Source organism: Antechinus flavipes, chromosome 2 (assembly GCF_016432865.1).
Source record: "Antechinus flavipes isolate AdamAnt ecotype Samford, QLD, Australia chromosome 2, AdamAnt_v2, whole genome shotgun sequence".
NCBI lineage: Eukaryota > Metazoa > Chordata > Mammalia > Dasyuromorphia > Dasyuridae > Antechinus > Antechinus flavipes.
In genome coordinates, this window is record NC_067399.1 from 578,391,728 (window position 1) to 578,463,026 (window position 71,299).

Below are 71,299 nucleotides of genomic sequence, written 5' to 3' on the forward strand. Positions count from 1 at the left end.
GGTGTCACATAGGTGGTCAGGAGATTTGAATTCAGGTCCTCTGACTCCAAAACATGTTTTTCCCCTACATACCATTTCAAGAGTTTATATATATGATTCAGTGCAAGTCCATGATTACCATTGACAAATAGCTTAAAGCAAACATCCTGTCAATAGTATAATAGTAAATCTATAGTGTCAATAAATAAATATTTATTAAACACTTATCGTATGCAGAACATAGTACTAGTTGCTGGTGAGAGACAGCATTTTAGATTTGGTCCCTGTTCTCATGGAGTCTATTGTCTCGTCATAGAACAAATGGAATGAGTCACAAACACAGATAAGTGATGCACATTAGTACATGGTAAACATATAATTGTTATTCAGCTATGTCCAACTTTTTATGATCCCATTTGGGCAGAGATACTGGAGTGATTTGCCATTTGCTTCTGTAGTTCATTTTATAGCTGAAGGGACTGAGGCAAACAAGGTTAAGTGATTTGTCCAGGATCACACAGCTGGTAAGTGTCAGAGGCAAGATTTGAACTCATGAAAGTGAATCTTCCTAACTCCAGTCCTGGTGTTCCATCCACTGTGCCATCTGGCTGTACTTAAAATGCATTAGGAAGTTATAAAACAAAGTGTTTCTAGCATAAAACTATCACATCATATCATCATCTATAAGAAACATTTTTTGTTTACACCATGGACAAAAAATGATGGTTTAGTTACCTTGACAACAAATAGTCTCAGGCACAGACTCCTTTTTGATCTTCCCTTAATCCTTTTCTTCCCTGCAGTATCCCTGACCCAAGATAACAATAGCCTATGTCTTTTGATTTCAAATCTAATTCCTTTCCACTACTTCTCAATAGAAGTATCAATAACAATACTAATAAAATTATCAGACTAACAAAAGTAACCTGTGAATAACTTGGACACACATATAAGGAAACACTAGGATAAATGAACTCATTTCTTTCTCATTTGTAGTTGGTATACCTTCAGTTTTGATTTTTTCCATCTTCTTTTCCCCTGTATACTTAGTATTTGGAAAGAGAAGGAAAAGCAATATGAATCAGGGAGGGTCAGCATGCAGAGGTAGAATAGACACTGGATTGGAGTCAGAAACCTTGGATTCTAAGTTTTGGTTCTCTCTTCACAAGCTATGTGACTTTAAACAAGTCACTTTCATCATTGATAAAATGATGTATTGAATTAGATAAATCTCTAAGATCTTCTAGGCTCAAAGGATGTGAAGGTATGCTTCTAGTTCTTTTCTCTCTCTCTTCACAAATGCTGACCAGAATATGTGGAAAATGCTAATTAGTTACTATGCCCCTAAGCAGAACCATGGCCTCCACACCCTCTAACTTCCTTTGGGATTGGGCCTATGACAGATCATCTTCTGACGTGCCTCTCCCAACTTCCTTTTGCCAGTGATGACTAGCTGCCCTGAAGTTCACAATCTATAAATTTCCCCAGCACCAAATTTTGAAGCATTCATTCTCTGGTAGAGTCACCAAGCACTTCCAAATGGTAAGTATCTTTGAAATTCTGTCTGTCTACTTGTTCTCCAATTATTAAATGCTCTTGGGCTTGATCTCAACCGAAACTGCCACCAATGTAAGTAGATTGATCAGGGTGATGGTGTCAACTAATAGGGGAAAACTGTATTCTGCCTTGGATATAGCAATGATTGCTGAATAGTTGCAGAAAAAATATTCATCTTCATTGTTCCTTTTAATATACCTTTGCCATTGTTCTCAGAAGGCAAAGCTCAGAGTGAGGAATCTCAGATGTCATTTAGTTCAATTCCTCTAACTTTATTATATCCCCCTTTATTATATCACCAGCCTCTGATGGAACACTTCCTCCAATAGCGATTTCAATACATCTCAAAGCAGTCAATTCCATCTCCCATATATCAAGACTAAATCAGTCTCTCTAAACCCTTCTATCTATTGATCTTATTTCTGTTCTCTGAAATCATGCAACAATAACAAAAAATCTAAACCCTCTTCCACATGGCACCTTCTTAAAATATTTAAAGATAGCTACTCTCTTCAGAAGGGCAGCTAGGTGTGTAGTGGATAGAGCACTAAGCTTAGAATCAGGATGACTAATGTTTATGAGTTCAAATCCAGCTTCAGACACTTACTAGCTACTACCCTAGGTAAGTCATTTCACTCTGTTTGCCTTAGTTTTCTCATTTGTAAAATGAGCAGGAGAAAAAAAAAGTCAAACCACTCCAGTTTCTTTGCCAAGAAAACCCCAAAATAAGGTCAGGAAGAATCAGATACAGATTGAAAAATCATTTAACAGTAATATTCCTTTCAAGAGATAGCCTTCCCTTCTTCAGAGCTAGTTCTTTTGACCTACCCTTTTATCATTCTGAAATGGATGTAGTATAACTTGCCAGTATCCTTTCTTAAATCAAGATTGGGATTCCAACTCATTTGAATATAAGCCTAAACAGTAAGGTAAAAAATGTTTAATTTGCTACGGCTTCACTAAAAACCTCAAAAACATAGATTGAAGTTTGGGGTGTTTCTACTACTGAGCTCCTTTACTAGCAAAGAGCATTGGGATTTGATTATGTTTTAAAAGTCTCCCATTTTTTTGGTTAACTGTTTGTTCTTTGTTTCAAGGAAAGGCTTCCTGGTGGGGGATAAGGAACAGAGAGAATAAATTTACAAATGACTACAATGAGAAAACAAAAGAGCAATAAAACTTCAGAAAAAGGATGACATTATTTTAAAATCATCCCAAATTGCAAATAAACTAGAGGTGTGTTGGATATGGCTAAATCCAGAATGCTTTCTTGTAAAGGTTCCAGGCACTGTGGTCAATGTATTCTTTGGCACAGTCCTTGAAAAGGAGGGGTTCAAAGTTTTGCCATGCATTTCATCAATTTTTCTCAGAAGTCAACTATCTCATGCAGAAAAAAAAAAGTCATCATCAGAATCTTCTCATTTGGAGAGACAGGTTAGTATTAAAAAAAAAAAACAGACTAGACTGGTGGTCAGAAGCTCAGAGCTTGATTCCTACATCTGCCATTAAAGAACTGACTGGGTTTTTACTTGCCTACAAGCTCTTAGTGGCTCACTAAGCACTAAAAATACTTATTCCAGTTGTGAGGCCATTTTTGAACTTGAAACTGATCACAGTGTATCTCAGAGTCATAGAGAAGGAAAAGACCCTGACTATTACCTAATCCATTTCCTCAATTTACCAATGAGGGAAAGGGATTCCTATCTATTTAATGTTTTTAGAGAAAATTCCCATAATTACCTTCTTAATCATCCACTTCTCTAATTCTTTCACTTATCCTGTGACTTCTGAGGCAAGGAGATAATGCAGTGGCCTGGAGTCAGAAGGGCCTGAGTTCAAATCCATCTTTAAACTAACTAGCTGTTTGGCTCTGGCCAACTCACTTAATCTCTGCTTCAGTTTTTTTAATTGTAAAATGAGAATAATGGCATACTATGTGCCAGTAGCATTATATAAATGCACATTCCCTTCCTTTCTCCTATTTATGTCTCTCTGTTGTTATTGTTGTAATGTCCAATTGTTCACGACCCCATTTGGAGTTTTCTTGGCAAAGATACTGGAGTGATTTGCCATTTCTTTCTCCAGCTCATTTTATAGATAAGGAAACTGAGGCAACAGGGTTGAGAGATTTACCCAGATTCACACAGCTAGTGTGTCAGAGGCCAGATTTGAACTTAGATAAGTTTTCCTGATTCCATGCCCAGCAGTCTATCCACTGTGTTATGTTTCTCTCTCTCAAATATTTTTCTTGTGGGTATTTAGTCTCAAAAAACTCATGCCATGTTTCATAGCATACAAAAAAGACAAAAAAATTTCATAAAGTTCTACACAGTATTAGTTGATTTTTATATAGCATGAGTGACATTCTCGTAATTATCTTTTGTATTAGGCAATATAAATATTACTACATTGGAATTTCTCCCCTTGTGGTCTTTTCCCAAATACTAGTAACTAGCATTTACAAAATGCTTACTTTGTAGCAGGCACTGTGCTAAGAACTTGTCACAAATGTTTCATTTGATCCTTGCAACAATTCTGAGAGATGGGTGCTGTTATTATCCCAATTTTATAGTTGAGAAACTGAGGCAAACAAAAGTTAATTAACATAGCATTGTCTGAATCTAAATATGAATTTAGTTCTTTTTGATTTTGGCCCCGATGCCCTGTTTACTAAAAACCATCAATCTACTTCTTATCATGAAAAACCATGTATGTACGTTGTTCCCATCAGCCAACTCCCTCTATTCCTTCTTTGGAGCACCCTTCATTTGTACATAATTACTTTTTCATTGAATGAGTTAAAATTACATCAACTAAAAAAAAATAGCTGTCTGATTAGTCATTTCAATGCTTTAGGCCTCAATTTTTACATATAATTGAAGGAGTAGAAGTAGAAAAACTATTTTATACTCTCTGGAGAACTATGTTCAAATTTTTCACTTAATTGTATTTTATTTTTTCTATTAGAGCTAAGTCTATCATAGTTGAGCATTGTACAATGTTGTTTTTACTGTAAACAGTATTTTGATTCTTCTCACCTCACTCAACATCAATTCATCAGTTCTATTTTTTAAAAGTTTACTGAAGTATTCTAAAATGCTAATGGGGCTTCCCTCATATCAAATCAGCAAGATTTTTCTTTGGTAGAATACAGCTGTATAACAATTAAAATGGCTAGCTGAGATACAAAGTTCTGAACATAATTTATTAGCAAAGTGTGAATTTATCAATAAATCAGATCTCAAATGGGATTACAAAGCTAAGACCCAGATGAGGAGGATGGCTCTCTTTTATAATCTTAGGGAAGACAGAAAAAAAGAACAGGAATGATTTGCCATTTTCTTCTCCAGTTCATTTTTCAAATGAGGAAACTGAGGCAAACAGTTAAGTGACCTGCGAGGTATCACACAGCTAGTAAGTGTCTAAGGCTGGATTTGAATTCAAAACTTCCTAGACACTCTATCCACTATACCATCTAGCTGCTTCTATATCACCAGTTATGATGGGTTAAAATAACTTGATATCATGAATGGCAACATCAATATGATTGGTTACAGAGCTGAGTTGTGGAGGACAATATGATTAGTTGGAAATTGGGAATGAGGGGCTAATAACTGTGATGAGAAATCTTGTGATGAGAAATGTTCATTGCTGGAGTCCACCTGCCAGGTCAGATATAATGGAGAAGATTTCTTGGGAGAACAAACCAGACATCCTTGGATGATAGTTTGGTGGTGTAAAGATACTAGACCATATTCCCTGGTGTCCATCTGCATCTCTCTAGGATAACAGATTTCCTTGAGGCAACAATAAAATAGTGATTAGTAGTAAAACTAAATTCCAAAATTTAACTCATTATAGGTCAGCTGAATTTTGAACTAAATCCTTTTTTATATATAAATGGTATTTTTTTCTTATTACATGTAAAGATAGTTTTCAACATTTTTTTTGTATTTTTTATTATAACTTTTTATTGACAGAATATATGCATGGGTAATTTTTTACAACATTATCCCTTGCACTCACTTCTGTTCTGACTTTTCCCTTCCCTTCCTCCACCTCCTCCCCTAGATGGCAGGCAGTATTATACATGGTAAATATCAACATATATTTTTTGAAAGAATTTGAGTTCTAAATTTTTCTTCCTCTTTCTCTTTCCTCCTCTCCAACACGGCAAGCAATCTGATATAGGTTTTACATGGGCAATCATGTTAAACATATTTTCACATTAGTCATGTTATAAAAGAAGAAACAGATCAAAAGGAAAAAAAAATGACAAAAAAGGGAAAGTGAAAACAGTATGCTTTGATCTTCATTCAGACTCCATCAGTTAGTTCTTTCTCTGGATGTAGATAGCACTTTCCATCATAAATTTCTTGGCATTATCTTGGATCATTGTATTGCTGAGAAGAGCTATGTCTATCATAGTTGATAATCACAGAACTGAACTAAGTTCTGAGACAAAGAACCATGATTCAGGCAGTTTCAGGATAAAATCAATTAACTATAAAGAGGATCAATTAAAAGAGGATACAGAATCAATCTTATTGTTTCAATTGCCATTCTCCAAATGACAGAAATGACAGGGGGAAGGGTCTGAGGAGGGAGCATAATTCCATGGTGAGTTGTGAATGGGTCTTGCTTGGAAAAAGAAGATCCGATTATAAAAATGGAATTGTATAACCTTTATGCTCATTGCTTATAAGGATGCTTCCTGTTTCTCACTTCCTATGCTGCCATCTCTGAAGAGGAAAAAGAGAACAGTGAAAAGAGGACAGCTGTAAAGCAAAGATTAACCTTTTATTTCTTTGTACTGGTTTTTTTCTGTTCTGTTACAAAAGAGAGCATGATAGAAATATCAGGACATTGTGGATAAAGTGTTGAATTATATGTAGACAGAAAAATGCAGGTTTAAATCCTCCTCAAATACCCCTGACAAATCTCTTAAACTCAGATCATGAAATGAGGGAAATTAAACTATAGTAGGTCTCTTAATCTTTAAATAATTGAAGGAAATGCTAAATTTCAGTAAAAGGTTAGTGAAAATAAAGATGTAATTGTTTTTCTACCCAAGTTCATAGAGCTTTTGAAATCTATGCATGGCAATTAGTGAATAGGAAGTTAAGAAACCCTAGACTGGCTTTTGACCTCTAAGCAAAAGTATGTTGGAGCCAGTTTATTGGAGAGCTGGTTGTTAAACACTAGCAAACACTACAAACCACAACTTGATTTATTGTTTTTGTTGACTATTTAGTTTTAAGAAAATGGTGGAGGAAATGTTAATGATGCAGATTAGGTTTTAAAGTGTGTTATGCTTTGCGGCACCCCTGTCTCTAAAGTATCTTCTAACTCAAACCTGTAAACCTAATGGGAGAAAAGCAGAACAAGGAAAAAATTCAGATACAAAGCAAATTCTTCCACGCTCCATTCCTCTAATTTTTTTTTATGGTTTTTAAGGTTGGGGAAATTTATCATTTGATCATTAGCTGTCTGGTGTCATTCATATTCTCTATCAGCATAATATTTGAGAACTGAAGGTCACCTCCAAACCATAAAACACATTATTAAAGGATTTTGATCTGCAACTAGATGGAAGATAAACTAGATGCTAGAAGAAATTTTGGTAATGTTAAAAAAGATGTCAATGAAAATTTCTTGTTTTTGCAAATTTAATCATATTTATTTCCCCCCAATTACACGTATAAACAATTTTTAACATTCAATAAAAATTATTTAAAAGAAAAAGGTTGTAAGCTTCTTGAAGGCAAGGGGTATGTCTTTTTCTTTTTCTTTTTCCTTTTTTTTTTTTTTTTTTACCATTTAGCATAGGATCTTGCATACATAGGCATATGATAGATGAATTCAGTTGAATAACTGCTTTGAGGTAGACAGGAGAGGAATTAATTATTATTACTATTTAATGTGGCAAGAATTTCTTCTACTTTGCAAATATAATTTGGGAGAGATATCCTTTTTGTATTTGTACTTGATATGACACTCCAACAAAAATGATCTCTTTATTTTAGTTTCTTTGTAAACAATGGATTTTTTCCCCATATTTTCACCATCCCCAAATGCCTTTTCAACAAACTTTGATGATTCTAACTGGCTTATTTTGAAGGTTTCTCCAGTCATTCTGCTCATCTTCCTCCTCACAGTTGACATGGGAGATACGAGCTGTTTTCAATTAGACTTTCCATCCAGTACTAAAGGTAAGAGCAATAAATGGATTTCTGTGACAGGGGCATAATCATGACTGGGTAGCCTTAAGTTGAATATGTACAATTCATTATCGAAACTTTCAACCAATATTCTTATTAAGAGAAGTCATTTGTCATTCAGTCATTTCAGTCATGTCTTGACTCCATTTGGGGTTTTCATGGCAAAAATATTGGAGTATTTTGCCATTTCCTTCTCCAGCTCATTTTACAGATGAGGAAACTGAGGCAAACTAATTTGCCCAGGGTTACACAATTAGCAAGGGTCTGAGGCTGGATTTGAATTTAAGTCTTCCCAATCCCAGGTCCAGTACTATGCTGATCCTACACTAATCCTAAATACAGAAGGCATCTTTAGGATTAGTGTAGGATCAGCATAAATTACAGATTTGCACTTGTGGAGGGCATTTCAACAATTGGAGTCTAGAACAAAAACACTTTTTTGCTCTATTCTTTTGAGGATCTAAACAATAAGTGAAGCAGCCATGCAGCATGGAGTCTCATAGCTCTGTATACCCTAAAGAGTTATAGAAACGTGAATTATTTTAGTAGGAATGTATGACAAGCATAGATGCATCATGACAGTATAGAATAACATATGATAAATGCGGGGGACAGGTAAATAAAATGCTATGTGTGACCTGAAGGAGGTAGGGATCGGAAAAGAATCCATGAAGGAGAAGTCATTTAAATTGTATTTTAAAAGTTAAGTAAGAACTCAAGACATGGTGATAGATAAAGGAAGGCATACCAAGGCACAGAAAAGTATGTGAAAAAAGACCTGGAGGCAAGAAAGTACAGGTCATGCGCTCCTGCTGGTGAATGGAGCAGCATGAAATATTTTTAGACAATAAGCACCAGGTTATAGAGGACCTTGAATGACAAACTAAGAAGCCCAAACCACTTAGCACGCATTAGGAAAGCACTAAAGAGATCTGGCCAGCTAGGTGGAGCCATAATCCACTGAGTGCCGACCTGGAGTCAGGAAGACTCATCATCCCGGCTTCAAATCCATTACGTAGTGGCAGGGTGACCCTGAGCAAGTCACTTCACCCTGTCTGCCTCAGTTTTCTCGTCTGTAAAATGAGCTGGAGAAGAAAATGGCAGACCATCCCAGTATCTTTGCCAAGAAAGCCTCAAATAGGGTCCAACAGACTAGGGACTCTGGGGTCTTTTACCAGGCTCCTATTTTATAGCTTCTCTGAGCTCCGGGTCATTGGTAGGGCTTGGACAACAGAACCACTGTTCTATATATTTTCTGGGCCTTCCTTGTGTTCTGCTGTCTTCAAGTGACTGAATCATAGCTCTAGACCCTCCTCCAGGGAGTCAAAGTACACCATATCTGACTGTCCAATATGTCCAATCCAGTATGAGCTTGGAAGGCTCTACCATGGGTTGGACACAAAGAAACCACATGAACACTTGAAGTGGAGATGCCTCCAGTGCATCTCACATTTCTTTTGAGCTTTTGCAATCCTGCTTTGCTCATAGAGCATCATGGTGCTTTCTTTGATGCAGGGACACCTTGCTAGGTGGTTCTTTGTCAGTGTCTGTCATGTCATACGATCAGTTCCAAAGTTCAGAGACCTTGGGAGTGTCCTTACTTCTGACCTCTATATGAATGCTTGTCTCCTGTGAGTTCTCTGTAAAGTAGTCTTTTAGGCAAGCTTCCGTTAGGCACTTGAACAATGTGCCCAGCCCTCAGAGATGCCCTCTCTGCTGTAAAGTTTGAACGCTTAGCTGTTTAGCTTGGGAAAGGATCTCAGTGTCTGGTGCCTTTTCTTGCCAGGTGATCTTCAGAATCTTCCTAAGAAGCAATTTAGTTTTCTGTCATGGTGCTGGTATACTTTCCAGGTTTCACAGGCCTACAACAATGGGATCAGTGCAATGACTTTCAATTTGATAGGCAGTCTGAAACCTCTTCCCTCCACACTTTCTTTCGGAGTCACTCAAATACTAAGGTAGCTCAGGCAATGCATGTGTCTACCTCATCATCTATGTGTACATCCCAGGGAAGTATACTGCCAAGGTAAGTGAACTTAATCACAGCATTCAATAGTTTTCCATTTGCTTTAACTGATGGGATATAATGAGATGCTGGCTAGTGAAGGACCTGGAATTATTTGGTAATAATTGTTAGGCCAAAATTAGAATAAGCATCAGAGAATCAACCCATACTTCGTTGCATCTTGTACCCAATCATCTACAAAAAAATCTTGCACTAACTCTCCCTCCACCTTCGTTGTGGCTTGTACTCTTTTCAAGTTAAGTCATTTACCATCAGTGAGAGAGCTGTCCTTGATGCTGCTTTTGTCCTTGCTGAAGGCAGTTGACAACATTGCTGAAAACATCATGCTAAAAAGCATGGGAGCAAGCCTACAGCATTGGTAATTGGGAAAGTGCAAGAGTGCCATCCATGATCCATGCCATCATGAAAATGACATACGTTACTGATGAACTTCAGGTACCCAAATTTTGCCATAATTTTCCACAAATCCTCATGATTAACAGTAACAAAAGCCTTGGTCGGATCATTGAATGTTGTGTATAGATTACAGTTCCAGGCATTTTTCTTGGAGTTGTCAAGCAGCAAATACAATGTCGACTGTTCCTCAGTTCTTTCTGAAGTCACATTGGTTCTCATGTAGATGATCATCTTCAAGGTGAAGGATTCTGTTAAGAAGGATTCTAGCAAGAATTTTGCCAACAATGACTAAGAGAGCGATATCATCCTCTCATTCCACACCCCACCACACACACACCCCAGACCGTGAATGTCACAGGAAAACCTATTTCCTTTATCTTTATAGAGATGGACAATGAATGTGATACAAAATGTTTAAAATGTGGTGGGAGTTACTGTGATGTAAAAACAAAAGGTATCAATGATTTTTAAATAACAGTTCTTTTAGCCATAAAACTACCAAAACAAAACAAATACAAGGAATGATTTCCAGAATAGTTTGAAAAGCTTTATCACTGTTAACTTGCCCAAGAGCTCCTCAGCAAGAGTGCAGATATCAGAGCATCTGAAAGAGTGAGTGTCCAAAGGACTCTAGGAACTTTAAAGGGAAAAGTGAGGGGCTGAGGACCTGAGATTCATCATTCCAGCTTCTGCCAGTTGGGCCACTAATAGTCCTGAACCTGCAGCAGCTATCCTTCTTTATTCCCTTGCCTCCCTTGCCCACAACTGATATTCAGGATCTTCTTTGGGTCCTGGTAATCCATTTAGCCATCAGTCTCTGTGTCTAATGCATGGTCTCCATATACTCCAAGATTTAAGAATCATCAGTTGAGCTACAAGAAATAGTTAAATTTCTCCAGATGAGTTACCCTTTCTATATACCTGAAAATGAGATAAAATCAGACAAGTATCCCAAAGAGATTAAAGAAAAAGAGAAAGGATTATATGTAGAAATATTTATAGAAGCTTTTTTTATGGTGACAAAGAATTAGAAATTGAAGGGAAACCCATCAGTTGGGGAATGACTGAGCAAATTGTAGTATATGACCATGAAGGAATATTATATGCTATAAGAAATGTTGTAACAATGACCTACCCTGAAAGACTTAGCTATTCTGACAATGATCTAAGAGAATTTTAAAGGATTTATAATGGAAAAATGATCTCTCCCTCCAGAGAGAGAACTGATGACCTCTTGAGTACAAGTTGAAGCATATTGTTTTTAACTTTTTTTCTTACCTTTGAGGTTTTTATTTTTCAACATAGCTAATGAAGAAATATGCATTGTATAACTTCACATATAGAATAGGGGAATTTTACATTGTTTGTCTTCTAAATGAATGGGGAAAGGGCCACAGAGAGAATAAGAATTTAAAATTAAATTTTTGAAAATTAAAAACCTAAAAATATCCCACTAAGTTAAGATCCCAAGATCTTCCAGATTTTGAGATGAACTTCTCCCCACCTCCATTAGGGCTCCCCCATAATGTCTTTCCGTGCCTGGTGTTATAGTCTTGTCCCAGTTCTGCCCCATTCCACCTGCCCTTGCCTTAGACACCAGAATTCCTAGTAATCATGACTTTGGCTAATTAAAAAGATAAGTTTGGCATATACTATATATAATAACAAACGAATGTCTATTTTCTTGCTTTAGCTTGCTACTTCTTTTTTTAAAAAATAAATTTATTTAGGTGAGGCAAATGGGGCTAAGTGACTTGACCAGAAAGTGTTAATTGTCTGAGGTCTGATTAGAAGTCAGGTCTTCCTGACTTCAGGAGTAATGTTCTATCTACTATGTCACCTAGCTGCACCTTCAGTTCATTTCTTACCATAAATGTGGCCCAAGTGCCATTTAGAGAAAGCAAAACCCATTTTGCTAAGTGATTGAATAACTGGTGTTAAAGCAATATTTCTTCATCTTTTCACTGAAAGATGTTAACATTTGTGTGTTTAGGCTGCTTCATGGATGATGATTACCATGCAAATGGGAAAAAATGGAGGACTAAAGACTGTCAAGATTGTAGGTGTTATGAGAAACACATGACTTGCTGCCTCAGGTAAATTCCAGGCCACCAGAACTACTCTGAACAGAGTGATCTCAGTTATTGATGACCATCTGCCCTCTGCTTTTATGATAAAATATTAAAAAGAAATCTTTAGTTCAATGAATCTTCTTTCAAAAACTATTTTTCTATGAGCCAATTATGACTCACATTTATATCACACTTTAACTCTGAGTGTCAGAGAGGTCAACTTGCTTGCCCAGAGTCCCATAGCTAGTTGCCTCCAAAATTCATTTTTTCAAAAAAAATTTGAATTTTAGATTTTCTCCCTTTCTCCTGCCTTCATTTCCCCACTCTATGAGACAGTCACCAATTTAATATACTACCTGATATTTTCTTAAGGAAAATGAAAGTATTTGAATATCAAGTAAAACAAAGAAGAATTAAGAAGGTACATTCTTACTAAAAGTACCATAGGATATATCTCATGATCAAATTAGAATTATTTTTGGATAATCAACTTATATACATATTCCCAGGTCACTATTCTGCAGAAGAGTAAAGAATCACAGATTATGTATTATGTAAGAATAACTAACATATATGTAGCTATTTAGCATCATATCCAGTGTCTCATTTGGCATTCACAAAAATCCCCAAGAGGTAGGAGATCCAGGAGTTGTTACCTTCATTTTACAGATGAGGAAACTGGTAAGTGAATTGTTCAAAGTCACATGGCTTGTAAGTAAAAAAGCAAGATCTTTTAACTATAAATCCAGTGCTCTTTCTATCTTTGTAATGTTTATTTGTATGCAAAAATGATGCTTCCCAAAGTGACTATCTATTTGAATCTGACAAAGGCTTTAAGGAAGAGGTAAAATTAATAGTAGGAACTGACCTGAGGAATTCAAAGGGAAGCTAGTTCTAGAAGTATGGGAAGTTAAAAAATACAGTTCCGAGACATATTTACAAATAATTCTGATTAAGAAGAAAAGAAGAAGGCATCTAGAGAGACTGATGTGGTCACACAGATTTTGTAAGGATATAATTTATAAAAGATATAATCAGGGGCGTATAACAAAGACTAAAATCCAGTATAATTTGGGGCTTGAGAAAAATGCTAATGATTGCAAAAAGGATTGTAGCCACATTCTGGGGAAGTCAAAGAGTAAAGAAGTGATAGATAGGCTTTTAAATTCTACAAGTCCAGAACTGAACTTAGCACCTTTCCTGCCCCACCAATCAAATTTGTCCCTTCTCTCAACTTCTATTCCTGGTATCACCATTCTCCTAGACAATTAGGCATTAAACTTCAGTGATCTCTTGTCTCTCCTCCATATACCATATTCAATTGATGGTCAAGTCCTATCAGTTCTTCCTTTGAAATATCTCTCACATTCCATCTATCCATCTAGACAGATCATATTGACAAAGGTTACTTAATTTTGATGAGGTCTGAGGGTACCAAAGAAGAGGTGAGGCAGGAATGAGTGAGGGTCAGCTGTCCAAGGCCCGAGTTCATGGAAGGAATTTTGCTAAATCCAAAGGCTATGGCAGAAAACCTTTATTGTTAAAGAAACACCAAGAGGTATTTTCATGGGGGCATATCATTCTCCAGAGAGAAGTGAACTGCAAAGGGTCATTTTCTGAAGACCCATTTTGTGCATGAGTCTAAGAGAAGTCCTGAGTGGATGTGAAATTTTGCCTGGAGTTGTGACTTCCTTCAAGGAAGCTTATCTTGCTCCAGAGGATGCAAGACCATTTGGGTTTGTAGATCAAAGGAAACGTTTTGTTGGTGATTTTACATAATTTTACAGGGCTGACTCAGATCAAAGTTTTACTCTCATCAATTTGAGATCTCATATTCAAATACTAATACTTTCTCTTATTACCTATGGAACTTTAAATAAATCAGTTAATCTCATTGGACTTTAGCTCCCACATCTGTAAAAGGAAAAAAGCCTCTCTAAGGGCCTTTGTTCAATTCTGTACTGATATTCCTATATTCCTATAATACTTATTTCCTGTCATTCACCTAGACTTAAAGCATTTGATAATGTCACTCATGCTTATCCTTGTGGACAAGACAGAAAAATATGGGCTAGATGATTATACTTGTAGGTGCTTTTAAAGTTGGTTGAATGACTAGACCAACCAAATGAATAGTTCAGAGTTGATTTGGTAGGATGTATCTAGTAGGATCTAACAAGGATCTGGTTTTGACACTGATATTTAGCATAAGTATCAGTGACTTTGATGAAGCAAAAATGGCATATTTATGATTTTTGAACATTATTGAGTATTTTGAAATTATTTCAAAGAAATAAGGTGTTATTCCCAGCAAGTATGAAGAACAAGGAAGAATCTTACAGTAACGTAGATAGTGTATCCTGTTTATATTTCCACTATGGCCAGGGGTTGTTATTTATGCTCAAAGTGTATCCATTCCACTCTTAGAAGAGAAGAAAAGCATTTCAAAAAGCATCTCTTTGTATTTTCATGGAGAATCAAATGTTTCTCTAAAATATTGAAAGGCTTTCAACATGAAAACAAACAAGGAAAGAAATAAGTATTTATTAAATGCCTGGTATGTATCAGGTAATATGCTAAGCATTTGGTCCTCACCACAACCTGAGATGAGTACTATTATTATCTCTGTTTTATACTTGAGGAAATTGAGGCAAGCAGAGCTGAAGTGACTTGGACAGGATTGACATAGTGTCTGAGGCAGGATTTGAATTCAGATCTTGCTGGCTCCAGGCTGGGACTCTATCCACTGTTCCATCTAGCTGCCCCAAGGAAAAAGAAATTCTGAAGAGGCAGAGATATGACGACATAGCTGAAGAGATTTGAGTGTGGAAGAATGTGGCATAAAGAAGGAAGAGAACCACTGAATATTTGGAATTAGGAAATAAATATGAAGCTCTTCCTGAAGAGAAAAAAGTTCCTTCCTAAAGGAACAGATAGAACAGATATTTTCTGATTGATCAAAGAAAGATACATAAGTTCTGTTAGGTGACAGACTACCCAGTACGAATTGAAAACAAATCAAGAAATGATAGATGGTGACTACTTCCTGAGGAGATATTAAGGAAAACAATATCTTGACCTCATAACAACCATAGAGATCTGTTCTCTTCCTGGTTAACATTTGTAATGTCTGATAGGAAATTTCCTGAAACTTCTCAAGCCAAGTAGTTACTATGAGCTTCTTTATAATGTTTACATGGGAAGTAATGAAACTTCCAATGGGGATCTAAAAGGCATTGAAAAAATTATGAAATTAAGTAATGTCAAAGAGAAAAATATTAATAATCATACTGTAATCTGCCTTTAAAGGCACAAATATGCCAGAAATGATTTTACTCAATTTACCATCAAACTAATATCCAAACCACTTCTGACTTGGAGAGAGATAGAGATGTATATAGTTTCGCCCCTGCCCTCAAACATGACTTTTTTCCCCCCAACATAATTTCAGGGCAGAATGAGGAAAAAGGAAAAGATCATAGTATATAGTATACAGTTTGGGTTAATATTCCTGAATAGTTGAGCAATAATTCCCTTCCTTTCTAGGCCATTCCCCTCATTCCTGGAGTAAACAAAAGGACTCTTTCCTGATACACACACACACACACACACACACACACACACACACACACACACACTCACTCTCTCTCTTTCTCTTTCTCTCTCTCTCTCTCTCTCTCTCTCTCTCTCTCTCTATCTATCTATCTATATTTGTATCTATTTATCCCTTTTTAATGGAAAAGGATGAATCATCAGCTCTATATAAATAAGGAGACAAGGATTTAAACAAGAGTAATTTTTTTTAAAGAAAAAAGTTGGATACTATCCACTTAATTCATTAATAAGAAAAGCTTCTTTGTCCTTGACCAAACACCCACCTTTCTCAAAGGGTTTTTCCAAGGGTTTTAGCGGGTATTTAAGAGTCAAGAAATGTTATTTCTCAATATTTCTAGAGAAACTTTAAAAAAAGGTTTTTTATATGTTTCTACAATTATAAACTGAAAAACCTTAGGGAATTAGGAAGAAATGGAAAATATATGAATACTTCCTTGGTTGAAAAAATAAGAGTGTACTTCATTTTAAATGTCTTTAGATTAGAATAGTGCTAAATCTTTAGATTATCAATATATGTGACAAGTGGTGTGGGATAGACATAATTTGATGGGCATCCCTCGGCTACAGTAATGATAGCTACTTATACCTGACTAGTTGCTCTGCTTTCACCAACAATAGAAAACCATGATGTCCCTTAATCAATCATTCAGCAACCTACTACATGCCATTGTGTTAAGCACTGAGAAGTACAAATGTGAAGGATGTCCTGTCGTAAGGCAACTCTAGCCTAAGGTCATCTACTGTTGTCTTAGTGGTTCTGTCAGAAAGGATTCAGTTCATGTTGGATGACTGTTTATAACCCTGAGCTGGCTAAGAAATACTGTAGCAAAGTAATCAAAAAGTTTTGTAGTCTTCTAGAGGAAGAAATAATTATCCTGCAATATTGCTCATTGCTCAGCAGAAGGTGCTCAGGAAACTATGTCCATCTCTAGACAATTCTCCCTCTCACTGACAAACTCACAAGGGTTAGCTCTGAATAGGTTTAGAAAGTATTATATTATATGTGTTACAATTTTACTAACTTAGGAAACTCTCCTATCTCTACTTTCAAGAACTATTCTTGATTTCTCAATCTCCCTTTCTTATTAATGACTATATATTTATTATTATGTGCAATCCATGCTATAGTCACATATTGTCTTGTATGATAAAATTAATAATTAGTGCCTAGAGCTACTCTGTGGAATGCTCAGCTGATTGTTTCTGATCAATTCACAATCATCACTTTTAGGAGGGTCGGGGAGAAGTTCCAAATTCTTCTAGCACCTAAAGGTCATGGCAGATAAAAAAGAGAGGCCATGATTCTAGGCCCTATAAGTGGGGACAAAAGTTGGAATAAAAGAAAGTGGCCCTATTGTCCATCTTATCTTCCACTGATATTTTCAAAAATTCCAATTCAGTTCAGTAATGTTCTGGTTTTGCCTCTGGTTACTGGTCAACCTTGCATCCCAAGTTCCTTGCATTCAAAATCTCTACCACTGTCATCATAGTTCTCTTCCTATGTTACTGGCCTCTCCTATTATGCACCTACCAGTCAGGAAGAAATATTAGAAAATGTTGTAAAACATATGCCCAAGCTCAAAGAATTCAGTGGAGTCACTTTTACTAGCTTATTATGGAATTGCCTGTTAATTTACAAGGTGAAAAGGAAAATTAGTCTTCCTTAGAAGGGGGTATAAGGGAAGAGAGCTTCATGGAAGAGATGACTCAAAGAAGATTCTAACCAGCTTCTTTTTTTTCTTTTTCTTTCCCAAAGCTACCTAATTCCCATTATATTCGACAGGGAAAACTGTGTAGATATTTTTGACCTAAAGACCTGTAGTGTTCACATTGTGAAGAAGGCCAATCCTGGTAAGAAGTGTGAAATTATGAGTGCTTCAGGTTAAAGTCTTCGAATTTCTCTCATGTCAATAAATTAAGAAGGAATTCACTAAGATCTGGAGAAGGAAGAACTGCACTATTGGACAGAATCACTCTCATCTTTAGCTCCAAATTCATGTTCTCATCTGGTTCTACACAATCTGTTTTCCTCAGATGCTGTGGATTATAATTTTTCATCTGCTAAATGCAGATAAATAAATAATCTTCTTCAAGTTTCATTAAATTTTGGCATATTATTACTCATGGAAAATGCCCTCTTTAATGGATTTTCTCTTTAGTATGAAAGAGAGTAGTGGTACAGCCATTTTGGAAAGCAATTTGAAGTTTGCAAACAAAATGACTAAAATGTCCAGACCCTTTGAACCAGAGACTCCATTATTGGGTTTCTATCCCAAAGAAGCCACCAATAAGAAGAAATTCCCCATATATTCCAAAATATTTATAGCAGCACTTTTGTGATAGCTAGCAATTGGAAATGAAGTAGATGGCCATTAATTGGGAGTGGCTAACCAAATTGAGATACACAAATATAATGGGATATTACTCTGCTGTTTGTTATATATATGGACAAAATGAAAAGTTCTATATGAACTGAAGCAGAATGAAGTAAGTAGAGCCAAGAAAACAGCATGCAGAATAACTACAACAATGTAAATGGAAAGTACACAAAAAATTAAAAGTGAATATAATAGAATTATAAAAATCAAGCAGAATTCAAATGAAGAGACATCAGAGGAAATACCTATCCCTTCATGGAGATGGGAGGTTCACATTTGTTATACATTACACTTTTCAGGTTCTTCCAATGTATCGATCAGTTTGGTTGCCTTTTTTTTTCCTTCTCTAAAAAAATCACTATTTATCCAAATATGGCTCTTGGGGAGGAGGAAGAAGTATAGAAGACAAGAAGGAAAAGTGATGTTTGTGATAACTGTAGTGATATGAAAAACAGAAAATACTGATTAAAAACCAAAAAGAAAAAAAATTTGTAGTGATGGCAAACTTACTACCTACAAGGCTACATACTAATCTTAGATAGCTTAAATGGGAAGCCTAGAATCACAGGATTTTTGATTGAAAGAAATCTTAGGTATCATTTAATTTAACCTGTATCTGAAAAAGAATCTCCTTTAAACTATAACTAAAGTTCCAATAATCTTGTGATGAAGAGAGTCATCTACACTCAGAGAGTTGTGGGAATGGAATGTGGACTACAACATAGCATTTTCACTCTTTCTGCTGTTGTTTGCTTGCATTTTTTCTGTTTTTTTCCCTTCTTGATCCGATTTTTTTGTGCAAGATAACTGTATAAATATGTGTATATTTATATATGAAGCTAGAGAGTCTCTTGAGCTCAGAAATTCTGAATGCTGCTATGTGCTATGTTTATCCAGTGTCCTAAGTTTGGCATTAATATAGGGAGTCCTAGGAAGTATAGCAAGTTGCTTATGGAAAGGTAAAAATTAATCCAAATTTGAAGGTCAAATGACTCAAAACTATGTATCAAGTAATCTCTTAGTAGCAGTATTAGGTCTATGAGTTACCCATGCATTTCTTGACTAGATGAGATAAAAAAGCTCCAATCTTAAAAATAAATAAAAAGAAAATATACTTAAGTGGTTATGCAGCCGTTGCTTAAAGACCTAAAAAAAGGGAGAATCTATTACTTAATTAGATCAAATTCAATTTAACACACATTTGGTAGACAGTGTGCATTATCTCCAAAGACAACACATTTCACTTTTGCATGGCTGTAACTTCTATTTTTTTGCTATTCTAAACTATATAAACAGCAAAAATATGAACATTTTAATGTGCAAATACAGAAAAAAAATTAGTATATGAAACTTCAAATTACTATTGCATATGGCTTTTTAAAAAGTAATAATTCAACATATTAGTTTCAAAGCTGTCCTATTTTTCTGCTTCTAAATTATCTATCCATTAATTTTTTAAAAAATGTTTTACTGTTACGCTCTTCATTATTTTATTTTGTTTTGTTTTGACAACAGTATCCCTTGGTAAGGACTACCCCCTGGAGTTTCCATTTTATGAAGCAGCCAGCTCTAATGAAGTCTTCATTTCCCTTCTGGCCCAAATCCTGGCTTCTTGACTTCTAAAGCAAACCTTCCTTCTTTCTTATTTTCTTCATTCCCTCTTTTTTTCCTTCCTTTCTTCTACTCTGTGATCCCTCTATTAGACATATACCCCAATAAGAACAAAGGCCAACAGATAGATCTTATATACATTAACATTCATATTAATAGAAGAACTTTTTGTGGTATCAAAGAATTAGATACAAAGAAGATTCCCACAGACTGAGGAAAAGCTAAACAAATATCAATACATTAATGTAATGCAATATATCTGTGGCTTAAGAAATTATGACTATGAAAAATTCAAAGCAGCATGGGAAGACATAAACTAATGCAGGGAACAGTAAACAAAAGTAGAGAAATAATACATTCAGTGAATAAAACAAGTGAATGGAAAGAATAAAAAACCTGAAACTATCATATTATAATGAAAACCCTTGGTCCTAGAGATAAGAAAATATATTATCCTTTCATCCTCAAAAATGTAGGAAACTATGAATGGAGAACACTGTATTTATCATCAGGCTCAGTTGACATATTGATTAACTTTGCTAAACTATTTTTTGCTTTCTTTTTTAATCTTTCTTACAAATGATGACTCTTGGGGTTGAGGATGAGGGAAAGATAAAGATATTTAGTAATGAAGTTGATGTAAAGACAAGAAGAAATATTTTTTAAAAGAGGGACTCTATCATCCTGGGCCAGTTGTGGGCTTCAACTCTAAAAAAAAAGAAAATGGAAGAACTTGAAAATCACCAAAAATAATGCAAGTATTGGTAAATCTGCCCCTCCAAATTCTACTCATCCAGCCCACTTGGATCCCTCCTACCTACATATTTTTGGTGACGTTGGTTTTGCACTCATACTTTACATATCTCCATCTGTTCACATATGTTTTTCTTCATTCAAGACCTAACTCAATTCTCTGCCTTGCCCTTGAGCCTGTCTTGTGAACTTAACATATTCTAAATTGTGTTCTAATTATAAATAAATGCCTACTAAGTTGAATATAATCAAACACTGACAATTTTGCTCTTACTAGATTATAAGCTTCTTGAAAGCAAGGATTTTTATTATTTTTCACTTAATATTCCTCATGGATGGCAGAGGACTATGTTGGTGCAAGTTGGTAAGATTAAGCCCCTTTCCCTGAACAAAGGTTACCTCTCTTTGATCATGGACCCATTTGGAAGTTCCATGAAATAACCAATCCCATCTCAGAATGTTGGTAAATGCACACAATAAAATAGAATGATAAAGGAAGCCACTTATAGTGAAATAAAAATGCATTATTTCTCCATGCAAGTTCCAAGACTCCCTGAAATCTCTATGGACTCCTTGGAGATCAATGAACACAGGGTTAAGGACTCCTAATATAGAAGGAAAAAAAAAAAAGAGGGAAAACAGCTGATTCATTTGTAAAGTGTAAATAAGCATCATAGAAATTCTAGCAATCTAAGGTATTTTCTTACTTGGCTGTTATTAATGATTGAGCCACTTAAAAGTGCCTTTGCTTCCCCGATTTGTCTGAGGAAACCTGTGTAAGTAGCTTGTTCATTCTTGGATGTCTTGGATAGAGAGCTATTCTAAACAATTTTTCCAGCTGTTGGTTATGCATCATTTTCTGGAGTTGTCTCTCTCCCAACCCCCTGCTTTTCAAAATCATTCCTACCATTTAGGAGATAAGATATAAGACAAAACCAGAGATGGCCATTAGCCACATTTAGTACTTGCTTAACCAGGGTCAAGTGATTTCAATTCTCTTAAGTTTCAATTTCCTGAATTCCATTGCATTCCATAAAACAGAATGGTTTAACACTCGTATTGGCTACCACATAGCTCTGCAGAACAGTAAGTTGTGAACTTTAAAATGCTACCAAAGTTGGAGCCAATATCACTGAAGGTCATCTCCAGCTTCAAGCCCTCCTGGATTTCCCATTCGTGTCTGTGTCAATGGGCAAGTTTCCAAATGAAGTCTCTCTCTTTCTCCCATCACAAAGACAATGCAGTTCCTCAGGCTTTTGCTTCTAGAGGTCAGTCAGGACCCTGGCATTGGTCTCTCCTTGTTGGCAGGGGTTTCCACAAGAAACTTTGGAAGATTTTGCCTTTGTAACCCCAATTTTCTTCTTGTGGGATAGGGAGCCCTGCAGGGATGAATGCATTTTGCCTCTTTTCACCCAAAACGAGTCTAGCCTCCTCAAGAAAGGCCTCCCTGACACTTGAGCCCCTAGTCTTTTAATAGCATCTGTCCTATTTGCATCTTCATTTACTATTTTATATCCATGCTATAAGCTTAGTAACACTAAGCCTAATGGACAGCAGAGACTGTGGGACTAATGGTAAGCACACTGGAAGGGCTTACCGCTGGTAGGGGAAGAGCCAGGGAAGCTTTGGAATGACAAACACACTCCTGACAAATGAGGAAACACAATCAAAGCAGCTTTATTTTGTCCTCGGTATTTCAGTGCATCAAACAGCAGAATCCAAAAGGTGAGAGGCAGCCAAAGGGGGCCTGAGGCACATGGTGAGGAGCTTAGAGGAAAAGGAGCTGAAAGGGCTCCAGAACTCCCCATGGCCCCTTAACCCTTCTAGGGATTGAGCCATGGAGGACAGAGCCAGGGAAACCTTCTGTTCCCTCATTTACTCCCCGTCCCAGAGCACCTGTGACAACAGCACAAAGCATCTAACAACCACGTGGGGCCATTTCTTATGACTACATCACAAGCCATCTGCCCAGAAGGCAGAAAGGAGGCGCGTGGACTGAGCTCTTGGACTCCTGGGCACACACACACACATGCACCCACCCAACCCACAGGAGGAAAAGGAAAAAAGGAACAAGCCAGCCCAGCTGCTGAGCAGACTGGAGAGAGGAGGCCCTACTCTCCATTTTTCTCCATAGTCTGTGCCTTCCTCTGACTTGGACTGAGCATTAGCCAGATCTTACCAACTTACATGGAACTGGAGACAAGCCTAAGGAGCAGTGAGGGGGCGGGGAGAGCCACAAAAAAAGAGGAAAAAGAATGCTCACTGGGTACCCAGAACATTGGTGGAAATGGGAAGGATACAAAATCCTTTCTCTTTCACCCTCTTTGAAGACTACAGAGGGAAAGAAGGCAGGAAACAGTGGAGTCTAAAGGAACCTGGGATGGCTGATGTGCGGAAGGTAAAGGATGAGATAAGGATCTACCTTTGCAACACACAGCCAAGCCAAGTCAGCTCCCTCACAGGCTGGGGAAGGGGCAGAGCTCAGTGGGCGCCAAGGGGGAGTCGACAGCAGCAGATCTAGGACGGGCTCGGTGGAGACACAGGAGAGGAAAAGAAACCATTATTGCTGTCCTCCTCCCCTGGCCTTAATTCAGAAGGGGTGGGAGATATGCTGTTTAACCATCTATCCCTATCTATCTCAGTGCCTTGGGAGTCTCCCACCCCAGTCTGTGGGTGAGAGACACAGAGGGACAGGACAAGATGGCCCATCTCACTGTCCTCCTTGAAGCTTGTGGGCAATGGTGAGGATGGTCTTCAGGGCAGGCATGAAGCCGGACACCTCACTGAAGCTACTGCTGCCCACCACCTGGGTGTGCACTGCTAGGGCCTGCTCGTAGCTGCCAGCATCAACACATCGGGAGACCTCATGGAGCCCAGCCAGGACATTGGGAGAGAGCTGTGAAGGTACAGAAGCAAGAATATGTCTGGGTCAGTGGATCTTTTAGGGAAATCTCCAGATAGTACCAGTCCTCCCACTGTGGCTGGAAGATACAGCTCGAAAAGGGAAACAGGAGAGGTACCCACCATTCCCTCCTGAAGCTTCTCATACAGATATTCCAGTCTTAGGGCTACCTCCTCTAGCTTCCGTTTTGTTTTCTGAAAGAAAGGGGGAAAGCTCTGTAGGTGTGAATCTAGGCAGGGACCAGCGTTGGACAGAACTTTTCTTTATCCTGCCATGGTCTGTCAGGTGCTATAGGCTAGCCCAGGGTCCTGAGCTGGAAGTCATCCTTGCTGCCCTATTCCGTACCCTGCCCAAAGATCAGAGGGAGGACAAAGGCCCCACACTGGAAACAACCTCCCCCTCTTACCCTCGGGGATTAACCTTTCTAGAACATCAGATCCAGACAGATAACAAAGTAGGGACTGAGGAAGTCATGGAGGCTGAGCAGGGACCTGCTGCTAAGGATGACCTGGAGCCTGTCCTTTGGGGAGAGGGTGAAGAGCAGGGGCTCACACGCACAGGGTCAAAGGCTGACAGGGTACAGCGCCGCAGAAGGGCTTCAAAGCTGGTCTTCAGGGGCTGATGTTCCGGGGGCATCTCCTTTTTCTTCACTTGCTCAGGTGGCAGCTGCTGTAGCTGCTGAGAATTGAGAGAGACAGGCTAGTCAGATAATTAGATCAATCCTGACAGGACAGTAAGACCCACAGAGCAGCCTGCACACATAGACAAGATGTTTTTCTCTTGCATTCCCTGAGATCCAGTTCCATGATCCCTCTTAGGAAAAGGCAGCCCTGACCTCTAGGGTCTGAATTAGCTCTCATTCTCCATAGCACACCAGAGAGGGAACTTAAAACACAAGCTCTCTAAGTGCAGAGATATTGGGGGAAGAAGCCCCCTACTCCTCCATTCTTCTTACTTGCAGACTGAGCTCTCCTGGAGCTCCTGGGGGAGCCTGACCCATGCCAGAGATGGGAGGGCCAGGTGAGCGGGCTTCTCGAGGATTGAGGGGTAGGTTTCCAATAGGAGCTGTGATGGGGGCTGGTGGAGTAAACATCTCAGGTAGCTATAACAAAGAACATAAAGGGTCACAGGTCTAGTTTAGGTCTAGAGATTTCTTGGGTTCTAATGGAAGTCTGAAGGGTGAGGACTAAGGGTATGCAACTTGAGGGAGGGGTGGGTAAGCAGGTTGTGGTCAGGGAGAAGCAGTAGAGCCAGGGTGTTTGTGGGATGGGCACACAGAGGTGTGCATGAAGAGAAGAAAAGGATTAACCTTTGTTCTTTGGAGGCCTCCTTTAGAAGCTGAGGTGTCTCTGCAGGGTTCTCGGGGCCCTGTGTGACACAGAAGAATGGACAGAGAAGCATGAGAAACAATGGTCCCCCAAGAATAGAGGTCTGTAGAAAAGGGGGAATAGGAACTTTGTACCAGCTGAAGCACATGGATATTGTTATTCATCCTCAACAGTTTTCTCTAACTGACATTTTCTAACTCTCTGAGGGCCCAGACAGTCACAGAAGGAAGAAGGACTAGAAATCAAAAGGCAGCTTTCTGAGAAAGACCAACTGATGGGGGAGACAGAAGGAAGAAAGAAGGAACAAACTGACCTGAGTGGGGATCCAGGATTCCAGAGGCTGGCAAAGTTCTAGAAACTGGAGCACCAGGCCCTCCTGGAGGACAGCATGTCACAGGGAAACTGATGGGAGCAACTGGAGCTTGGGAGCCAATGGGGGGTGGTAGACCAGGCCCAGGGGCCCAGCTCGGAAGTGAAGTGGACAGGCCTGGGGCCCCTGCTAGGAAGGTGGAGCCAGGAAATGAGAGTGTCTGGGGAGCCATGGGTGGAGGTGGCCCAGGGAAAGGCTGGGTGCCTGGGAAGCCCACAGGACCAGGGGCTTGGGTCTGCTGCACTCCCAGCAGCTGTGGTTGAGGCAGAGCTGAAACAGAAATGGAAAAGAGGTTGGTGGCTCTTCTCCCCCGACTCAGAAAAAGGAGAATGAGGACATGAGCCCAGGAATTAGTCAGAGAGAGGAATGGGAGAAGAGCCCACAGTAACCTCTCCCAGCTACTCCTCTACTCCCAGCAGCTCGCTCACCTGCACCTGCTCGAGGACCGGGAAGGGGAGGCGGAACCAGCCGAGCCCCTGCTGCTCTTGAGTCCCTTGTGCTTGGGGGTCTGGGGCTCTGATAGGTGCTTGGGTGGCTGAGGGTCATTGGTGCTGACAGCTGAGACATGAAGACCCCTGGTCCTGGGGGTGGAGCTGAGACCTGCAGAGAGAAGGGGCTCCGCGAGTGTGACAGAAACCAGGGGCTAGGGAGAAGATACATAAGGAAACAACTTCCTGCCTTCTACTGGTCGTAGGGGCTGCCTCTACTCTAGTAGAATCTACCCTGGTCCTTGGAAGGGGAAGGGTACTCTCAGGGAGCAAAGACAAGGGGCCAGTGCATGTCCTCAGCAGATGTTCTCAGCCCACCCAACACCTCAGCCTCAAGATCCGGGATCCATCATTTGCTCGAGTTAGAGCTCAACGGGACCTGCAGACTAACCCTGTCCGTTATTTCACAAAAGAGAAAACTGGGGCCTAGAGTTGAGATGATTTTCCCAAGGTCACACGAAGAAGCAGCAGAACTGGGAGTCAAACCCTGCTCTTCTGTCCCAAAATGTCGGTGGCCAAGCCAGGTACCCACCGTACGGCCTCACCTGGGCAAGAGGGCGCAGTCCTGTAGCATGGGGCTGGGCCCCCAGGCCTCTAGGTTGGGGAGAGGATCCCACTGTGACCCGGGGAAAGGGGAAAGGAGGAGGCTGCTGGCCCAGGAGTCCAGACCCTTGGGCATGGAAGAGGCGATCTCTCAGCTGCTGGACGAGGGGCTGCAATATCAACAACATGGAAGTGGAGCAAAGGACCCAAGTGGCCTAAGCCCATAAGTTTGTCCATTTTTTCTCTTTTCCCCTCAGCCTCCTTTTGCCAGGGGCTTACTCACTTGAGCACAGTTCTTGGGGAGATAGCTCATGGCCGTGGCAAGGCTGCCCTGGGCTGCTAGCAGGCTGGCATACTGAGTGACTCTGTGGGCAGTGGCAGGGCCAGGGACTGCCCCCTCAGGGCGCTGGAGTGGCCCAGGGCTCCTACTAAGAACCATCACCTTCTCTACCAAGTCCTTTGGAGACAAGGAAAAGGAAAAGGACAAGGGTGAGAAGTCTCTATAATCGGATTAGCTTCCCAGAACTTAACAAGAGATCTCCCAAGGAACAGATGGGATAGGGAGCTTTCTGACCAAATCTTGGCCACAGAAAAAGGTTGTTTACTCTCTGTGTCCCCAAACTCCACCTTCCTTTCTATTCACCTTGCTCAGATCCATCCAAACCAGGTCAATCTCTCCTTCACTCCAATGCTGGCTACCTCACAGGCGGCCCCAAACACTGAGAGACTGACTGAGTCCCCAAAGTCTCTGGTTCTCATGTTTCTGATCCTGTGGCAGTGGACCCCAGAATGCAGCCATCAGCGCCCATCTCATACCTGCAGAGCCATGGGTGAAGAAGTCTGGTGGATTTTCACCCAGCATTCCACCAGTCGCTCCACGTTTCCTGAGCAGATATAACAGAGACAGGCTTCCGCAGCCAGTGTTTCTCCACCCTCCTGCTCTAAGCGGTTCCCCAGCATATCTGCAGGGAGAAGGAAGTTTTGCTCACATTGGAAATCCAAGCTCCCTCCTTGGGCCTCTTTCAGAAGGATGGCTGACACGCAGGCGGCCCGAGCTCCACGGCTGGTGACGTGAGAATGCTAGCTCTACTCGGTGGCAATGGCACACCTGGGACGTGGCGTGGCAGTTAGACAATGATAACAGCCTGCCTCATTTGACCAGGGAGATGAGGTGAGAAGGTAAAGGTTCAGGGGAGAGGGGAGGCTTGGTATACCCACCACAGAGCTCAGGAAAGTCTTGGGGGCCACAGTATGTCAGCAGCAGGGCCAGAGCCTCTTTCCAGCTCTTCAGGCTGCATGAACACGCCACATTTCTCCATTTCTGCTCCACCGTGCAGGCTAGAAGCTGCAGGAAGGTGGAGAGAAAAGCTGTCGGCACTGGGGACAGAGGGCACAGGGGGTGGGTGCTGGGAGGAAGGGTTCCCCACCAGCTCAGTGGCTGGGAAAGATCACGTGGGGAGGGCAAGACCCCACACTCTGACCCCACTGTACTGCCCACTGTCAGGCTCTAAGCATTCACTGTATCACACACAAGTCCCTGGTCCTTGTTTGATGCAATAGGCCCTCTCCTCCCTAATGACTGGCACATACTGAGGCAATCCTGGATTTCTTTTGGGCAAAGTAGCGCTGCTGAGTCTTCCGCAACAACTGCTCCCCACCGGCTCCGGCCAGGATGATGGCATCTGCAAACCTCTCCTCCTTCAGGCACAGTTCCACAGCATGGCCTAGTTCTCCCAGCAGCAGGGCCTGGCTTAGCAGTCCATCAGTGTCTGCAAGGAGAGGGCCCCCACCTCCATCAGACAAATCCCAGACCTGGAACTTTGTTTCTTCCCCAAGAACCCCCTCGCAAACATAGGACCTTGTTCCCTTCTCCCCCAGAAGCTGTAAACTATGTACAGAATATCCCCTGTATCTCCCAGACCTGATTCTCCCATCATCCTCAATAATATATACATAAAAGCCCTGTCCCCTTACCCAGCAATGGAAACAGCAGCCCTCCAAATTCCCCTTACTTGACCTTCTACTCAGTAACATCAGGACTCTACTCTCAGGATTCTCTCTCCATGAGGTTTGTCTAAGACTAATCTAGTCTGGGGAGGAGCCTGGAACCACTAAAATTGTATCTGGTAGAGGCCAGCATTTAGCTGGTGTTGGAATCTTTTTGTCCTCAGGCAGAAAGGTACGACTGGGAAAGGAGACACCATGTAGGCTACTACATTAAGCCTTTTCCAAGAGGAAACAGGAGAGAGCCAGCCTCCAAGACCATTTTAAAGGAAAAGTTCAGACTGAGACAAAGCAGGGGAAAAAGTGAATTTGATGGGAAGTGGAAAGATACTATTGATACCCAGGAAATGCCTCTAGAAGTTATACTCTCTTCCCCCATGCTCTCTATATGGGGCTAATTGCCTGGATCTGCACAAATTTGGAAATAGTTTTCCGCAGCTCAGGGCACCTTCTGTGACAGGGATCTCCAGCGGGGTCATGTTCTGAGGAACAAGCTCATCAAAGAAGGCAGAGGACGCAGCCGATTCCTCCGAAGAGTGTCTGGAGCCCTGGACAGGGAGGGAGAGGATGGCGAGAAGTGACAACCTGAGGCCTGCACTTAACAGCAGACTATTGGCTAGCTAGGGGAGCCCCTTGTGAGCCCTCATTAGTTCCTTCAAGGATGAGGGTAGAAATAAAGGGATCAATGAACTAAGGCCCAACCCCACATTGGGGCTTACATTCACCTGAGGAGCTGCAATGGGAGCTGAGTACTTGGACAAGGAAGGTGGCCCAAAGTCCCCAAACTGCCCCCCATGTGCCTGGAGAATGTCCAGGAAGGCTTCCCACCACACCTGCCTGCAGAAGGCTTGTCTGTTCCAGCAGAGGTCACCTCCTGTGGGGTGAGGACTCTCACCTACTTCCAAACCACTCCCCAGACGTGCGGCCATCTGCAGGAAGAGAGCTGTGAGCATCCTCTTAGAAGGAGCCCTTTCCTCTGCCTGCCATCCCTCAGTCTGGGCGGGGGTGGTCCTCCACTTCACACAAGGCCATGGAATGAGGAGGATTGTGGTGGGTACTGGGTATGTGTGTGCTGGGGAAACAATGGGGCTGCAGGTTATGTTCTCAGATGGGTTCACCTTCCATTGCCTTGAGGCCTTGCTCCCTCTGCTTGCCCATCAAGTCTCCATGAATCTTTTGAGGGTCTTGTCTGGGAACCTTTGGCCATCTCCTTCTGGAACCTCAGGGAGAAAAGGACCCAAGCCCAAAAAACTAGGAACCCAATTTCTGACATTCTTGACAGATTTTCCTGCTCTCTGAAAGTGGCACATGTGTCTGAATTGGAGAGCAGCTCACCTTCTCATAAAGCTCCTCCTTACTGTATCCTAACAGCTTAAGGAATTTGGTCCTGGATTCCTGTTCCAAGGTCACCTGGGGAACCATGGGACACAGGTAAAGTCAGTCATTCAGTGGTTAGACCTCCCCTGAATCACACTTAGAAGAGTGTCTTCCAAAATGTCAAGTTTCTTCATATTCCTAAAATGGCTTGGGCTGAGGTTTCAAGTGACAGGGTGAGCAAAGGCAAGGACTATCTCTTCTCCAGCTTATTGTTCTGTTCTGAATGCATGAGAGCTGACTTCCCTTTAACTGCCCAGGGATTGAACTGTTTCTGAGATCTGCTCGACACCCTGATACTCAAGAGTCAAACTCTCCCTAGTGCTCTGTACACAGGAGATGACTAAACCCCCTTTCCACTGCTCTAAGACCAAAGCCAAGCTTCCTTAGGTGCCAATCAAGGTAAGCTCCAACCTCCCCCCCCCCCCCCGCTTTTTAACTTGGTTTTCTGCACCTCATTTAGTGGCTCTGCTCTTTCTATCGGGATTATGACCTGAGTCCCATCCCATCCCCTCATTAGTGATCAGTCATCATCCAAACTAATCTCTGCTGTCTCAGGTGACCCCAGAGTGGCAGGATTCCAATTTTTACTGAAAAAAAATCAGACATGATCATGAGCTCCTTCTTCCCTTTTCCTTTTCTCCTATCATTCTGGTACCTTCTGATATGTTCCCCTCCTTCACTTCTGTTTCACAGGAAGAAGTAGTTTAGCAAAGTTTAGCAAAGTGGACTATGTTAACTTGTTCAAACAGTCCCATTTCATCTGTCACCTTCAATTGATTGCTGTCTGTCCTCCACATTCTTATTTATTTTCAATCTTCTTGTCTACAGGCCCCTTCCCTATTACCTACAAATATGTCTACATCTCTCCATCCTGAAAGAACTCTCACTTGACCCTTCCATTTCCACTAACTATTGCCCTCTATCTCTTTGTAGCTAAACTCTTCAAAAAACTTGTCCATAAGAGATGCTTCCATTTCTCTCCACACTCTTTTCTTAATCTCTGGCAATATGGCTTCGGACCTTATCATTCCACTAAAGCTGCTCTCTCCAAAGTTACCAGGGATCTCTTAGTTGTCGGATAGCCTTTTCTCAGTCTGCATTCTCCTTGACCTCTGTGCAGCCGCAGGCTTCCATGACCAGAGTGTCCCAGCACAGGACTAGGAGGTTAGTCTAGGGGTAAAGTCTCTGAGGAATGGGGATCACTGAGCCTCATACCTTTAGGAACTGCCAGATGTTCTTCTCAGAGGGCAGTGACGCTCGCTGGATCTGGCTTTGGCAGTAATGCAGAAGACTACCTGACCCCAAGGCCTCCTGCAGCTCCTGGGATCGTGCCAACAGCTCAGACTCAGTGATAACTTGACTGATGAAGATGAGGCGGCAGCCAGGCTGTGACACCTGCTGGGTTGGGGGGCTGGGCAGACCAAAGGTGACAAGCTTTCCCCCAAACTGTAAAAGGAAGAAGAAGGATCATGCATGTTCCAGGGGCGTGCCAAAGACAAGAGAACATGGCCTGTGCCTTTCCCTCTCCTTCCTGCTGCTCCCAAAGAAAGCAGCACAGAGGAGGGAAAAACCACTCTGGGTGCGCCCTGGATCTGAATTCCAGCTCTGCCACTTTGGGGACTCTACACCAGCCACTTTGCCTTTTTAGGCCCCGGTTTCCACACCTTTAAAATGAAAGTCTAAGTTGGCTTCCATCTCTGAAACTTCACAACCTCACGAATAAAAGCATCAGTCAGGCTGCACCATCACGGCCACAGAGGGACCAGGTCACTGGGGAGGACTCACGCCCCAGGCTGGGGAACACATTTGGACAAACTGAACCGAGCAGAGTTTCCTCCAACTTCAGGCTGCTAGTAGATCTCTAGGGAGCATGCCTTCCTCAACCGGAGTTCCCCAGACAGGACTGATAAAGGTGGCTACCTTAAAACTGTGCCCCTCAGTCTGTTTGTATCCACACTTTGCTATAGACATTTGTGCTCTGAAAATACAAACTCTACTCTTATCCTGGCTGGAATGTTTAGTGTCATCTTTGACCCTTCTTTCCCTCCTCCAAGCTGTCATGGATGATGTTATGTTATTTCTTCTTTTGGGAGATCGTTTGTTCCTTCCCTCCACTTTGATCACCTCACTTCTGGTCACATCAATAGTCTCCTAGCTGGCTATTCTGCCTCTAGTTTCTCCTTAGGTCAACCTGTCTTTCACATGACTGTCAAATTAACATCCCTAAAGTCCAGACAGAACCACCACTGCTCTACCTACCTCTCCTCACTACATACAGAAGGAAGGCCAAACTCCTCTGCCCACCAATCAAAGCCCTTCATATTTCTGTGCCACCTTCCACGGGCATTCTTGGCTCCAGTCTACCAAGCTTCCAGTCCCCCTAACCCATGAAGCTTACTCTGGACTGACTTCCCCCACAGAGTGCTTTCCGCTCTTCTCCTTGACCATTCATCCTCTAAGACCCAGATTAAGGGCCAACTTCTTCATGAAGTTTTTCTTGACCACCTAGCCTATAAAGGACCCCTCTCTCTGCACTGCCAACAAAGTTTGGATCCTTAGCTGTTATACTTGTATGCCAGGATCAGCTAAAAAGGAATCTATTTACATTACTCTTTACAGATTACAAAGAGTTTTAAAAGAGATTATTTGTTTAGTTTCATATGCCACCATGTGTAGAGTGATGATGGGAAGAAATCAGAGGCCCTGAGTCTGTCACATACAACTTGAAGATCATGAAGCAAGTGGCTTAACATCTTTAGGTCCTAATTTCTTCATCTGCAAAATAAGAAAGTGGAACTAGAAGACCTCCTCGGGTTCTTCTGGCTGGAAATTTAGGATCTTGTGTCCTTCTGAAATAGAGACAACAGGCCTTCCATTTTGCAGATGTTGAAACTGGCTTAGCCAGATGAGGAAACTTGCCCAAGGTCACAGAGTTAGTACATGGAAGAACCAGGTCTTCAACTGACATCTCCTGACCCCTAAAACAGGGCTCTATCCACCAGACTGCATCTCCTCAATGTAAGGTTTCTGGAGAGAATAACCATGGAGACTTCTCTGCTTCCTCCCAAGCCTCCAGCATGGGTTTCAGAGGAACAAAAAACTGAAGCAAAACACTAATTAAACTCATTCATTTTACCAATAAGCAAATTGAGACCTAAAGAAGTGAACTGCATAAGATCACACCTAAGAAATCTTTTATTTATTTATGCTATTTGATCTCTACGTGTTTTTTTTTGGTCCGTACACATACACACACACACACACACACACACACACATACACACACACACACACACTTTATTGGCAAGAAGAGACCAGAACTTACTGCGAATGAGGCACCTGTTGGCCTGCGAATCCATTTTGGGGGTTTCTTCAGGGGTGGGATTAAGTTGGTATGGGCCACCTGCTCCGGTACTTCCAGTGGAGGAAGAGGATGGCCAATGCCAAATGGATCAAGGCTACTGAAAGAAGATGAGATCTGAAGGCAGAAGTGTGGATGTGTTACTCGCATGACCCTGGCCAAGGCCCCAGGTTACATAAATGCAAACCTGTGACAGCCCTGAGCTGCCCCTAAGAGTCCTGGCTTCTGTAATGTGCAGCCAAGAGATAGCCCCCTGAACGGCAGAGACCAAACTGGGATCTGACCCAAATGATGCTCCCTGGAAGGCGTAAGGGCAGAAGGGCAAGGCTACACTCTTCCCCTTTTATTAGGTCTTAAGAAAGGGAGGATTCTATGTACACAAGTACAGCAGCAGCTCATTTTCCCCGAGTGCTTAAGAGTTACAAAAAACACTTGTGCAAAATAGTTCTTTGAGGTAAGGAATAATAACAGCTATCATAAAGTTAGATGTTATACATATTTAACATGTATTGGTCAACCTGCCATCTAGGGAAGGGGGTGGGGGGAAGGAGGGGAAAAATTGGAACAAAAGGTTTGACAATTGTCAATGCTGTAAAATTACCCATACATATAACTTGTAAATAAAAAAGCTATTAAAGATTAAAAAAAAAACATTAGATGTTAGAAATATTCTTTCTCCCACTTTATAGATGAGAAAACAAAGGCCCTGAGAGCTCATGGGAACCCCCAAAGTCCCAGGTAAGTTAGTGGGAAGTCTGAAGCCCAAGGTCTTGCCACCTGGCCTGTGTTCCTGTCATGGCGGCAACTCACTCAGCCTGCCCCCCAAAGTACCATTGCATCAAGCCCATGACAACTGGTGTTGAGCCTGCCTCACGTGGGGGACACTGGGAGAGGCCATCGCTGTACCCCCGGCTTATCTGACTGCTCCAGTCACCGCGCCTCCCTTCCTATCCCCCCCGAGCCTGCCACCCCTGCCCTCCATCTTCACCTTCTCGGCCTGGGTCTTCTGCTGGGCTTCCCAATTCCCTCCCATGACTGAGTACAAACTGATCCAGCCATTGAAAGAGGCAGCTGAGAACACGGGCGGGTTCCGGGGGCACCACTGGACGTCAAAGCACCATCGGTTCTGCGTGGGCAGCTTATATACCACCTGATACAGGGAGATGTGGTCATCGGGGCCTGGTCCCCAACAGGGCGTCCCAAGCACAGCCCTAGAATCAGAGACTCTCCTCCTGCCTCCTACGCCTGCACCCGAATTGTCCTTCCTCCCCAAACTCTCCAAAGCTCTCAGCTCCTGAGGCATCAACCCTCTTCCTTCTTCCAACTTCCTCTCCACCTCCCGACTGCCTGCTCCGGGGGCCCCCTGCTTACCTCCCCACTGCCTAGGTTCCAACACAAGATCTGGTTGTCTTTGGCACTGCTGAGCAGCAGCTCTGGGTCAGCCTGGCTCCATGACACCGACAGGACTCCCCTACAAAGTCCAGAAGTCAGTCAGCCCAAGAAGGGATCTGTTTCCATCCTGAAGGAGTAATGCCAGTGTGAAAAGTACCAATTAAACCTGCCTAAGCAGGTGGCATCCTTTCTCCACCAAGAAGGCAGTGAAGACCTGACCTCTGTCCCATGGAAGAAGCCTCTACTGCCAACCATGACAACAGCTCTCAATGAGATACCAGTTGCTGTTGGTATAAAATTGTTGGAATCTAAACTTTCCTAAAGATCATGGTGAAGGTACTCATGTTGTCTGGAGCACTGGCACAGAGAAAGCTGGAGGGAATCTCCCAAAGCCTCCAGCCTGCCCTGGGAGGCCAAGCCAGGTCAACCACTAAGGCCTTCACAGTATCAGTTCCAGTCATGCCCTGTGGAACTCAAACAAGCCAGGAGGACAGAAGGGAATGGCTGGCGCCTCAGGCTGTTCTCTGTAACCCGGGGTTCTGCAGCAATCCCTCGGGGTCCTAAGGTCTGAGACGCAGGAAGCAGACTCTTACCTGGGGTTGAGAACCCCAGGTCAGCCACCTCCCAACAACAAAGATGGAAAGTCTAGCACTACCTGCTATGGCTGTCCAGCACTTTGAGGGGGGATGAGGCAAACCGTAGGTCCCACATTTGGATCACTGGGAGGCGATCATCCTCAGAGCACAGCACCAGCTGGGTAGCCACTTCTGGATGCCAAGCCAGGCCTGAGCAGTGCATCTGTGGACCAAACAGGTCCCACCTTACACTGTGTCCAACCGTTCCACAGGAGAACCTTGTTTAACCCCAGACAGACTGTGAGCTCTCTAAAGTAAGTGCTTTGCTACTTTTGTCTTCTCCATAGAGATATGCCTGGTGCTTGACCATATGCTAGGCAAGAGTAAAACCTTGTGGACTTGGGCTGAAGGAGGGCACAGGCTGAACGCCAAGCAGGGAAGTGGGCCACCTGAGGGATACACAAGCTCAGCCTTAGTTAGCTTTGAGCCCTCATTATTAGGTAAGCTAAAGTTACTTGACAGGCCTATAATACCAGGGAATAAAACAGGAAGGTGTGATGGGGAAGGAAAGGGAGAGCAGAAACACAAGGTGGAAAAGGGACGACAGGATCCAGGACATTCAATTCAAATATTAAGTGCCTAAAATGTACAAAAGCAGATGTGAGCTGGGAGATCAGTCCTTAGGAGAGTCTAGATATCCTTCTAGAAGAGTCCTTCGTGTGTGGGGCTGCTGAGAATGAGAAAGGGGATATGTTAGGCTTTTGCCACTCTAATTCCAACTCAATGTAGCACTAACCAATAATTAATCTTGCATTAACAGTCAGTTAGGGAAAGCCAAGAGCCTCGGATAGAAAAGAGCTTAGGGAGCAGTTATGGGGGTGAGGGAAGGGAGCAGGAGGTAAAGAAGGGACACAAAGAGAATAAAGAAAAGCTAGTAGTGCAGAGGAGTAACAAAGATTAGCTAACACAGAGAACCTACTCCCAAGAAGCTTAAAATGTAATGGTAAGTAGAGAAGGACAGAATGTGAGAAATGTGACAGAGAGGTACAGATAAGGTGCTAGCATCAATTTGAGAAGAGAGAGAGATCACTTTCATTTTTATTTATTTTTATTTTTTTGCTGAGGTAATTGGGATTAAATGTCTTGTCCAGGATCACACAGCTAGGAAATGTTAAGTGTCTGAGGCCAGATTTGAACTCAGGTCCTCCTGACTTCAGGGCTGATGCTCTATCCACTGTGTTACCTAGCTGCCCCTTGAGAGATCACTTTTAGCGAGGGAATTCAAGGAAGGCTTCTTGGAAGTTCTAGCTAAGCCTTGAAGGAAAGGGAGGAAAGGATTTTAATAGATCTAAAACAAAGAACAAGCGGATGATCCAGATATAGAGAACAGTGTGGGCAAAGGCATGAGATGGGAGGAGGCAGGACACAACTAAGCAACAGTTAAGTCCTTCAGTTTGGCTTGGAAGTTTCATGCAATAAGATGGGAAAGGTAAACTGGAGCCAGATGGTGGGGGGCCCTTGAATGAGAGCCCTGGGAACTCAAACTTTACTTGAAAAACAATGGGGAAGAACTTTTGAATAGAGAATCATATGAACAGAGCAGGAAGATTACTTGGGCAGCAGTATGTTAAGGCAGCTTGGCAAGGGAAGAAAACTAGAAGAAAGAAGACTAGTTGGGAAACTATTATCACAGCAGAGAAAAATGGTAAAGAGGACCTGGCCTGGTGGGAGGTTAGAGAGAGACCTGAAGAAGAGCAGATACAAATGACACCTGAGGTAAAGGTATGATCCTCAGGGATTGGCATCCTAGTGCCTGGCACAGAATAAGCACTTCATAAACATTCATTGATTGATTGACTTAACAAATAATTGGATTTGGGAGGTGAGAGGAAACAAATATTACTGTTAATCAAAATTTTGAGTCTTAAGAACTGGGAAGATACAGAGAGGATTTTTTTGAGAAGAGCTAGTTTTGGACATGCTGAGTTTGAGGTGCCAGGAAGTGCTCAGGAGATATCTGCCCAGTCCTTGTCTACAGGCAAATCCCTCAAGTTCCCTGTGCCTCAGTTTCCTCACTTCTGATAAATGAAGTGATGAGAGTCAACGAGATTGGAAAGGTGTCAGAAAAGGGCCAAGGACATCCACTTTACATTTAAGGTTAAGGAAGAAGAGAGGCCAGTGAAGGAGACAGAGACAGGGCATTCCTGGGGGTAGCTCTCCCGATACTCACCCTGTTGCTGTGGTCGCTGACCTTGATGATGGGCTCATTCTTCCTCAGATCCCACACCACAGCCTTGCCACTGGGGTGAGCAGATGACAAGATGTGCTGGACCTGCTGGTTCCAAGACAGTGCACTGACATCCTCTGGAGGCTGCTGGGGCAGAGATGCACAATTGTAGGGCTCAGCACACTTCTTCGTGGTCATGGGGTGTCTGTGGCTCTGGATAAGCAGACTGGGCTTCCAGAAGGGAGCCCTTGGGAACTGTGGGGCTGCTGGGAAGGGTGTTTTGGGCTTTTGTCACTTGGGCATTGTGGCTCCATCTCAATGTGTCTGACCATTAATTCACTTTGTAATGCAATAGTTCAGGGAAAGCCAAAGGCCCCAAAAAGCTTCCTCAGGATTTACACCCTGATCATGTCTGAAGGGAAGGAGTTGATGAGAGCCACAGAGCCAATCATGACACCACAGAGAAAATGAAAAAGATAAAACCATGGGAAACATTCAAGGGGAAACTTAAGCTACAAAACATTTAGCTGACAATGCTAATGAATTCAAACCCAACTTACCTCACGATACTGTAAGCACAAAGCAGGGAGGGAAAGCAAAGAGAAGACAATTACAGACAAGCAGACTCAAACGGATCAAGGCAAGCAGGCAAAAATATACTTCTGAATGGATAAACTGAACTCCCCTCTTCTTAGATAAGCCATAAACTCATACCAAGAATATCCATGCTCCCTCTTTTCCTGATGCAGAGTTAGGTACCTCTCCTTTCCCCATAGGGCCCTTGAAAAAAGTCCTGGGATGGACAGGTAAGCACCTAACCTTTGCCTTTCTTCCAAACCTCATCCCTTTCTCTCCCACAGCCTCTCTTCCACAAAGCTCTCTACTTACTCTCCCTAGATAATTAAGAAAGGCCCCCAAGGAAGAAGGCTTCTTGCTTCCTTCTAGGGATAATCCTTTGGCAGGCAGTCAACCCCTCTTTCCCCCCCCATCATTTTACTGACCATTAGCTTGCTTATTATGGCATCTCAGTGCCCCCCATATGGCATAATCAGGAGCAACCTGACTCCCTGCTTCCCCAAAAGACACTTCCACATGTAGGATATACTGCAACCTCACCTGGGACTTGGATCCTGGAGTCATTGGCACACTGAAATTATTCAAATCCCAAATGTAGATTTCAGAATCATTTGCTCCTGAGGCCAGGAGGTTACTCTATATGAAAAGACAGAAACATAGTGGTTTTCTCCACTCCCAGGGAAGACAAATCTAGACCCTCAGCACAAAATGCACTTGTATTGAAGAGTGACCAAGGCTTACCCAGGAGAAAATACCCTTCTCAAATACTAGAGGATGAGTTAAAAGGTGAGGACATAACCCAATGGAGTTTCAACAATAAATGGCTACAGTCATACCTGGAAAGGATTGAAGTCAAGAGCTCTGACAGCACCTGTATGCTTCTCCTTCTGAGCAATGAGAGGCTCCTTCCCCAAAGACAGGATTTGGGAGACACTGTATAGAGTGAGCACGCCATTGTCCCCTCCGCCTGCAATGACCCCTGAACCTTCAGGAGATCCACTGCTGAAGTTTCCCCAGATCAGTTTGTGAAACCTACAAAGAAAGGACTTGGTCATATTGGCATAAATCCTGAGACCCAGGAGCAAATCCCAGTTTGCATGAAAATATTCCTTTTGTCAAAGGAAGGTCCCATCTGTGGGTGAAAAGTTGCTACAATGGTCATCCAAAGCCTCTGTTTGCTACTGTGTGTCCTCCAAAGCTGGCCTTCCCTGTGATGTTGTCAGAAACAGAGTTACATGCCAACACACAGCACATTCTGAAAAGAATCTTGCCTTCTGAGGACCCTCTGATCAGGGTTCCCAGAATCTGTACAAGGAAAAAAGAATATCCAGTCCTCTTTAGCAAGACATCCTGGGACATATTCCCTTTTTCTAAAAGATCAGTGCAAAAATCAGGCAGTGTGTTACAATGAGATATGGACTATACTCCTAGTTTTACCAATCCTCACGCACTCTGTAATCTTGAGAAAAGGATTTTAAATCTCAGACCTTTCACTCTAAAATCAGTTTATACATGTTGTCCCTTATGAAGAACCTGGACTAGCTAAATTGCCTTTAATTTAATAATCCTTTTCAGGTCTAACAAACTATTCCATTCACTTCTATTCCATATCTGGAAGTAAGACTTGAGTTAGGTTAAGCACAATTGTTAACTGTTAAGAATTCATGAGATTCACCTACAAGTCATTCTTATCTACTGGCTCCTTCCTAGCTGTGTATAAACATGGTTTTCTTATTCTTAAGAAACGTTCACTTAACCTCTAATATTCATTTTACCATCCTGTAAAACTACACTTCTGCATCTTTTGGTAAACTCTAAAAAAAAGATATATGTATTGCCTCCATTTCCTTACTTCTAGTCACAAATCAACTTAATAAAAATTAACAAATAAAAAATAATGGCTAGCATTAATATAGCATCTACTGGGTGCCAGGTACTATGCTAAACACTGAGGCAAACAGAGTAAATGACTTGCTTGATGTCAAACAGCTAATAAGTAGATGAAACAGAATTTGAACTCGGGTCTTCTTGACTTGAGGCAACACCTCTCTCTATTACACCATCTTTCAATTTGACTTCTTATCCAAGGATTTTACTCAGGCTCTCTCCCAAAAGACCAATGCTTTCTTAACTGCTAAATACAATGGTCTTTTCTAAGAATTCATTATGTACAAAAATAAAGGTAGCTCTTTTTTGTGCTGGCAAAGAATGGGAAACCAAAGGAATGCCTATTAATTGGGGAAGAGCTGAAGAAGTTATAGTATATGAATGTGATGGAATATTACTATTCAGTAAAAAATAATGGAGATGATTTCAGAGAAATATGAATTGATACAGAGTATCAATCTTATTCTGTGCCAGAGCAAAACCAAGAGACTACACATTAACAACAACATAATATCACTTTGAAAGACTTGGGAACTCTGATCAACATAATGAAGAGTTGATTCCAGAGGTCTCAAGATGAAACATGTTATTCCCCTCCTACTAGAAAGGCAAAGGAATCAGAGAGCAGACTGAGACTTTTTGGGGAGAGAAGAGGGAACATGGCCAACATGAGGATGTTTTGTTCTGACTAAATGTATTTATAACATGAAGTTTTTTCTTGCTTTCTTAATGAGGTGAGGGAGGGGAGAGGGTTGGATGGGAGGAAGAAAAGGAAGATCTAAAAATAAATTTGATTTTAAATATTAAACAAAAATTAAATCTCCTCTTTCCCCCTTAAAAAAACTCCAATGGTCTTTTCTCAGTCCTTGTCCTTATTGATTTCTATGATATTGACCATACCTCTTCTGGATAACTTCCCCTTTGTTTTCATGAAATGCTTTCTTCTGATTCTTCTCCTGCCCATATAGATCAAGCAGGCTTAGTCTCTTTCACTAGATCACCATCACTTCTTACCCTGAAGAGCAGGAATTAATTTTCCTTTTGTCTTTATATGACAGAGGCTGGCACAATGCCTTGCACATGGTGTTTAATTAATGTTTATTGAACTGACGCAAGTTTCTTCATGGGGTGGAAACATATTTAGAATACCTCACAATGTTATTGAAGCTCAAATTAGCTATTTTAAATACATAAAGCTCTTTGTAAACCTCGAGTGTTATATAAAACTACATAAGGCAACTAAACAGTGCAGCAAACAAGCTGGGAAGACCTGAGTTCCACTGTGGGTGAAAACATACTATTTTGACCTTTTTTATTTCCTTTTTTTCTTGTGGATTTTTTCTTTTGGTCTGATTTTTCTTACACAACATGGCAAATATGGAAATATGTTTAGAAGGATAGTGCATATTTAATCTAAATCAGATTACTTGTTGTCTTGGGGTGGGGAGAAAGAAAGGGAGAAGAAAATTGGAACACAATGTCTTGCAGGAATGAATGTTGAAAACTATATATATATAATGGGGGAACAATCTTTCCATATAATTGGGGGAAAATATTATATTTTAAAAAGTTGTCTCATCCCTTCTGAGTTCTACATAGAGAATGATAGCATTCTCCCACAAAGAGTAAGACAGAAAAGATTGGGTCCATGTCTGACCCATCATGCCATTCTTATTTTCAAGCTTCCATGAAGAAAAGAGGTACAAGAAACTCGCAATAAAAAGGACAAAAGTTACTTCTTCAGAACAGCTTCTAGGAAACAGCTACCAAACTGTGAATGACTCCAAATGGCTCCTGAAATAGTATATTTAGGCTGATATGGGCTGATCACAACAGATCAGAGAATCAAAAATGGTCAGATCTGTTTTATTCCTTAAATATTATTCTAATTTAAAAAAATCTTCAGGAGTTCCTCATTGTCATAGAATAAAACCAAAACACTCAGCTGGTCTTTAACTCTCCACAAGCCGACTCACAGCAACTTTTCCTGCTTATCTCATATTATACTGGCTGTTTGAGGCAAACTGGCCTTCTTGTTCTCATACACTGTATTCTCTCTCTCATCTCACATCTTTATACAAATGGTCCTTCACATAAAGAACGTACTACCTCTTCAATTCTACCTCAAAGGACCTGATCAAAGATCCCTGGTCCCCTCAATTGTAAGCATTCTCCTCCCCTTGAAATTTGTTTATTTTATGTTGTATAGATGTTTTACTGATTTACTTGTATATTTGTCATAACCTTCTACTAAAAGTATCTTTCTTGAGAACAGGAATGTTTTGTTTTCATCTTTGTATCCTCAGCACCTAGCACAGTATCCTGAATTTAACACAATTAATAAATATTCACTAAACTGGATTAGAATATATTGTATCTAAGCTTAAAAAAAACCCAAAAAAACAGCAAAGCATAGTTCTCCCAATCAAGGAGAGGTCCAGAAGCCTTATCCCCAGGAAGCCCATGCTTAATCACAGAAGCCCCTTAAGGAGAGGCTTCACTGGGCACACAGATGAATCTTTCACAACAAGAATAAGAAAAGATCCCAACAACCACACACACAAAAATCAACATGGAAGCTAACTACAATGAAAAGTTAGAAATAATTAAAGAATCTGATGGATGAAGTATCACTGAGAAGGAAACATAGGATTGGAGGCTAGTTTATTGGAAGGAGAGATTATATTAAGGAAAAATTATGGTTTTATTTACTTATGTGCCAGGCAGCTAGGAGGTGAGAATATAATTTTTTAAAAAATGCATTAGGCTCTGACCTCAAAGAGTTTATAAGAAGACACTAAACAGCCATGAAACACACTAAATGACTTATAGTCTGAGGGGTGCCTTCAGCATATATAACAATGGTGGGGAAAAAAGACTCTCTTTGCTGGGTATCCTCTCAAAAATTCAAGGGGATACACTCAACATGCTAAGAGGTCTTCCTCACTTTGTCATGATATCACAGAGATTCCACTGGCACACTCTGGCTAATCTATCTATTATTCCCCATTTTTCCTAAAGAACTAATCCAACCAATCCATCTTTTTTTTTTTTCTGATGATACATATCCTCGATGATATCCTTTATTATAATTCTTCAAATTTCTTATTTGTTATATATGACAGTCTGCTCATATTCAACATGTATCTTTCCAATGTTCTCATTTGAACACATTTCAATGTACTCATTTTGAATTCTTCAAAAATTACATAGGGTTCTAAAGTTATTCAGAAGAAAATCGTTTTTAAAAGGTAAACCTTTATTTCTGAGAGGAAATATGAAGTCATTAAAGGAGATCTGTAATTTCCTGAAGACAATCAATCAATCAATAAAAATTTATTAAGTTCCTATTATGTGCCAGGCAATCAAAGCCATTTTCCTCTTCCTCCTGCTTAATTATGGATCCAATTCATCATCTATTTGCACAACTATTCCAGATGGACAAGCTCTGTAGGCTATAAATCTAACTGCATATCATAATCTGGACAGTAAACATTCTTCATCCATTTGGTTTTTCCTATGTAAATGGTTAGAACAGTTGTTTGAGTGGTATAGAGTCCTTTCTGACTCTATAACAGTAGTGTCAAACTCAAATAGAAATAAGGCCTCTAAGTCACATATATAAGGATCCTTGTAGACCACATTTTGACAGTGTGCTAGAAAATACACTTTTAAGTTTAATCTGCATTATTAATATTTTCTCCAATATTTTTAGTCTAAACAATCATCACAGTAGCATCTGAACCTCACTGAAGCCCTCTTCAACTCAAGATTGTGCTGGGTCACTCATATACTTCCCTAGCTGTATGATCCCCCACAAATCATTTAACCTGTTTGCCTCAGTTTCCTCAAATGTAAAATGGGAATAATAACAAGCACTTACCTTCCAGGATTGTTGTCAGTATGCCAAAAATAGAACTCATTATCCCCCAAATATTCCTTCTTTTGAATTTACCTATTACTGTCAAGGACACCATCATCTTCCCATTCAGGCTCACATTCAATGTATTATCCTCAATTCTTAATTCACACATCCAACTATCTGCTGCTATTTACATGCTTAAATCTTCATTGACTGACTGACTAGACCTCTGAGGTAAATCTGAATTCTAGATCTATTATTTTAATGCAATGCCAACATTTATTAATTATTAATAGTTATTTATTATGTGCCAAGTATTGTGCTAGGGCCTGACAATACAACTTGTTTGTTTGGTTTTTTTAAGCCTATCTTTTTTTTTTTTTTTAAAGGCAATATGGGTTAAGTGACTTGCCCCAGGTTTCCCAGCAAGAAAGTGTTTAAAAGCAGATTTAAATCCAGGTCCTTGTGAGTCCAGGCTCTATTCACTATGTCACCTAGCTGTCCCTAGATGTCCTGGAGGGATATCCCAGGTACACAAATCCACAACTAAGTAAATACAAAGATAGATAATTTGAAGAAAAACGGAGCACCAAGGAGGAAGGGATAGGAGAGAGGAGGAGTGACAGTTAATCAGGAAAGATGGAACCTTTCCTATATGCTAAACATAATTCTAAAGATGGAACTATAGAAGATGGAATCTAAACTAATCCTTGAAGTAAATTAAGGATTGTAATAAGTAAGGGCAACAGAATATATTCCAGATATGACGAAGTGTTGATAAATCACTGAGTTTGGGGAACAGTAAGTGAACTGGAATACACACTGTTTGTGAGAGGTAGCGAGTCTGGAAAGATCACTGGGAGCCAGCAACAAAGATGAGGAAAGGGTAAGCAGAAGTAAATGTATGTGTGAGTATTTGGGATGAAGGGTAAGTTTTGCTCACTTAGGCTATTTCTCCAGAAAAGATTTCTGACAGTCATGTCAAGGGTGACTCCTCAGTACTCTGAGATGGAAGAACCCAGAATGTGATTGAGCAGAAAAAAGGAAAGAAAGTATTACAGGCTGTACTGAAGAATAGTCCCCTCAAAATAAACAGAGTATCCCAGAGGAAGAACAGAAAGTTCTTTCACCCACATTTCATAAAGAATTCCTTTTGTTTGGCTACAAAATAAATAGCTCTTCAGATCTTTGAAAAAGTGTATGGGATGAAAATGTAGGGGACACAAAGGTACCCAAATGGTGTGAAATAGCAGAGTTTTACGGATTCCTCAAGAATACTTAAAATCTGTGAAGGTAATAATTACCCCTGGGCTTCTCATGTCAATTCAGTTTAAGTGACTGTCCATGTTACTCTGGTTTATTGGGTTACAGAACAATAGATTTGAAGGACCTGCTTTTTGAATCCCAGCTCTACCTCCTTAAGAGCTGAATGATAACTGGAAAAGTTATGGGCTCACAGAATTCAGAGCTGGAAGGGATCTTGGGAAAAATCCCTTCATTTTATATAAGGAAACCAAATTCATAAGGGAAAATGATTGCTTAAGGTGACACAAGTTTTAAGTAGCAAAACTGGAATTTGATCTTCTGACTGAAAACTTATTGCCCTTACATGGCTATCTCCCCTCAGCTCCTGAGGTTCTTCAGTCATAGAGGGGATAATAAAGCTTGTGATAGCTACCTCCTAAGGCTCAGGTGAAAATACTTTGTAAGCTTTGTGCAGAGGCAGGAGCAAGCACATGGAAATTTACCCAAGGCACAATAATCACTGATTGAAAGTGTCTTCTAATGATCAGCAGGATAGTTTCAGAGAAGCCTGGAGAGACTTACATGAATTAATGCTAAGGAAAATGAGCAGAACCAGAAGATCATTATACATGGCAACAACAAAACTATACGATGATCAGTTTTGATGGACATGGCTCTCTTCAACAATGAACTGATTCAAACAGTTCCAATTGTCCAGTAATGAAGAGAGCTATCTTCACCCAGAGAGAGGACTATGGGGAACTGAGTATGGACCACAAGACAGCATTTTCACTCTTTCTGTTATTGTTTGCTTTTTGCATTTTTGTTTTCCTTCTCAGGTTTTATTTTTTTCTTTCTTTCTAGATCCGATTTTTCTCGTGCAGCAAGATAGCTGTATAAATATGTATACAAATATTGTATTTAACATGTATTGGACTACCTGCCATCTAGGGGAGGGAGTGGGGGGAAGGAGGGGAAAAGTTGGAACAGAAGGTTTTCCAAAGGTCAATGTTGAAAAAATTACCCATGCATGTTTTGTAAATAAAAAAATATAATAATATAAATAAATAAATCGGGGGGGGGGGGGAGAGGAGGGGAGGGAGAAGAAAGTGTCTTCTAAATCTTAAAATGATTGTTACTATCTACTTTTATACACTATAAGGATATTTTAAAGCTCTAAAAACATTTTGACAGGGAGTCCTGCTTTAGATTCTACAATCTTTGGGTGCATATACATCATTTGAAAAAAAAACAAAAAACAAAAATCTAAAACTAATATCTCATTTCAGTTAAGAATGAGGAAACTTGTAGATGCCTCAATCAGTATCCAATAAAAACACAAAACAAATATTTTTCAGAATTTCAGTTGAGTATCTTCTTCCTTCCCATCCCATCCTAGTATTCCTGAAACATACACTAACATACACACACACACACACACACACATCCCAACCTCCAGGATTCTTCTTCACACAGAGCAATTCTGTCAGCATGGCAACCACCTGACTATTATACCTGCTAGAAGCAGAAAGGGCCCCTTTGTGTTTCAGGTCCAGGGAAGGATCCCTGAAGTCAACCTCAAAGATTTCCAAGGTAGCATTTGTGCTGAAGGATGCATCCAGCTGTTGGGCAGATGTTCCTAGGCACAAAGCAGAGGGAGAAGTAGAAGAAAATAAGGAAGGATTGAGTGAGCTGAGAGCAAATTCCCACTAAATTAAGACTGTACAGCACAACACACTCTGACATAAAGGAAGAAAAAAAGGATTTACATGACTGAAAAGAGTCTAAAAGTTTGAGATGTTAGGAATCCTTTTAAAAAAAACAAACATCCAGCTGCCTGTTTCTGAGGAATCACCTGTTGCCAAATAGATGGGGTGCTGGCTGGATGGACTCCACACCTGGACAGCAGGCCTCTCCAGCTCCTTCAGCTTCATGCTATATCCTGTACAGGATGAATTACAAGACTGTTCAAGATTTCTGAGAACCCATATAGGAGTAAAGGGGATACAAACTTGAAATGCACCTGAGGACTTTGCTCTTCCTACACCATGCTCAGTGGGATTTCAGTGAAGCAAAAACAGGATGATGACAAAGTAACAGTTCCTGAACCTGCAAGTGCAGCTTAGTTCACACCAATGAGTTAACCCTTAATGCCACAGTAGGCCCAGTGGAGTTCCCACTCCCTGTCAGGGACTACGGACAAGACTTAGCAACGCCCATGGTCTATTCTGAGCAAAATCCAGGTTACTGACACTAAGAATCTCAGATCAGGACGTAGAGATAGGGGACAGAGCAGAAGAGTTGGGTAAAGGTTATGGATGGGGTGGACAGGACTAAGGACGACTTTCAGGGTAACCAGAAAGGAAGCACTGCTCAAAAGCACTGCAAGAGCTAGATAGAAGGAGGGTCTTCCTGGTTGGGGGAAATCTCAGAGTGAAAAGGGAGGAGGTGTAATTTCTCATAGCTGGGGCTGAACAGGGCAGGAGGGGGGCGGTCTTTAGTTAGATCACTCATAGGAATAGGGACGCTCACATCCAAGCCTGGACAGTAAGGAGGGGAAGCTAAGGGCAAGGATGGATGTGAGGATCCTGGGGGTTTGGAATGGCAGAAGGGGTGCATAGAACAGGGGGAAGCTCTCTAAGAGGCGGTGTGTGTGTGGAGGGCAGTCAGGGAGGCAAAGTGGGGATGGGTGCACAAGACCAAGACTGGACAGGACTGGAGGGGGGGGTTGCTCTGGCCGGAGCTGGACAGGAGGTTCCTGGGGAGTTGGGGAGGCAGACTGCGGTGCTCAGGGTTGGGGCTAGACAGAAGGAGCACAGTTAACGCTGCTGGGGGGAGCTCAGGGTGGCAGCGGGAGTGCTTGGGATTGGACAGGACGGGAGTGGAGGCTCCTTGGGGCGGGAGTAAGGAGGACACTCAGGATGATGGGGGCGTGGGTGCTCAGGGCCAGGGCTGGACAGGAGGGAGGAAGGGAAGGCTGTTGGGGTCGGGGGAGCTCAGGGCCGGGGCTGGACAGGCCGTAGAGGGAGCCTCCTGGAAGGAGTCAGGCTGACAGAGGGGGGTGGGGGGGTGCTCAGAGCCGGGGCTGGACAGGACGGGGGAAGGGCAAGACTGGGAAGGGGAGGAAGGGCTGTAGGACGGGCTCAGGGGCCCTCAGCCCCTAAACCCACCTGTGCCCGACTGTACCGGGTCATAGGTCAGGGAGTGGCGGAACTGGGTCAGAGGTCAAATGCGGACTATCCGCTCGACCACCACTGTTTCCTTGGAGGGTCAGCAGGGCCCGAGCGATGGAAGCCGCCGGGAACCAAAAACATTCCCAGAGCGAAGAGCCGGCTCTGCCCCTCGCGCATGCGTAGAAAACCGAGCGATTTTAACCCTTCCGTGCCTGGACCTGAGCGTTCTCTCTCTCTTCGGCGATTTCTCCAGCAGAAGCGTTTCTGCGCAGCTGGGCTTCTTGGGCAGCCTCGCAGTTCCCGAGAGGGACCCTCGTCCATGGCCCGAGGCTTTACTTTCTGACTGGGAGCGTGCGGGGAAGGGAGGCGAGGAAGGAGGGAGCTGATTAGGGGGCGATCGGGCCCAGGCCCGGGGATTGGGCTGGACACATTCCGCTGACCGGGCAGACGGTGGCAAGGAGCACGGTCTTTGAATGCCCAGCTGCAGTTAGGGCCAAGCTTGTAGGCTGCGGGTGGCTGGGGGAGGAAGAGTGGGGGCGTCCAGAAGGCCAGACTCCTTGAGAGAAGACAGCAGGAAGGCAGAATCACCTGGGATCTGGGACTACTGAATGGGGCTTCAGGGACCCCGGGATAAACAAAGCTTGATGTTGGGATTCTGAGGTGTTAGTGGGCGTTACGTTTTTTTTTCTTTCTTGTATTGAGTTTGAGGTGTTATCCAAATGGAAATGTCCAGTAGATAGTTCTTTCCAATGTCGGAAACTTCATTAGAAAGTTCCATTTCGTGGAAACCTGAAGATGTAGCCTTGAGTCATTCACACAGAGATAAAGCGATGGAATGGAATGATCACATCTTCCATAGTGTAGCAGGGACCGAAAAGTGATTTGACTATTCGAGGTCTAATTAACAGCAACCAGTTATTACTTATAGAAATCCATCTGATCGAAAAAGGTTTTGGGTAGACAGTATACATCATCTTAAATTGCTTATGTCGGGTGAAGCTGGGAGAAGAGGACATAGAGCCAGGACACAATATGCTTACAAGCTAAGGCCCAGCCCAAGGAAAAAACTCACAATTTGTCGGTTTTGCATTTACCACTCCCCCCCACCCCCCCAAAAAAATCTGGTTTTCTAGGGTCGTTTTGCATTACTCGCTTACAATCCTGTTCCAAAACATCCAGTAGCTACTCCATCCACCATGCTCCATCTTTCCACCTTTATGTGCATGAGTGGACCCTTCAGCCTGTAATGCTGTTTCATCACCTTTACCCCATATAATCTCCAGCTTCTTTCCAGGTGCCACTTCCCAAAGGCCTTTCTTGAGCATTGTTTCATGAGATTACTTTATATCTAATTTTGGGGGATATACATTGTATACTTTTGACAGATGTAATAAAATCTTCTAAGGCAAGGATTGTTTTTTACCTTTATCCTCAGCACACAGGAGCAATCATCAAGCACTTATACCAACCAATCATTAAATATATATAATTATCAGGAAGACAATCCTAAGAGTTCCTTCCATTGAGGGGCTAACATTTTATAGGGGAAAAGTGTGTCTATAAACATTTTTTAAAATGAAAGGTGATTCCACACACCTGTCAGATTGGCTAAGATGACAGGAAAAAATAATGATGAATGTTGGAGGGGATGCGGGGAAAACTGGGACACTAATGCATTGTTGGTGGAGTTGTGAGCGAATCCAACCATTCTGGAGAGCAATCTGGAATTATGCCCAAAAAGTTATCAAATTGTGCATAACCCTTTGATCCAGCAGTGTTACTATTGGGCTTATATCCCAAAGATAAAGGAGGGAAAAGGACCTGTATGTGCAAAAATGTTTGTAGCAGCCCTTTTTGTAGTAGCTAGAAACTGGAAAATGAATGGATGCCCATCAATTGGAGAATGGTTGGGTAAATTGTGGTATATGAATGTTATGGAATATTATTGTTCTGTAAGAAATGACCAACTAGATGAATACAGAGAGGCTTGGAGAGACTTACATGAACTGATGCTGACTGAAATGAGCAGAACCAGGAGATTATACACTTCAACACTACTGTATGAGGATGTATTCTGATGGAAGTGGATTTCTTCAATAAAGAGAAGATCTAATTCAGTTCTAATTGACCTATGATGGATAGAATCAGCTACACCCAGAGAAGGAACACTGGGAAATGAGTGTGAACTCTGCATTTTTTGTTTTTCTTCCCAGGTTATTTTTACCTTCTGAATCCAATTCTTCTTGTGTGACAAGAGAACTGTACAGTTCTGCACACATACATTGTATCTAGGATATACTATAACATATTTCACATGTATAAGACTGCTTGCCATCTAGGAGAGGGGATGGAGGGAAGGACGGGAAAAATCGGAACAGGAGTACAAGGGATAATGTTGTAAAAAATTACCCATGCATATGTACTGTCATTAAAAAGTTATAATTTTTTAAAAAGGTGAAAAAAATAAAGTATGTAATAAAAAAAAAGGTGACTTTTAGAAAGAAGGTACTAGCAGCTGTAAGGTTTAAAATTGAACTCATATTTTTCTATGACTTACTTACACTAGAAAAAGACATCATCACCTTTAGTAAATGAGATTCATAAGCACTGTCATCTTGAGCATATTATCTGTCACACAAGTTGCCACTTAATACTTCCTAACTTGACTGTAGGGACAGAAACCCCCCAAGTTTTTCAGGATATCATTTAACATCTACCCTCCACCCCAAACTGGCTGCCTTTGAATGGAACAAGAGATGTTAAGAGGTGGTGTTAAGGAAGGAAAATGTTCCAGGTGACATCAGCTGTATAGCCAGTGGCAAAAACAAAGAAATGGAGGATGGAGATAACTGTGTAAGGAAGGCCAAAAAGTTCAGATTTTCTGGATCACAATGCTGGAAAGATGGTGATATATAAAATAGCTGGAAAAATAGATTGGGCCAGATAGTCAAGGGCTTCAAATGACAATTCATTGAATCCTAGGGGTAATGAAGAGCCACTGGAGTAAATTGATTTGAGGAAATGATTAGACTGTTCTATAGGAGAATCAATTTGGAGCTTTGTGATGAATGGGTTGGAGTGGGGCAAATTGGAGGCAGGGTAATCATTTAAGGCTTTGATGAGGGTCTGAACTAGAGCGGTGTCAATGTGAGCAGAAAGGATTATGGATGGAAGAGGATTTTAGAGGGGAAAATGATAATGTGTGGCAGCTAACTATATAGGGCTGAGGAAGAATATGGACCAGAAGATTTAATTCAACATTTATTAAGTGGCTACATGTGGCAGGCATTGTGCTTAGGTAACTGAAGGTGAGGAATGTGGATGGCTGGAAGAATGGCAGTACCTTGGACAAAAATGTAGGTAAATTAGTTAGTGATTAAAAAAAAAAAAAGGTAGGTTCAATTTTGAACATGTTTAGTTTTAAGATACCTATGGAACATTCCATTGAATGTTGAAACATTCCAGAGATAGTGGATAATCTGGATTGAAGATCAGGAAAAACTAAGATTGGATATGTAGATGTGGGAGTCACTTGCATGGTGATACTATAACTTGAGTTGGAAAAGTCACCAATGACCATAGAGAAGGCTGCAAGACAAACTCTTGGGATATATCGAGTTAGGAAGCATATGTCAAATACTGCAAAAGGAATCAAGGGCGATTAAGAAAATTATTTTGTATGATCACTGATCATTATTAATTTTCGAAAGAGCAGTTTTGGTGCAGCAGGAACTGTACATTAAACTACAAAGAGTTACAAGGAAGGGTTTTCCCTGCTTTTGGTTTTTCTCGTTCCCCAAGGAGGGAGACTTGGACAGGTTTATAGACAACAGAATAGAGTGAGGTTAAAGATTAGAAAGGAGGATGATTTGGGGAGCAAGCTTTAGGCTAAAATGTCAAAGATATACATAGAAGCTGTCTTCCACAAGGACTACTTCATTCAGATTCTGCAGTGAATGAGACAGTATAGAATGCTAAAGATTGTAAAGTAGAAAGATGTGTTATGGGAAGCTTAGAGCAGCCTTTGTGGAAAGCAGGGTCATCAATTAGGAAAGAAGAAAAAGATTTACTTGCTATGACAAGGATACAGTTGAGATCAAATAATCTAAGTGTGTAATGGACCTAGTAAATATGACTTCTTCAGTGGGGTCTCTACTTGTTTAACAGCTTATAAAGAATGGAAGTTGGTAGTGGAAGTAATCTAGGGTTGGAGTTTGCCATGACATTTTAAGTGAGATGACAAAGTAGAAAGGTATTCTGAAGTAGAGGACAGGATAAAATTTAACTGGTTAAACACAGGATCAAGACAAGCGAAGAAAGAAGTCAGAGAAGGGGTGATGGCTTGAAAAATACTGAGGGACAGAGATTAGAAGTAATAGTAAAGACAAAGTAAAATTAAAGATAGGTTATGATTGGGTAAAGGAATTTCAGAGTTAATGGTCAGGGAATGGAATACTTACAAGTGAGATCAATGTTATAACTATCCTGTATATGACAATGTTTTACAGGAAATGGGAAATTGGGAAGTTAGGGTATATGAAAGAACATCCAACATAGATGTTCAAGTTCCCTAGAATAATGATGGTTGGTGTAATGAAGAAGCACTACAAGTCAGGTTCTGAATATCTAAGGAAAGAGAGGTGGTGGTAGACTTGGGAAAGGGAGCAGGACAGTAGAAAATGGACATTAGGAATTAGAATGGGTGGTCTGTTGATTCATATTAAATGATCGGTTGAAGGCTTTGGGGAACATCCAGAAAATCAGTAAAATGAATGGTCAGAGATTGTATTAAGAGCCCTAAGCTGTAGTCAACTGTTGTTTCTCACTGTCCTGCCAGGCCTAAAGGATCTGTGCTCACTAAATACTTGTGGATTAAATCAATTCTGCCTTGAAGGTTAAATACTAAGTGTAGTAAGAACGGACCTGAGCTCTAGGATAATCCCAGATATAGGTAAGAATCCCCAAGGCAGAGAGGCTCATGCAAAAGACAGGAGGCCTGACTAGGCTTGGCTCAGGAGCAGGGACATCCTGTGTTAAGAGAAATGAGGCAGAGACAGCAGGCCACTGAGTTTCATTAGGTATTTCATTAAGGTTAAATCTTCATGATCGAGTAGGCTTGCAGAGGAGAAAGTCGGGGCCCCTGCAGGCTAGGTCCTTCAGATTTCATAGTGTATCACTGGCTCTGGCTTTTTGTCAGGATTACCTCCTCGCTCGAGGTACAGGTTGTTATAAGGATATTGCTTCGGACCCTGAGGAAGGAAGCACATCAGAAAAAGCAGGTAAATGCCCCATTTGCAGTGACCCTACCCAACACTAACACCCAGCAATAGTACCCACCCTGTCAGACCCGGCTGAGCTGCAATGGCAGAACAAACATCCTTCTTTTGTGCTGAGCCCAAGGCAGAGAAAAAGCCTAGATTGTAAACGAAGTGCTGCTTGCACTGATTGTAAGAGAATCAAAGCTTTCTAAATGAGACGGCGCATCCATCCATCCCACTCTCTCTCGGGTCGAGGCAGACTCAATCTCCTTTAAGTCACTCAGCCTCTAATGGTTCCCCCGCTAAAGTGGCCTAGCAAATGAGGCGTGCAGAAGCAGCAGTGGGGGAAGCACAGAGGAGGCACGGCTGGGACGTGCTTTAGGGGCTGCTGGCTTTACCAACAACCAGCTGTCAGAGTGCGCAGCTCAAGGGGAGGAGAAAAGGGTGATGTGCTTACAGAACTGAAAAATGCAAAAGCTACTGTGCTTCCTGGTTTCCTGAAGTGAAGTTAGTGCTCACACCAGCCCTGTACACACACTCCAGCCAGGAGCCCCTGGGGCTCAAGATCAAAGCTCGTGTCAGTGCATACAGACACACCAGCTACCACGGAGACATGGATTATCTCTGCAGAGGTAGCATGGGGCATCTGACTACAGCCACTATAAGTCTCCAGCTTCCTCCAATCCATTCTGCACAGACTGTCAGATTAATCTTCCTAAAACACCACTTTAATCAAGTGACTCACTAGTCCCCAAATCTCACCAGATTCTTCAACAATGCCCTCCACTTCATCCAGCTTCCTTAGTGTCTCCTGCACATTCTGCCTTCATGTCCTGCCTTATCTCCAATCCCACACCTCCATCAAAGCCTAGCTCCAGTGCCATTTCCTAACAACACTCAGATGCCCAAATTATGTACGCTCAGACTCTGCTAAACTGCTCTATGCTTGCTCCTTTCTTAACTTAGAGATCTCTTCTAGCTTTTTTAGGTACATAGTCTTCCATAGCTATAAATTACTTGGGTAGAGGCTATCTTTTGTTTTGCAGTCTCAAGAGTACAAGACTTTGTATGAATTTAATTTTTCCACCAACATAACATCCAGTCTATGTGATTCTACAGAGAAGTAGAATGCTAGTTCCTTGGGATATGGGCCGTTTTCACTTTTAGCTTTGTGTTCCAAATGCCCAGTACAATGGAGTCCCTTGATAAATACCTAGTGAGAAGAAGGTCCTTTCAGAGCAGCAGCTAGACGGACTCCCTCTGTATTTCAGTCTTTCGAGACTTCTCAACCTCTGTCTAGTCACAATGATGGCTTTATACCATACAGAGCAATCTCAATTTGGGGCAAATAAGATCCCTTTCTGATTTCTCTGATGACTGGGAGAAAAGCTGATCTTGTCATTCCCCTTCTAGTTCTAGAGCGCTCCAAAGATAAAATACAAACTCCTTCTTGGTATTTCATGGTCTTCACAATGTGGCTTCTACCTTTTTTCATTTTCCCTTAAACGTATGGCTAACTATCCCAGAGGAGGGTGGTTCCCTATACACTCCATTCTTTCTCCCACCTCTGTGCCTTTACATAGGCTGTCCTTCCCCTCCACCAATATCTGAAATGCTCACTCTCCTGACACCCCTATCTTTCTTTCTTGATTCTTCCAGTTGTTACTGGGGGGAAAAATCAGTTTCTATTTACTTACCAATGTACATGTTGTTTTCCCTCAAAAGAATGTAAACATCTAAAGAACAAAGACTGTTTAATTTTTAAATTTGTATTCTCAGCACATATCACAGTGGATGACACATAATAGGTGTTTAATAGGGCTTGCTGAAATGACTGAAGGTATGCTGGCTTAGGCTAAGAAAGAAGTCAATATATCATCCTGTCATTGCTATCCTAGGCAGAGAATCCTCAAAAAAGCCATGGGCAGTGCCCCTTCAAATCAAAGCTAGATCTTTGTGTTTCAGATACCTCATTTCCCTAAGGAAACAAGGCTGAGCATCATACAGTGAGAAAGATCAAGGAATCCAATCTTTTTTGAGTATTAGACTCCTTTGGCAATCTGAAGATGCCTATAGATCGCTCTCCAAGTAAAATTTTTAAATAATTAAAGGAAATGTTAAATTGCAATTAGAAATTTAGCTGTAATAAAGATATAACAAAATTCTTTTCCCATCCAAGTTCACAGATACCCCTATGAACCCCAAGTTAAGAATACCTGTCCTATATACTTACCACAGGCTGATAGCAGGGGAACTTCTCTCCTACCCAGAACATGAACATCATGAAGCCTAAGAAGCCAAAGAAATGTTTACACATGGTGTTCCAGGAGACAGCTGTGGGGGACGTATCCACACGATTCCGAGTATACATATCAAAATCAAAGTGCATCTACAAGAAATAGAGACCAGCATACTATATCATTAGCCTAGCAATAGGCCAGCAATATAGAAATGAGCTCTGAAGAAATTTCCTGGCAGAGGATCTAGTGCTCTTGAAAGTTGTGTTCTTAAGAGACTGTAACTTTCTCAAATGACACTGACAACTCAAGAATCGAAAGAAGATAGCACAGGGGGGAATCAAGGAGGTAGAGTTAGCATCTCTGATAGTCTACAACTTTAAGGAGGGCAGCTCAATCTCATAATACAAAGTTTTGGGCATCCTTGAACATTTGACCCAGGTATTACTTTGGAGATTTCCATTTCCTTGGGAGGCAAAAAAGCTTGCAGCTAATTAGATACTCTGTTTTTCTATTACAGGATTACATTGCCAATCTTTCAAAGAAAAATTCACCAAGTAGGAGGATAAGGATGCCTTAAATGTCACAGAGAGCCCTGCAAATGACTTAACTATTTAAAGAGTAAAGAAGGGATATAAGGGAATTATTTTCTCACCGGTTCACCCCAGTTTAGCCTCAGTTCCGAATGGTCCCAGTCATACCATGGGTCTCGTTCATGCTGAGAGCGGTCTGGAAGCTTGGGATAGTCACCATACCTGAGAAATAATAGCAGGTTTTTAGTGAAGGCCCAAATATTCCCAGGGAAGCTGGGAATCATACATAGTCATGAGCTTTCCCTATTCAACCTCAGTGGCTTATTAGTGCCCTTAGCACAAAATATAAACCTCTCAAACTAGGTTGCAGAACTTTACATAATCTGCCCTCAACTCATTTTTCTTGCCACTAACTCCTTTCACACTCTAATCCAATCAAACTGCATTCTCTGTTCCTCACAGATATGATATTCCATCTCCCATCAACATAGCTTTGGACTGGTCACTGCCCATACCTGGAATGTATTCTCTCCTTTTTCAGAGTCCCTCTCTTTAAGACACAGCTCAAATACCAACTTCTGCAGGGAGTCTTTCCTAATTTTCTGTTAGGGCCCTCCCTTCAAACTACCTTGATTTTGATTAATTTGTTTTGTATATATTGGTACTTTTACTAACTTTAAAATTATGCTGCTTTTATTTTCACATTTACTTGTTTCACACATTAGAATGTAAGTGCATTGAGTAGGGATTTCATTCTCTGTACTTGTATCCCCAGTGCCTGGCACAGTTCTGGTACATTGTAGGGACTTGATAAATACTTGTTGACTGAGTTGATATGGTTAAACAAAGATCCTAAATCAAGTTCTAGTTATTGAATGAGACTGCTAAGTAAACTCAATTTTAATTTTGTTCATGTCCAAAGTGTTATATTTTTTCCTTTCCTCCAATTCACAGAAAGAATCACAGAACACACAAGCTGGAAGTGACCATCAAATCTGATTCTCTACTTTTATCATAAGAAAACAAAGGCTTAAATTATTCCTCTTTCTCTCATTTTAACCACTCCTTCTGGTTACGATAGGACTATCTGTCTAGTGGCATGATATATAAAATGCTTTGCAAATCTTAAAAGTTTCAACTGTTAATTCTGTTTTGGACTTATAACTAAGAACCTTCCGGAAGGAGGAAGTCTTCAAGAGGCTAGAGGACTCCTTAGTGATACAGAAGGAATTTATTTACGTAGGTTTGCACTAAATGGTTTCTGAGTCTAAGAAAGCCATATTTTCCAAACAACATGCTGGAATATTTTTGCATCTCATAGTCTTCACAAAGTTATTCTTATAGAGATGCCAAGGCCACTGCTGCCTATAAATTCTAAATAAGTTGAAGGAAAACAAATCCTACAGATATGCTACAATACAAAATGGACTGAGAAACACAGCAAGAAGTTGGATATTGGCATCAAACTGCTAAGGACAAATTGGGGGAAAGAGATGCAATATCTATAACTAATGACATCACAGAACAAGAATGGAAAAGCAAGGCAAGTGAATAAATGGAATTAGCTGTTCTTCCTCACATTAGGTGTCCTCTATCCCTACTCCCCATTAGCTTCAGTGCCTTGGAGAAAGGCACTGTTTTGTTTTTGTACCTTTAGTGACTATTACAGTTCCTGATGTATGTTAAGTGCTTTATGAATATTTGCTAAATGACTGACTCAATCACTTAAGGTTAAGATTTCAGTTGCACATGACTTATTCAATAGTTGTTATGGTGACCACAGAAGGACTTGGTTGGTTGGTTGCTGTACTCTATTTCCAAAAAGGACCAAAATGACATCACTACATTAGAGTCCAGTTACAGTGTGTCCAACTGCAGCTGATCAGAATACAAGCCCCGAATCCTCTGCCACAGGTCATTCACAAAGAGTCCCTATGAACATTTGGAGTGCCTTCTCTAACTTTCACCTGCCTTCAAGGCCATTAGAACAAATTGTTCTCATCTGCCCAGTCTACTAGGGGAAGTCTACATACCTGGAGTAAATATCTCCCCAATTCACTAAGTTTTGAGACCCCTTGGTTACCCTCAACCAGGCTTAGCCCATCTGCCAAAACAGTTTACCAGAGTATGATCACTATGCATGCTACAGCTTCTTGGAGCCGCAGGTGAAAATTAGGTGGATCAAGTAGACACCAAAGGTGGAAAGCAGCCCTGTAAAAGGCCTGGCAACCTTCACCCCAGAGATTCTGAACACACCCTACTGCCCCACAGAAAGACTACCCAGCCTGGAAAAGCATTAAAAAAAAAAAAATCAAAGAACACTAAAAGTCACATGAAACAAGGCCTAAATCATATACATGGCTCTGGGTAGGAGGCAGTGGGGTATTTAAGAGATAGTATTGAACTTAAAAAAAAAAGTCAGAAAAACTGAGTTCAAATTCCAGCTTTGCTACCGACCTGTGTGACCTTGGATAAAACTCTTATTTGAGCTTTAGTTTTCTTACATGTCAAAAGAGGAGTTTGACCTAGATGACTTGTAATCATCCTTCTAATTCTACATATTGGCTTTACAAATATTAAGCCTTCTCTCAGTGGAGTTGAGACATTTCAAACTACTCTTACCACAGCACAGAACCTAGCACTCAAGATCAACAAGAATTTATGAAATATCTGCTTTAGGCACTGTGCTAAGATTTAAGAAAGAAAGGAAAAAAACCACAGTTCCTATACTCAAGGGATTCACATAGTAATGGGGAAGACAACATGTAAAAAAACATATACATAATTGTACATAAATTACGTTAAATTGCTTACCATTACAGGAAGAAGGGATGGGAGGAAGAACAAAAACTTGGAACTTGATATTTTGTAAAAATGAATGTTAAAAATTCTTTACGCATAATTGGAAAAATAAAATACTATTTTCACTTTTTTGTTGTTTGCTTGCATTTTGTTTTTTCTCATTTTTTCCTCTTTGATCTGATTTTTCTTGTGTAGCATGATAATTGTAGAAATATGTACACAAGAACTGCAAACATTTAACTTATATTGGATTACTTGCCATCTGGAGAGGGGGAAGGGGAAAAAATTGAAACACAAGGTTTTGCATGTTTTGAAAATAAAAAGCTTTAATAAAAAAAGAAAAAGAAAATACTATATATGAAAAAAATTATGTACAAAGAAGACATAATGTAAATGGGAGGTAATTTCAGAGAAGAGGGAAGGGAAGGGGAGGAGTCAGGAAAGGCCTTTTGCAGAAGGTGAGATTTAAACTAAGTCTTGAAGGAATCACAGAACACAGCAGAAAGAAAATCTGGCAGAGCATTCCAGTAAAAACGCAGGATGTGGAGAGATGTGGAACCATGTGAGAGTAATTCAAGTAAGCCAGTGTGGATGGACAGTTGAGCACATTGGGCGGAGTAAAACGTAAGCTTAATGAAAAGTTCGAAGCCAAAAATCCTGAAGGTCAGTGGAAAGAAACCGTTTTAGTTTACTGAGTGGTTAACTGTCATGGCCACACCTTTGTTTTGGGAAGAATCCTTTGGCAGCTGGTTGGGGAGAGACTTAAGACTGGAAGGCTTGGAAAGGTTCCAGACCAGGGGTGGAGTAATGAGAAGTCTGTCAGGGATGCTATGGGCTATGTGAATGGAGATAAAAGGACATTTGTGGGAGATGGCATCCAAGACTGAGCCAGACAGCCCTGTTTGTAGTGGCTAGAAACTGGAAAATGAATGGATGCCCATCAATTGGAGAATGGCTGGGTAAATTGTGGTATATGAATGTTATGGAATATTATTGCTCTGTAAGGAATGACCAGCAGGATGAATACAGAGAGGACTGGAGAGACTTATATGAACTGATGCTAAGTGAAATGAGCAGAACCAGGAGATCATTATATACCTCAACAATGATACTGTTTGAGGATGTATTCTGATGGAAGGGGATCTCTTCGATAAAGAGAGCTAACTCAGTTTAATTGATCAAGGATGGACAGAAGCAGCTACACCCAAAGAAAGAACACTGGGAAACGAATGTGAACTATCTGCATTTTTGTTTTTCTTCCCGGGTTATTTTTACCTTCTGAATCCAATTCTCCCTGGGCAACAAGAGAACTGTTCGGTTCTGCACACTTATATTGTATCTAGGATATACTGTAACCTATTTAACATATATAGGTCTGCTTGCCATCAGGGGGAGGGGGTGGAGGGAGGGAGGGGGAAAATCAGAACAGAAGTGAGTGCAAGGGATAATGCTGTAAAAATTACCCTGGCATGGGTTCTGTCAATGAAAAGATATTAAAATTAAGAAAACAAAAAAAAAGCCCGGGCCAGAGATGGACAGATGGGGTAAGAAGTTGGGGGTTCTCCCAAGCTGTGATCCTGGGCGCCTGGCTGCGTGCTGAAGCCTCGAACAGTCACGGGGAGGCGGGGCTGGGAGCAAGGAAGCGTTTGCTTTCGGACACTGGGGAGACCGAGAGCCTCCGGGCTGTTAGGATCTCCTTGCGACCCTCCTAAGACCGCCTCCCGCAAATTCAAGGGGGCTCCCCTGTAAGCCCCCGGCTACTCCTCCAAAACAAACAAAACGCGAGCGTGACCCTCGGTGACCCTCGGCCGATAACAGCGGCCCGTGTCAGGGACGAGCAGCTGCGGCGGTGGCCTCCTTACCCGAAGCCATCGTCCGGGTAGGGTTCGTAGTCCTCCACCCGCATGTTGTACTTCTTGGCGGCGGCGGCGCGCTCCTCCGGCGTGCGGGGGTACGGTCCCGGCAGCATGTCCTTGCTGAGACCCGAGGCTGAGCAGCGCAGACACGGGGGTCAGATGCCAGCCTTGGGCTGGGGACCCGGCGCGTCCCCACTGCTGCCCCGCCACCTCCGGCCCTCCCCAACCCTCTCCACCTCGCCGAGCCCTCGCCCCTCCGCTCCGCCCCACCCTCAGACCCCAGTTTCCTCCCACCTGCCCGGGCTCCCAGAGGGGTCGCCCGCCGGGCCGCTGTCCCCAGCCATCGGACTGCCCGGGACACAGCCATGGAGGCCGCCATCTTAACCTTCTTCTAAATTTGGCCGCGCAAGCGCAGACCAGTTCTATGGAGGCCGAGCAGAGTCCAAAAGAGTTCCGCGGAGGAGGGGATTCTGTGTCGAGAGGAGGAGCATCGCAGAACAGAAGCTCCTACCCCTTTCCTCGGATGCTGAACTCTCTGGGTCCTGGAGAGGGGGCTTAAATAATAGGAAGACGTGATAAGGGAGGGGTTGGGGCCAGTGACTAAGGATTTTTATGGCAGTCGGAGGCGGCCCCGATCACTTGGCTCTTGTAAAGCGGGGCAGGTGAATGTCCTGAAGCAGGTGCTGTTTTAGGAACATGAAGCGGGCCCCCCCCATCTCAGGCCACCCTGTGCTTTTTCTCCTCTTCCGATCGTTGCAGGGTACCTACTGCAGCGCTGCCCCTCCTCCAACGCCCCTGACATCCAAGGCTAGCGTCTGTCTAGACCCCTCTCCTCCGCTGCCTTTCCTCCATTGCTTCTCCAGATTTCTGTTCTCGCCCCTACAAGGAAGTGCCACATTTGTCCAACTCAAAATGAGCTTCTGGAACTGGACCCCAACCTGCATTTCCAGCTGTCTTTTTTCTCCCGATTGAGTTACCCAAGAAAAAACTTGACCATATCTCCTTTCCCTTCCTGCTCACTTGAGCACTAACATCGTTCCAGTTGCTTAGGTTAAATAAATCCAATTTTTTCCTTCCCCCTCAGCTTCCCCAAGATTATCTTCTCACGTGTACCTTCACGTGTAACCTTCACCTAAACGGAGGACAAGTTCCTAAGAGCCAAATTGCCTCATCTACTGTTCCATCTTTTCCTGGGAAGCAGGAAAGGCTGCCTAGGAGGCTTAGCAAACGTCTTTGAGTTGACAGACTCCTTGTCCCTATGGGTTGCTTACTAGGAGAGAAAAAAGAGGAAGCACACTTCATCTTTGCAAAACTTCTGAGAGGTCAAGGAGAAGGGGCATAGTGTAGTCTAGTGATGTCAAATAGAAACAGGGGCCACTACATGCATCCCTGATGGTTACATAATGATATAAACAAAACTTTATGTTGATGTTCTGTTGTATTATTTTTTACTTTGTTAAATATTTCCCAATTACATTATAATCTGGTTCAAGCCACCCTTGGAAGTATTGCAACTGCAATGAGGTTGCCACCATATGTTTGAGATCCATGACAGATTCCTGGACTCAAAGTCAGGGTAAATTAGAGTCTCGTTTTTTTCCTCTTATGTTCTGTTTCCTTATCAATATGAAACCTGTATTAGTGGGGGTATTTCGATTCTTGGAAGTTCAATAGAGTGTTTGCTGCCCAATAACAATTAACTAGGAGAAAAGAAAAGTTTAAGTTCCTTGGTGGAACTCACAATTAACCAGAAAGAAGACCAAACATAAAAGGGAATATGTAGTGAATATGTAGGCTAAATTCATAGAGAAGTTTAGCAACCTAAAAGAGTTACCTATAACAAAAAAGAAAGACAGAGAGGCTGTGGGGGGAGGGTTGGGAAGAAAAGAGTAGAAAGGAAAAGAAAGGAGGGCCAAAACTCTGCTAACCCTAAAAGGGATTTTGTTAGCTTGCTTTTTAGCATGATGTTTTCAGTCACATTGTCAAACATCTTCAATGAGGACAAACATGACATCAAAGTCAGCTACCTCACCAATTTAAAAAGACTACAAGTCAAAACTAAAGTAGAAGGAGGACTGGTGCATGAGTGTTTTGTTCACAGATAATTGTATAGCCTCTGAAGCTGAAATGCAACAAAATACGGATTCTCTGCCACTTGTGCTGATTTTGGCCTAATAACACCAAGGCAACACAGGTAGTCCATCAGCCAGCATCACACCATATGTGGAACCATCAGTTATAGCAAATGGAGAAGTTTTGAATGGTGTGGATAAGTTCACTTACCTTGGCAGTATACTTTCCAGGTATGTCCACATAGATAATGAGGTTGACACACCCATTGCCAGAGCTAGCTCAAAGTTTGGGAGGTAATGAGGGAAATTGTGGGAGAGAAAAGGTTTTAGATTAACTACCAAACTCAAGGTCTACAGAATTATTGTGCTGAGCTCATTGTTAGGCTTGAAAAACCTAGACAGTATACCAGCACCTGGAAAGTGAATCATTTCCATTTGAATTGTCCGAGGAAGTTTCTGAAGATCATCTGGCAAGATAAGATATCAGATACTGAAGTCCTTTCTTGAACTAAACTGCCAGACATTCAAACTCTACTGCAAAGAGAGCATAATTCCATTGGACTGGCCACATTGTTGAAATGTCAAATGTATGCTTGCCCAAAAGATTATTTTATGAAAAACTCACACAAGACAAGTGATCATAACATGGTCAGAAAAGGCAATAAAAGGAGATAGCTCTACGGCACAGTGGATAGAGCACTGGCCCTGGAGTCAGGAGGACCTGAATTCAGATCCAGCTTCAGACATTTAATACTTCCTAGCTGTGTGATCCTGGGCAAGACACTTAATCCCAATTGCTTCACCAAATAAATAAAGCCATTATTAAAAAAGCAATAAAAGAACACTAGTAAGGTCTCTCTTAAAAACTTTAAAAAATTGATTGTATAACATGGAAGACACTGGAATAGGACATGAAATGCCTCATCAGAAAAGGTGCTGTGCACTATGAGCAAAACAGAATTGAATTAGCTCAGAAGAAATATGAGATGCACAAAGTCAAAGAATCCACCTCAAATATTCACAGGGACTATTTATTTTTGACCTGTGACAGAGTATTTTGATTCAAACAAATCATCAGTATTTCTATAAACAACCAAACCTGTTATGCCACAGTTTTCTTTAACTGTCCTGACTCAGTTTCCCTGTCTCAGTTTCCTTAACTGTTCTGTCTCTGACCCAGTAAAACTAAGGATTATTCGCTCTCGGGTTGTAAGTTAGCAAGATAAAAGAGTAGCTCTCCTGACTCTTTTATGGATTTACAATATTCCTTTAGAATATTGCAAGACCAACCCATGATATCTTTACTTCTTTGTCTCTGGAATTTTTAGGTTTTATGGCTTCCCCTCCCTGATAAAAAACTTTCCCTCCCTTTCTCTTCTTTGTCTCCAAAAAGGTATTTAAGAAGTTGTTGTTCTTCCATTCATGGCTGGAGAATGGCATCTGGCAGCTGTATGCTGGACGCTGGATTCTTTGGGTCCTCCAGCCCTGGGACCAATATGGATTCCTTGGTCCCAGTATACTTATCTCTGTCTGACTGGATAATCTGAGACGAGAGTCCTGTCCAGTCAATCTTACTCTCCCATTAATAAAATATTAAAACTCTCTAATCTCTCTCCTGCCTCAGTTTCTCCGGCATTACAATTTGGAGGCCCCAGCGAGATTTGAACTCGCGACCCCTGGTTTACACATGTGTGGGTTTTGTGGAAGTTTGGGTTATTCACTATAGAGTGAATCTTATAATTTTTTGAAGGGAAAAGGAAAGAGGAATGCAGGTGATTTAGGAAGGACTGATTTGTAAGGGAAATTAAAGGTTTGCATGGTTTTAGGAAGGTGAAAGAAAGACTTTTGGGAGTAAGTAAAGAGATGGGGGAGGGAGCCACCCACCCCCACTGCCTTCTGCTACTTTACCAAAGGAGCATCTGGGAAGGAAAGTTCCTTAAGGAGATTGTTTAAGTATGTAGTCATGGGGAAAGAGAAAGTTGGAAATGGGTGGATTGGGAAGAAATCTGATATTGGGAAACTGATGGGTTAAATCTTGAAAAGGATCCCCATGTAGGAAATTGAGTGGGGAAGCTGAGGGAAGTTTTTTTCTAGGGGGTCAGGATTGGAGGAAGGGTGGCCACGTGGAATCCTCTCCTTCCCTCACCCCCCTGAGTATGTTCCTGCTGTTTTTTTTCTCTTATCTGATTGCGGCAGTGCAGCAAAGTGTGATTTTTAAGGACATGCTTATTTTTAGGTTAATTGATTGAATATTTGTTTCTTCATAAAAGTTTTCTTGGTTGAGGAATATGGTCGTAAATGTGATCCATACTTTGGTACGAATATTTCTAAAAGTTTAATTGCTATGTTAAAAAAAAAAAACCTTCTTGAATTCTTTTATGTGGAATTGGGTCTTTTGTATAAGTTTAAATTGATTGTATTGGGTCATTCTGAGGTTATTTAAAGGGCCTCTGGACATAAGTTTTTTCTTTGTCCTTTTGAAAATGTTTGTTATGGACAATATGCAGTTTGGGATATTTTCTATGTATCGGGTATTTTAAAAGCAAACTGATTTGTATGTATAATGTTCACTCATGTAACATCTACCTAGATATGATAATTGTTCTAAGTTGTGAACTTACTGAGACAATATTTCTTTCTGTTATTACTGTAAGGTTATGGTAACTCTTTAAGATTTATCAGAAATTTGATTAATGACATTTGTTATTGGAGTTTTTGGGCTTAGAATTAATTAGTTAATGCTATTTGGGAGTTTTAAAGCTCCACCCTCTGACAGTTACTGGGACAATTGATTGATAAGCTGTTAAAACTCAACTGCTTATGTTATGTTATTGTTATGTTCTTGAATTTTTCTTTTTGTAACTGATCTCTCTCTGATCAGAGCAATGGTCAATAGAATTGTTAATGCAATTCAATTATGTCATGCCTTGCTATTTTCAGTCTGGTTATAGGTAACCATTGTATCCTAAATGCTTGGGCAACTATTTCGCCTGGTTATCTGTCTGTTACTGTATATTTGTGTTTTGTTTCTTAAGGTTTCTACATGATAAGTGGACAATTAACAGGGGTCTGTAAGACGGCACCCATTTGCTTGGCCTGTAAAGCAAACTCATCTCTTCACATAGGAAACTGCTCGTCAATTTATTTTGGCCTCCTCATGTTTTGCAACAGTCTGGTGAACTGAGTCTTTCTATCTGAGACGGATCCAATCTTTATTTGCTAGATTTGTGTTTTTGTTCTAGATTTTGGTCAAATTACAGATATTGACTTGCTTCTGGAACCTGGATCAGCTTTGATCAGCTTTGATCAGCTTTGATTGTCACCAGGGCACACACCCACTCTGCAAGGAATGAGAGCCTATTACTTCATAGCCTGAAGCAGCAGTTTTAAACGAGACCATGGACTAGACCCTGCATCGACTGTACTTTGGACTGATATGAGGGACTTTGGGAATGGTTGATGACTGACTGTTAAACCTTGCCTGGATCATCTATTACTGTGTGTTTAAGATTTGATATGGATTTGTTAAAACTATGTAATTATTGCTGTCATGTTTGAGGGCTTTTTAGGCCTTTTTAGGAAATGCTACTGTATTAGTCTGTTATGTATAGGGATTTTGATTTGCTCTTGGGATTTATATGGGGAATGGTCATTTGATAATTCCTTTCCGTGAAAAAAAAAAGGGGGAGGTAGAGATAGAACATTGGGGAAACTGGTATATTTTTTTCAAAATACCAAAAAGAATGGGAACCCCTAGCTCCTATTTTGCCTTAGGCATTTCTGCCCCACCCCCTATCTCTTAGTTCAGATTGAATTTGGATGTTTTAGTTTTAGAATCCCTTATTTTGTTAAAATTTCCCTGGCAGACTCAGTTTTGACATTATTTTTTAGAAAAGTTTTAGAAATCAGACACCTGTTGTGACACTGGCAGTCTCTCTGATCTGTTTTTCCATTTCTGTAACCCCAGTTCATTAAGTATTTCAAAGGACCTTGAAGTTTGGCTTGAGGCACCTAAAAAGTTTGGAGTTTGCCTGCCTTGATGGTCTAACTGTGCATAATCTGCTCAGAAATCTGTATTCTAATAGCAGTCCTGTTTTTCTGGGTGGGGATGGGTGGAGTACTACAAGCCTCATCCTTCCCCCAAGGAGAGGGCTGCCTCTCTGAATGGGCCTTGGACCCTGCTGCTTTGTAAGCAGAGACTGAGTTAAGTGCACAAATGACCACAGACCTAACTGTCCATCTCAAACTGGATTCTCTGGCTGAGGTGGTGCTCCAGAACTGTAGAGGGCCTGACATGCTTGCAACAAGGGAGCCTTTGTACAGCTGTTAACTCTGGGGTTATCAGGGAGAGACTTGCTCTTGCCAATGAGTCTTTACATTTTTTCTAGTTTTATTTTTGGCTCATTTGCTTTACATAAGGTGGGACAAAGACCTCCTGGGTATCTAGAGGAAGGTGCTAAGATTCAAAGGTTTGAATATTTAGGAGAGAGAGTGTGGAATGTTATGCCAGAGTTTTCTTTAACTGTCCTGACTCAGTTTCCCTTTCTCAGTTTCCTTAACTGTTCTGTCTCTGACCCAGTAAAACTAAGGATTATTCGCTCTCAGGTTGTAAATTAGCAAGATAAAAGAGTAGCTCTCCTGACTCTTTTATGGATTTACAATATTCCTTTAGAATATTGCAAGACCAACCCATGATATCTTTACTTCTTTGTCTCTGGAATTTTTAGGTTTTATGGCTTCCCCTCCCTGATAAAAAACTTTCCCTTTCTCTTCTTTGTCTCCAAAAAGGTATTTAAGAAGTTGTTGTTCTTCCATTCATGGCTGGAGAATGGCATCTGGCAGCTGTATGCTGGACGCTGGATTCTTTGGGTCCTCCAGCCCTGGGACCAATATGGATTCCTTGGTCCCAGTATACTTATCTCTGTCTGACTGGATAATCTGAGATGAGAGTCCTGTCCAGTCAATCTTACTCTCCCATTAATAAAATATTAAAACTCTCTAATCTCTCTCCTGCCTCAGTTTCTCCGGCATTACAAACCCAGCAGGAAGGGATAGAAAGAAAAATTCCATTTAAAATAATGGCAGACAATAGAATATTCTTGGGAGTTTATCCAGAAATTATAGGAATACAATTACATAACTATTGTTTTTAAAAAATATTTTATTTTTTCCCAATTATATGTAAAAATAATTCTTTACATTCTTTTCCCATATTCTCTTTCTTCTTTTCTTCATCTCTTCCTGAAATGGTAAGCAATTCATTATAAGTTGTACATGGATAATCATATGAAACACATTTTCATATTAGTCATGTTGTAAAAGAAAACACAGATTAAAAAAAAGGGGGGGGGGATAGGGGAGACTGTATTCTTTGATCTGTATTCACACTCCATAAATTCTTTCTCTGAAGATGGATAACATTTTTCATCATGAGCCCTTTGGCATTGTCTTGGATCATTGTGATGAGATTTAGATTTCAGGGTTCTGTTCGGTCAGAGAACCAAAATGATGAGATTAGAGTTCAGTGGTCAGGGAGTTAAATGATGAGGTTAGTAGCAGGATCGAGGTTCAGGGAGCCAAATGAAGAGGTTTAGCTCCCCTAAATCCCCTTTAGGATTTGCGCAAGGTAGGGAGTTGTGAGAACCCTCCTCTGGTGGCACAGAGATCCTTCATAAAGGATAAGCTAGACTGATAAAAAGAAGTTTATTATTGGCATTGGGAAGTCAGCCTTTGCTATGAATGAATAGAAAGGCTGAATTCCTTAGTGGCAAGATCCCAACAGGGGAGTAAAGTAGTGGAGGAGTCCTGTCAGAGAGATAAAGAATTTCTAGCAGAGAAATCCCAACAGAGAGGTATACAATCTTATTAGGGAAATATGTAAGAAAGATAAAGAGAAAGTAATGCTGAGAGAGATATCATTTCAGCAGGCAGAGGTTTCCTTGGCATAGCATAGCATCGCATGACATGTTAGGTCCCCTGCAAGGAATAAGTTTAAAATTGCTGTTTTTATAAAGAAATCTGAGACAGAAGTTTCAATTGAAGGAGATTCTCTCAATGTTGTCACTGCCCCCAGGCCTAGATAAGACCACTTCCTGGGTGTGGTTTTGAGCCAACAATAGGGGTAGAAAATCTTGGAATTAATACTTCAACTAGTCTCACCAAGATAAAGCACTTTATTTTGGTTCCTTTGGGGTTGGTCTCAAAGAGGCAGGATTCAAGAATTTCTCCTTGAAGGAGCTTCTCAAGTGATGTACCTCATGGCTCATTCCCAAAGTCAGTGAGAGAGAAGGAGAAAAAGTTTCGGGACTCCCCTCGTCACTTTTATAGCACAATAGTATTCCATTACAATCATATACCACAACTGTTCAGTCATCCCCCCATTTGAAAATTAAAGAATTTAAACAGGTAGTTTTGATTATATTAAATTTAAAAGGTTTTGCTTAGATTGGAATGAGGAAAACAATTCATCTGGAAGAACAAAAAGTGAAGTATATCAAGGGAATTTCAAAAACATGAAGTCTAGCAGTAGATTTCAAACTATGTTACAAAATGGTAACCAAAACAATCTAGTACTGGCTAAGAAACCTATAAAACACAAGAAACAGTGAAACATATTAGGTACATAATATTACCGATGTAAAAATTATATTAAATTAAAAATGTTTTAATGCAAACAGATCCAAATGCAGCCAAAATTAGAAAAGCAGGAAATTGAGAAAAAATTTTTACAGAAAGTTTCACTGATGAAAGCCTCATATCTCAAATATGGGGAACTAAGCTAATTTTTAAGTTACAAAACATATGCACGGGTAGTTTTTCAACACTGACCCTTGCAAAACCTTCTGTTCCAACTTTTCTTCTCCTTCCCCCGACCCTCTCTCCTAGATGGCAGATAGTCCAATACATGTTAAATACAATATATGTATACATATTTATACAGTTATCTTGCTGCTCAAGAAAGATTAGATCTAGAAAGAAAGTTAAAAAAAAAAAAAAAAAACCTGAGAAGGAAAACAAAAATGCAAGCAAACAATAACAGAAAGAGTGGAAATGCTATGTTGTGGTCCACACTCATTTCCCATAGTTTTCTCTCTGAGTGTAGCTGATCCTCTTCATTACTGAACAATTGGAACTGGTTTGGATCATCTCATTGTTGAAGAGAGCCATGTCCATCAGAATTGATCATCATATAGTGTTATGAGCCAAAACTTGAAACAAGGTGTTAACTCATTAGAGTTGATAAAAACAATGCTTGTGTGCTGAGGATTTACACCTTTGGGAGAATTCACACATTAGAGCTCACACCTTTGAGAGTTCACACATTAGCACACACATTGGAGTTCACAAGTTCTGGAGATTCACAAGTCAGAAACCCACAATCCCACTCTCTCAGAGGAGGAGTCAACCTTTGGGTTCCTACCTTTAAGAGATCATATATAAGAAACCCTTAGAGCTTCAGTCAGAGATTGACAAGCTAGAGATAGCAGTTGGGCAGAACAAAGGATTCAGAGAAGTAGAACCAAAATTCAGAGGGAATTGGAGGCGACAAAGGAGAAGCTACAAGAGCTCTTGGAACCACGCAGAGAGATAGGCCTCTAAGAAAACTAACTGGGCTATTTGGGAAGAGACAATAAAAGACTGTACTTAAATCCCTGGTTGCACTTGAGGTGATTATTACTTGGAACTGAAACTAAAGCTGCCTCCAGAAAACCTCCCCAAGAAACCTGCTCCCAGAGAACGATTATATTTTAGAAAAAAAGAACATTACAATGTAGTATTGTTGTTGTTGAAGTATATAATGATCTCCTGGTTCTGCTCATTTCACTTAGCATCAGTTCATGTAAGTCTCTCCAGACCTCTCTGAAATCATCCTGCTGGTCATTTCTTACAAAACAATAATATTCCACAACATTCATATACTGTGGTGATTTTCTTCTTTTAAAATATAATATGATGGTTCTCTCTGGGGGAAAGCAGGTTTCTTGGGGAGGTTTTCTGGAGGCAGCCTTAGTTGCGGTTGAAAGTAATAATCACCTCAAAACACAGCCAGGTGATAAAAGCTCAGATCTTTTATTGTCTCCAATATAGCCTGGTTAGCTTAGAGGCCTATCTCTCTGCTTGGTTCCAAGAGCTCCCTCCAAATGTCTCCAAATCCAAAGGTTTGTCCTTCAGTCCTCCAGCCAGCCAAGTGGAAAATGGAATGGATCTCTCTTGCCTCAGAGAGAGGGCTTCCGGCTCTCAATCTCCAATATACCCTGGTTAGCTTTTTTTAGAGGCCTCTCTTTCTCCTTGGTTCTAAGAGCTCTTGCAGCTTTGTCCTTTGCTTCTGCCTCTGCTTTCTTCAGCCTCCAGAGCCAGCACCAAGTTGAATCTGTCTTTCATCTGAAAGAGGGCTTCTGGCTCTCAATCTCCCAGAGTTCTCCCCTCCGACCCCAGTCAATGTTCCGAAGTAAAACTCCTCACTCAGAGAGGGCTTCTGGATGAATTCACTTGACGCTCCCTTCTCAATCTAAATTCAGCTCCACTCTTCATGTAATTCAACTGAATTCTGTCCGAGAGCCTCTGTCTGTTTCTTATATATGAGAGAGAGGAATTGTGGGATACGAGAGAGAGGGATTATGGG

General features: G+C 41.3%; 2 protein-coding genes and 1 long non-coding RNA gene across 5 annotated transcripts; 1 reads left to right on the top strand and 2 right to left on the bottom strand.

Annotated features, from left to right (window-relative positions):
* The first annotated feature begins 1,378 nt into the window (after positions 1-1,378).
* On the top strand, positions 1,379-12,345 carry LOC127547134 (uncharacterized). Its single transcript, XR_007950077.1, has 3 exons — positions 1,379-1,521; positions 7,658-7,748; positions 12,173-12,345. It is a non-coding gene; the product is annotated as an uncharacterized LOC127547134 (long non-coding RNA).
* Positions 12,346-22,265: 9,920 nt separating this feature from the next.
* SEC31B (SEC31 homolog B, COPII coat complex component) lies at positions 22,266-48,080 on the bottom strand. 3 transcript variants are annotated; one of them, XM_051981220.1, is made up of 27 exons: positions 47,916-48,080; positions 46,769-46,854; positions 46,601-46,687; positions 46,261-46,384; positions 38,588-38,783; positions 38,292-38,387; positions 37,179-37,322; positions 35,029-35,171; positions 34,353-34,452; positions 33,970-34,131; positions 32,946-33,098; positions 30,836-31,066; positions 29,579-29,653; positions 29,077-29,172; positions 28,692-28,791; positions 27,830-28,008; positions 27,458-27,584; positions 27,056-27,201; positions 26,523-26,696; positions 26,242-26,409; positions 25,637-25,808; positions 25,152-25,478; positions 24,820-24,878; positions 24,466-24,612; positions 24,069-24,188; positions 23,633-23,704; positions 22,266-23,504 (listed from the first exon to the last, which is right to left on the bottom strand). In XM_051981220.1, the coding sequence occupies exons 3-27, from the start codon at positions 46,677-46,679 to the stop codon at positions 23,319-23,321; spliced, it is 3,576 nt and encodes a 1,191-aa protein (XP_051837180.1). In that variant the 5' UTR covers positions 46,680-46,687; positions 46,769-46,854; positions 47,916-48,080; the 3' UTR covers positions 22,266-23,318. The 3 variants fall into 3 exon arrangements, with proteins under 3 accessions (XP_051837180.1, XP_051837181.1, XP_051837179.1); XM_051981221.1 differs by lacking the exon at positions 46,769-46,854 and having other exon boundaries at positions 37,179-37,319; XM_051981219.1 differs by lacking the exon at positions 46,769-46,854.
* A 4,903-nt stretch (positions 48,081-52,983) lies between these two features.
* NDUFB8 (NADH:ubiquinone oxidoreductase subunit B8) lies at positions 52,984-61,016 on the bottom strand. The gene is made up of 5 exons (XM_051981223.1): positions 60,899-61,016; positions 60,611-60,737; positions 56,069-56,168; positions 55,410-55,565; positions 52,984-53,167 (listed from the first exon to the last, which is right to left on the bottom strand). Exons 1-5 carry the CDS (start codon positions 60,981-60,983, stop codon positions 53,075-53,077), a joined length of 561 nt encoding a protein of 186 aa, XP_051837183.1. The 5' UTR covers positions 60,984-61,016; the 3' UTR covers positions 52,984-53,074.
* Between the last annotated feature and the right edge of the window lie 10,283 nt (positions 61,017-71,299).

What these genes read in the sequence shown, in the direction of transcription:
- SEC31B (XM_051981219.1), bottom strand. Translation starts at nt 46,679, where the DNA reads ATGAAGCTGAAGGAGCTGGAGAGGCCTGCTGTCCAGGTGTGGAGTCCA. An exon ending in CCCCATCTATTTGGCAACAG is followed by an intron (nt 46,385 to 46,600) that starts GTGATTCCTCAG and finishes CTTTGTGCCTAG; the next exon opens with GAACATCTGCCCAACAGCTG. An exon ending in CTTCACCCATGGCTCTGCAG is followed by an intron (nt 26,697 to 27,055) that starts GTATGAGATGGG and finishes TTGTCTCCAAAG; the next exon opens with GACTTGGTAGAGAAGGTGAT.
- NDUFB8 (XM_051981223.1), bottom strand. Translation starts at nt 60,983, where the DNA reads ATGGCGGCCTCCATGGCTGTGTCCCGGGCAGTCCGATGGCTGGGGACA. An exon ending in CCCTCTGGGAGCCCGGGCAG is followed by an intron (nt 60,738 to 60,898) that starts GTGGGAGGAAAC and finishes TGCGCTGCTCAG; the next exon opens with CCTCGGGTCTCAGCAAGGAC. An exon ending in TCCCCTGCTATCAGCCTGTG is followed by an intron (nt 53,168 to 55,409) that starts GTAAGTATATAG and finishes TTCCTTCCTCAG; the next exon opens with GGTCCGAAGCAATATCCTTA.